At 41.2% G+C, this 71,766-nt stretch overlaps 5 protein-coding genes across 5 annotated transcripts in view; 4 read left to right on the top strand and 1 right to left on the bottom strand.

The window, feature by feature from the left end:
- Positions 1–12,334: 12,334 nt before the first annotated feature.
- LOC133019185 (V-set and immunoglobulin domain-containing protein 1-like) lies at positions 12,335–18,144 on the top strand. The gene is made up of 7 exons (XM_061085580.1): positions 12,335–12,377; positions 12,478–12,635; positions 14,165–14,372; positions 17,365–17,520; positions 17,612–17,728; positions 17,815–17,959; positions 18,048–18,144. Exons 1-7 carry the CDS (start codon positions 12,335–12,337, stop codon positions 18,142–18,144), a joined length of 924 nt encoding a protein of 307 aa, XP_060941563.1.
- Positions 18,145–20,926: 2,782 nt separating this feature from the next.
- tmlhe (trimethyllysine hydroxylase, epsilon) lies at positions 20,927–33,965 on the bottom strand. The gene is made up of 7 exons (XM_061085343.1): positions 33,824–33,965; positions 33,541–33,717; positions 23,115–23,394; positions 22,875–22,994; positions 22,493–22,729; positions 21,636–21,774; positions 20,927–21,475 (listed from the first exon to the last, which is right to left on the bottom strand). The coding sequence occupies exons 1-7, from the start codon at positions 33,963–33,965 to the stop codon at positions 21,344–21,346; spliced, it is 1,227 nt and encodes a 408-aa protein (XP_060941326.1). The 3' UTR covers positions 20,927–21,343.
- Positions 33,966–38,458: 4,493 nt separating this feature from the next.
- Positions 38,459–50,064, top strand: mpp1 (MAGUK p55 scaffold protein 1). The gene is made up of 12 exons (XM_061085567.1): positions 38,459–38,839; positions 43,455–43,583; positions 43,697–43,775; positions 45,413–45,498; positions 45,580–45,648; positions 47,255–47,451; positions 47,579–47,682; positions 47,775–47,855; positions 48,093–48,173; positions 48,254–48,456; positions 48,650–48,724; positions 48,809–50,064. The coding sequence occupies exons 1-12, from the start codon at positions 38,717–38,719 to the stop codon at positions 48,983–48,985; spliced, it is 1,404 nt and encodes a 467-aa protein (XP_060941550.1). The 5' UTR covers positions 38,459–38,716; the 3' UTR covers positions 48,986–50,064.
- An 8,540-nt stretch (positions 50,065–58,604) lies between these two features.
- vamp2 (vesicle-associated membrane protein 2) lies at positions 58,605–59,737 on the top strand. The gene is made up of 4 exons (XM_061085342.1): positions 58,605–58,706; positions 58,930–59,088; positions 59,433–59,514; positions 59,721–59,737. Exons 1-4 carry the CDS (start codon positions 58,605–58,607, stop codon positions 59,735–59,737), a joined length of 360 nt encoding a protein of 119 aa, XP_060941325.1.
- Positions 59,738–68,615: 8,878 nt separating this feature from the next.
- The window catches only part of pcolcea (procollagen C-endopeptidase enhancer a), a 5,554-nt gene continuing 2,403 nt past the window's right edge, over positions 68,616–71,766 (top strand). The window contains exons 1-3 of the mRNA XM_061085432.1: positions 68,616–68,885; positions 71,267–71,375; positions 71,466–71,724. Coding sequence (XP_060941415.1) covers positions 68,797–68,885; positions 71,267–71,375; positions 71,466–71,724 — 457 coding nt within the window. The 5' untranslated portion in view covers positions 68,616–68,796. The remainder of the gene's footprint in view (positions 68,886–71,266; positions 71,376–71,465; positions 71,725–71,766) is intronic.

Below are 71,766 nucleotides of genomic sequence, written 5' to 3'. Positions count from 1 at the left end.
GGATGCATAACTAGATGTTGTCATTACACAGCAAACTTCAAATGGTCAAATCAAATATTTATGTTACAGAAGTATTTTAAAATCATTGATTCAATACAGTTATTTTAGAGTAGTATCCAAATGAGACTTAATGTCCCTTAGTTACAGCAGTTCTATAAAATAAATGCGAATGCTAACATGTTGATGTTAAGCCACTAGAATGTTTACCATGTTCATTTTCTTATTTTCTCACGTAAACATGCTACATTTTACTAAATTGCACGATTAGAATGTCGTTAGATTGCAGGTATTTAGTCATTAGTCGCATTATTGGGTAAATGGCAGCTTGGACCTGATGCTAAGACTCATCAGGATACATTGTACCACTCTGTTGGCAGCCAATAGGCCTGTTCTACACAGGAAACTTTGACTTGTTACGGAAGGATAATCACAGGTTTTACTGACTCGGTGCTCAAGTGTTCCTGAGAGCAACGACACTGAGGCAGCTCCAACTGTGTCAGGAAGTGGAAATCAAAACAGCTAAATGGAATCCAGTAAAAATGTTTTCTGTTAAAAACGGTTGATTGGGTCATGAATAATATTGGTCTGTTTGTTTTTATAGACCCGTGCAAGGAATAAAGATAAAACTACCTCTGGCACAGCTGATCATTAGTAGGGAATTTGCATGTTCCCCTTGGGCCTGTATGTGTTTCCATTGGGTTTTCCGGCAACCTCCCACATTCCAAAGACATGCAGGTTAATTAGCGACTCTAAATTGCTTGTGGTTGTGTCACTGTGTGCATGGTGGTTGGTCTCTATGTGTTGCTGTGATGGAGACCTGCTGGGGGTTGTACTCCACCTCTCACCCACTTGGTGAGAGGTGGAGCCTCTGCTCAATGGGGTGATGATGTTTGTTGTGATTCTCAGACAGCGTTACATTTTGGATTTGACTCAAACTGCCAAATTATATTGCTACCAATAATAAAAGTCATATGCTTTCGGTTCAAGTTTGAAAAATTGAAATCGAAATTTTATTAATAATTTTACATCGAAATACTTTTCTATAAAGTATTTTTATACGTATCATATAGCAAAAGAAAGACATTTTTAGTTAAGCTATCTCTGTAATGGGCAGACGTAGACTCCACCTCTGAGATACAAAACAGCATCTTAGCCACCATTATACTAATAGCTACATCGTACTTGTTTTTCCCTACTTCCCTTTTTCTGCTCCATATCAGTTCTTTTTTGAGATATAGCTGTTTTACTATAAATAATGAATGCGGGTTAGAAAAGGCACATGCAGCACAGTTAAGAGAGGGAAGAATCATTCTCTAAAAGTCCAGGGTGTACAGTAGTTGCATACTGTATGTAGTATGTTCCACTGTACTTTACAGTCAATGTGGAGTCAGAGGACTCAGCCCGAGATGAAGGTGATTACATTTAGACACAAAAATGTAATATTAAAACAGGTACATCATTAAGTCAGCTTGATGGTATTTTAATTGTAAGGGTTAAAGGGATGGTTCACAGAAAATTACAAATACACTCTAAAGTGATAAATTCTGATACAAACATTAATGTTGAGTTAGAAATAAAAATTGAATGTTTTTTTATCTACCCTTACTTTCATGGGACACATATTTATATAAATTATGAGTATAAATAGATAATTGCTCAAATAATTGCTCAATATATGCAATACATTGCTTCATATAGAATAGCACTAGAACAGCACAAACCTCTTCCTAGGTCCAACAGTATGAACCATCATTTAAATTCATAATATATCCAGATTTGTAGTTGGATCTGCACCAAATTACACAGACTAATATCAGGCCTTTTTTAACATGCATGATTGTTTTCATCAAGATCCATGAATTATTAAATGAGAAATCACTGAAAATGTTGCAAAACACCCTATCTCACAATGCTATAGAAAGAGGGCAAAAATTCCTGGATCCACGTCCTGATATGGATCTGTACAATATTTTAATGAGCTCTTCCCAGAACACATCCTTCCATCAAGTTGTGTGATAATCCATGAAGTAATTTGTGCATAATCCTGCTAAGAAAAAAAGACACAAAAACATAACTTCCTTGGTGGATAAATGGAAGCAATGGTAAATTTAAGTAAAATGAAATGTTTTAAATAACATAATTAACGTATTTACATACGTATTAACTTATAATGAAAAGACTGCGAGGCTTCTGTCTCACGTATGTTCGTCGATGTTTTTAATTTCATTTAGCTCATCAAGTCTCTCTGTGCCGAATATAATGACCGGAGTGTCATTATTAGAAAATCTTCAATGTCAAACAACTGATCAATGACGACAATTACGTTTCTTCTTGAGGTTTGAAGAGGCTGGTTAATGCCAGAATTTACACATATTAACGGGACTGCTTCAAGGTCAGAGGTCGAGTATTGATCGCACACAATTAAAAAGGCCCGACAGATAACGAGGGGATCTTAATGCTCAGACAGAATCAATTTCGGTAATGGGCGAGTGGGTCATAAAAAGTTATTGTGAAGCAGCTTGTTGGGAATATGAGTTTACTGCAGCATCACCAGCAGAGATAATGGAGCTGTGGCTGAATCGCAAGGAGCATCTGTAAAACAAAATGTGATCTGCTCTGCTTTAATGTCCAATATAAACTTGGAGTTAGGAGGTGACATAGATTAACATACAGTACATCTGTTTACTGTTAGTGTACAAGCTGACCACACTTGGGTTCAACATTTTCATATACATACAGAAATGGCGGCACCGCAATGGCAGAACTAGAGAAGTAAAGTTGCTGTTTCCATGACGTTTCCGATTTCTGGGAGCTGACATAACACCTACGAATGTTGCTTTTCCTGTCTTGGTCCTAACATTGGCTAAATGTTGATCTCCTCGAGTGTCGCCATCCTTTTTGAGTGCACGCAAAATCAAGAAGGGGCAGAAATACTTGATCTGAGTCATAGATTAAAGAGGGACGCTCTCTACAATCTTTAGTCTGTGGTGCGCCCCCTAGTGAAATCGCCCAAGAACACATGTCTATGTATGTTAACAATAACCTTTGTATGCACCTTTGTTGTCGTGTCAACACGAACGGGGTGTTGCAGAGTGAGTATATCTTACTCTACCTCTGTGGTGGTATTTTAATCAAATCCGACCACAAATCATTAACCGAGAAGAAGTGGCTCAAGAGCTGCACCCTCCATCTTCCATGTTCTTAACATGTATTTGATTCATTGCTGTGTTCCTTCACTGTTTCAGTTATGTGTTGTAATTCATCGTGTGCAGCCTCCTCTCGTAGCTGTGACCTGTGCAATGATCCTCTCCCGTGTGTCCTCCCTCTGATACCAGGCAGATTTAATGCACAGGTCCGTCTCTCCTAATTGATTTCTTTTAATTTACTCTCGGTCGCCTCCTCCAGCCACTTCGACAGTTGATTATGCCGCTAAGTGAGTTCACCTTGAGAGGAGCTGAGGTATATAAACATTATGTGTCCAACTTATTGGATAGGGATCAAATTGTATACATTACACTGGTGCATTATATCTGAAACTGCAGCAGCTTTGTGTTCAGTGTGGATAAAGGATTTGTCGTTCGCGAGTTTGCCTGTATTTTCCTCACTGGCTCTTTCTGCATTGGAGTGCATAGCTCCGTTGAGGAGAAGGAAACCCAGCTGGTGAAGTAGCTCAGCAAAATGTGCCTTCCATTTCCGTGTTCTATTGTCAGCCCTCCATATAAAAACATAAAATATTGAAAGGGTGCATTAACATGGGTCAGAAATTGATGGCTGTTCCATATGTGGAGGGGAAAAAGTGGTCAAAAAGCTGCTGCTTTGGCGTTGTGGCTCAGAATGGCTGCTTGTGCTTTCAGTCGTCTGAATAAATTTCCTCTACTGGTTTTAAGCCAAGTATTAAGATTAACACACAGTCTTTATAGGAATATTTGTTCTTATGCAAATGATAAAAAAAGAGGTCAATAACAATGATTGCTATGCTCATGCAACCCTTAAAAACAGCCCAGTATTTTCATCGAAGCTCACGTTGCCTACAACTAAGCTCCGACTCTCTGCATCACTATTGATTCAGGTACAGATATGTAATAACTGACTGAGATAATGTCGACTAAAACCATAAATTATTCAGTCAATAAACATTTAAATCTGTCAGCAGTTTGCCCCAAACAAGAATCGTCCGTCCCATAAGCACCATCTCTGCATGATAAACATGTGAAGCCACGACCCTCCTGTAGCACCGTGTGTCCGTCTACTCTCCTTTTCACAGGATGTTCGTCTTTGTTGCCATGGAGTTCTTGTTTGGGGGTTGAATAGAGAGCGAAGAGACGAAGGAGAGTGCAAACATAATGTGTCTAATAAAATATTAAGACAAATCTCTCTTGTGCAATGTGGCCACGGCTGAACTGCTAAATCCAACCCCCTCCCCCGGGGGCGTCTGTTAGAGAATCCCAGTGTACAGCCAAGAAGGTGCATTTAAAGGTGAGATTTTAGTCACATGCATGTTCCTAGAGTCAATGTGAACACTGGATATTGTTTGACAAACGTTGCTAAGAATGTGTGCACACATGCCACTGGTGTCAAAGTAAATTGTCACTACTAATTGATAGTGTGGCTAACACTGGCTGTGTTTGAGCTTATCAGTGCCCTCCAACATTTACATTATCAAATGAAATGAATATCAATCAGTACAAAAGATCTCATCTTAAGTCACAGAGTCGTCACTAAAGAAAGGAGAAAGGACCCTGCAAAACATTTGTTGGGTATTGTGTGTGGATAAAACTACATTTTTAGAAGATCACAAGTCAAACACTTTAAATTATCCTTAAATGTTTTTCTGGTAGATCTCAATAGCCTGCTTCTCTATTTATTGTTTGGCATATTTCCCTCGACTTAAGTCAGACACAAGGAGGAAGGACAAATTCTAGATGAACCAGTTACATATGGGAACACTTTGTGTCTTGGAAAGCCCAAAGCTAAGAGTCAACTGCATGTATGTGTTCCTGTTTTCCTGCCAGCAGACGTAAAGCTTAAATGCAACGCTGTCAACTTTCTCAGCCCTTCGTCTCGTGCTCTTCTCCTCAGACGGGTCGTGATGGGTCACCTTCTGCAATGACAGACTCTGAATCTCAGAGATGACACAAACAAGTATCAGGAGATGTTGCCTCCGACTCCGTGTCCCACTTTTCCTTCTTCCAAAGGTTTATCGGTACAATTGTGTCAATCTTTGTCAGAGCACAGTTTCCTGCTTGTGTTTGATGTCGATGTGCGATGAGAGTTTGGTGTCAGCGTGTTTGGCTTTTAGTGCCAAGAAAAAGAAAATGCAATGCAATGGAGACCTTTTCTGTTATGCAGGGTCAGATGATGATTCACACCACCGTTTGTAGTTGTGCGTGTCTGTTGTTTGTGTGATTGCTTGGTAGCTGCAGGGACAATAAGTGAAGTCGTGCTAAATGTCTGGCCTATATGTGCTTTTTCCGGAGGCGGTTGGGTGATGGAGAGGAGGAGGAGCGAGGTCTTCTGAAGCCTGGAGTGTGGTGCTCTGGGCCGTGGTGCCACCGGGCCGCCTCCTCGACACACAACACGTTCACAAAGAAACACACAGCATCTGACAGCCTGGCCTGTCATCTGCTGGCCAACTCCTGAACTGCATCCCTGCCTTCCTCAGTAGCCACAGCAGATTTCAGCATCTCAACCAAACCGAACTGGTACCAGCCACGTTTCAAGAAAAAGAAAAAGGAATACACAACATCTCAAATGTGCACCAGCTCTGGTTCACACAGAGCTGTGGTTCCCACCACCTATCAGTCTGCAGACAGGGAAACGCAGGTCATTGTGGATGAATTATCCTGTGTGTGAGGAGGCAGTGCACCAGCTGGAGGTTGGAGGTTGGAGCAGGCCACAGCTCCACACCCAGCAGCCTCCACCTCACTGTGTGAGACGGCTCTCTGTGTGTGTGAGGTGGGCGCGTCATTGACCCTCCACTCACATCCAGCGTCGAAACCGGGGAGCCATTAATGTGATTGGAATATAATTAAGATTAAATATAGCCCATGCTGAGAAGTGCTTCAGTTTGTGAATGGCAACAGTCCACTTAACTATTTGTATAACATTTTTTATTATAGATATTCTGAGCAGCCTGTCAACCAAGTGACTGGTGTGTGAGAAGTCTAAGATGGACTGGTCTGAGATTTTGTTCAGACATTCATGATCCCCAGAGGATGATCACTTATGATTCTGGTGAACCCCTGATGTTTTCTTTGTTTTCAATGGATGGCCACTTTTGATGACATTGAGATTTTAATAGAATTTGGAACATTGACACACAGTACCCAATCTAACTGGATCCTTTGACTTGATCTGGTCCCAGTAAGATTAGCCCAATGTTTTGGTTTATAACCAAATACCTGCATAGTTAATGACATTCTCATACTTTGTTCTTAATATTCATGAGCAAATATCAGCATGTTGAAATGCTAAACTAAGATGTGATGGAGAACATTGCACCTGTCTCTGTTACTTTAGCATTAGCTCAAATTCCCTCAGAATCAGTGGTTCACAATTTCTTTCTGGTGTGCCCCCATTCCTTCAGAAGTCATAAAACGTGCATGCCTCCAACCTGCAATTGTTATCAGTGACTAGAAGTAATAGGTGAAGCAGCGGATAATGTTATTATCCAGAAAACTCCTGTTACTTCATTTTTACACATAAATCATGCAGTCTTTATTTAAAAATACATTTTTAATTGCATTTGCTGTTTCTATATGATTACTTTTGACATTAATCTAGGGTGGCTAGAGATATCTATGTTTTGTTCTTTATCTTATGACTATGTTTTACCTATATCCTATGAATAATATCAGCTGTATAGTCTTTATAATCAATATTGCATAATACAAAGTAAAAAATGTGGACTGTGAACTGGTTAACTGAAAACAATATGTTTTCTACCGTTGGCTCCTCAGACAAACTGTGAGACAGAAGGATGGAAACAGGAACTTGATACCCAGACAATACTTAGAATAAGCTTAGCTACAACAGTTTTTTCTTAGAATAAGGTGTCCTCTTTTTGACTCAGATGTAGGGTCAGACACAGGGCACAACCACAGAAAGGGCAACAGGAACCAGACATAGCTGATAAGTGAAAAACAATTTGAGGTGAATCTGCATAGCTGCACATTTAGGAAGCAGCATACCTTAGACCAATAACGGGGTCTCCTCAAAAAGGAACCTCCTCTGTGCCGCGCCCTGGGTCTGATTATATATACTGTGGACTTCGGGTAAAACGGGGCTTCTTCTTGACATGATCCAGAGATCCTGGTGATGTGTCCGGCAGAACCCAAGAATTCTGTAAGTATATGATAATTGTTCTTATACAATAAACTTATTACTGTGAAACTTTTGAACATGGAACTTGTCTGAATTATTAACCTTTCCCATTTGAACCTCGAATTCACCAACACGACGCCGGTCCGGGCGAGGACCGTGCTCAACAAATTGGTGACCTCGACGCTCCTCGAGATGAAAGGTTGTTGACTGATTCGGACGAGTAAGAAACACACCTCCATGTGTCCTTGAGTTCGTTGTTCACAGTGACCGGTCTTCTACAATCAGGTGAGGAGGAACCTTTTTCATAAAATCCTCTGTATTGAATACTCTAAAAAACTGTGAATAATCAACAAAACAGACACATGTAGTCAGAACCAAATATATAAAATCAACTAAAATCTTTGTAAAGTGTTCAAAAGTTTCTTGAATGGTCAATTTTTCGGTTAAAGTCCAAGAGTTAATGATCAATTTTTCGGTTAAAGTCCTAGAGTTAATGGTCAATTTTTCGGTTAAAGTCCGAAGTGAATGGTCAATTCTACGGTTAAAGTCCGTTTGAAAAAGTGATGTTTGGAACATGCATGATAATGACGAAATCATAAATGGAGTCAGATAAATAAGTTTGGGAAAAGAAATGTTTGGGTGGGTCCTGTAAATTGTCGGTATATTACCAACACAAAGAGTGTAAGACCATTACAGTCCTGTATTGAGGGTTGGAATATATATTGGCAGAATATTAATAGATTGTGGAAAAGTGTGTATTTTGGTTGTGTTAAACACCCAGAGAACGGGCGCTACTGAAACTATTTCTGTAGTAGAAGCTTCCTGTTCTGACCAAGTACACATGGCAATGCGTCCTCCCCATCTAAGATCTGCCAACAGTATTTGAATAAACTTGTGAAAATAGTAGTTAAATAAGCAAGCAAAATGACAACTACTACTGCAACATTTCAGGAGGTGATTATTTTGGCCATTTTAAAAGAAATACAACACAGTGTGGATCGGGATAAGTCTAAAAAAGAGGCACAAAAACGCATCCATAAATGGATCACTCAAAAGTGGATGATTCCACTCGAATCAACTGCAGGTCCCATCCCTGCATTTACCGCCAGACTGGCTCTGTTAAATGGGAGGATCCTGGACGTCTTGGGTAAAATAGAAAAAACATCAGATGGGTGTTGAACGGTTGAAGAAAAAACTGAGGCGCGTACATAAACAGAAGCTTGAACTGGCAGAATTTGCAAAAATCGTGTGTTCAATCATAGGCTCAGACAAAAGACAAAACAAGCCCATGGGTTCAAAACATACAAGCTCCCTGTATCCAGTGTTCCGATGGGAGGGCCAGCCTCCACCATATAACCCACAGCCCCGCCGGGGGTAATGGCTCCTGTGTTTGACATAAAAGTAACCTGGGATTTTGTGGGTGCAGTAGAGAGTAGAGAAGTGGGAAATAACAAGCGAAATGATGTATCATCTCCGTGCCCATCCGTGCAAGATGTAACACTAAAAGAGGAAGATTTATGCGACAATGGCAGACAATCACAGACGTGGTCATTGTCTCACTCTCGGGAAGTGTCTGCTGTACAACAGAGACTTTGCGACGTCAGATTCCGACCAAATAGGGAGAAAGAGAGAACATCAAATCTGCAGGATAAAAGACACATGGAGGACAAAGTAAAATGACTTGACAAATAAATAATACAGTTAAAAATCACTGTTCTCATGTTACGCGACATAGGGGAGAATGACAGAAAATACAGAGAACGAAGAGTGGAGGAAGATGAGGAGAACAGAGAGAAACTCAAACAGATTGACAGGCAGATAGAGGAGTTGGAGGAAGTGAATGAACAGTTGAGAGAAAGTGAAGTGAGAAACGAAACGGAAGACACACACACACACCCCGGTGACACAGTAACGACCAAAAGAAAAACTGTACAAATGTCGATGCGTCTTATGAAGAATACCAACAAGAGAAAGGGCGTAGGGACACTAGACAACAGAGAGCAGCATATGATCAGGAGAAAAAAGAAAAACATGAAGGGACAGATTTATGGTCAGAATATGAACACATGTTTCAACAGAGTCACTCTACCCCAGAAGCAGCGGTTAAATTACTTCCTCTAAGAGACGGGGGACAGGGACAAGGGCCAGTGTACAAACCCTGGACATTTGGAGACTTAGCAGCTCTCCAGGCACAATTGCCCCCACTAACAGATGGCGCTAGAGCGTGGATAAATAAATTTGAAGGCAACACTCAGGGACTTAAACTCTGCCTGGGAGATTGGAGGTCCCTATTGGGAGGAGTAACCTCCGCTCAAATCACCAAAGAAATAGATGAAGAAGCTAACACCACCATGGTAACAGATGACAAAGCTCTCTTTAACCACAGAGGGAACCTCTATGCTGCCCTAAACTTAAAGTACCCACCTGACTAGGGCCTGCATGGACTCTCTGTTATTCCCTGGATTCAAGGTCAGACTGCAGATTAAAACCTACGCAAAGCAGTGGAGGATTGGACCAATAACACAGGTTCACATCCAGGAGGGGCCGCCTCTGTAGAAAACATGATGTTTAGAAAAGCCTGCGTTGATGGCCTCCCATCGGAGGTACAGCTCAAACTAGCAGATATTCCAGGACTGGCACAGACTTCGTTTAGAGACTGGCGGGTTTCCCTTTTACATCATCTGAAAAATGATGTCACAAAAATAGGAGCCAAGACTCAACAAAATAAAGCTCTGCTCGAGGCCCATCATACAGGGCTAGCTCTCGCTGCTACTGCAGCAGCTAAGAAAAATAAAGACTCCATAGCAACTGTGATGGCTGTTGTAGCTCCATCCCCTCCCGTATTTGCTCAGCCCACATGGCCTCCTCCTCCACAGCCACCATGGCCCGCACAAAGCCCATATCCGCAAGCATCTCTTTACCCCCCACCCTTTAGAGGGAGGGGTAGGGGCTATACCAAGCGCAGGGTCAAACTCAACCAAGTGGCCAGAAAATTACTATGATGGTGGACACAGGGGCGAAACATTCCACCCTGACTGAAGTCTCACCCTCAGACCTTAGCTCACATAAAATTCAGGTTATTGGGGTGACAGGGGTAACTACGTTTAATAAGTTTACACATCCTTTTTCCATTTCCATGGCCCACCAAACCCTGCAACATAGAATGTTACATGCCCCAGGCTGTCCAGTTAATCTGTTAGGAAGGGACTTATTATGTAAATGTAGTGCTACTGTGCAGTGTCAACCCACAAACATGCTGATCTCATTTCCTGATGGCTCAGTGTTTAATCTGAACCCATCTCCCTCCAACCAACACCACATGATGGCAGCTACAGATCAGGATGTCATTCATCAAATGGCTGACATGTATTGGACGTTGCTGACCACGCCCACTGATCTAGGCATAGTGGGAGCCTTCTCAAAATGGAAGCCGTGGGTGTATTCTATAGGACCTTTTGCTCCTCCCCCCGACCCTCCCCATGTCACTCTCAACTATCTCCGAGACCCCGATCCAATATATGATCAAGCCTTTTGAGACATAGAAGGGGATAAGTGGCTCATTCATTCAAAATATTTGTACGAACACGACGCCGGTCCGGGCGAGGACCGGGCTCAACACACGGGGCTGCACTGTTTGCCGGTTTGCCCGGGTCTTACATGTGTGGTATTTCCATGATCTTTCTGTGTCTGTGTGCTTTTCTCCGGGTTCTCTGACTTCCTCCCACAGCCCAAGGAACGAAAAACAGATTAATTATCCGTTTGGGTGAATGTGAGGGCGAATGGTCGTTTCTCTTTGTAATTTGGCCCTGGGATAAACTGGTGACCTCTCCAGGATGTACCCCGCCTCTCGCCCAATGTCAGCTGGGATTAGCTGTCACGTGTCACTGAGTAACACACATATTTTTCCTCTGGTCATCCATGAACCCCCCTGCAGTGTTTCCACCCTCCTTCTCTGTCATTCTTATCCCTCATTTACCCACACTCAAATCTTCAGAATTGTTTCCCTGCTGATCAGTGAGTCATGCTGTTGATGGCGTTTATTGACAGTGCGGCCCTCTGTTGTTCCGCTCCGCAGCTCTGTCCACAGCTGCCAACACATGTTGTTCTGTTCAGGCAAAGTCCTGAGACACCGAGATGGCCTCACTTCCTAACCTATCACGTAAGTGTCCTGTGGATAATTAGCTCTACAGGCCTCCCTCCACTTCCCACACCACCCTCCCTCCAGTCACCCCTGATCAACATTTTACACATTGTTAATCACTTATGTCAGCTTCTGGTAATTACAGACAATTAATCATGTGCGATTCACTCCCTCAGCTCCTTCAGCATTGTGCTCTACGCCGTGCAAAGGGAAAAAAGAAAAGACAAAGGGGAAACGGCCTTTATTAAGCACGCTGCACCAGGGAGTGAACTCCCCGGTGATAAGCAGCGTGTTGCAGAGCTTTGGCTTACACTTCCTTGTGGCGAGCGATAGCAGCCAGGTGGAGATTAAATGTGCATTAATTTCTTCGCCAGAAGCCCTGACCCAGGAGGACTTACAAGACAATGGGAGGGGGAGTGAACATGCTGCCAAAGTGCTGAAAAATGAATTAACTATCAGTGTCACAACACACTGTGGTCCTAACCTGCCACATTAAGTCAACAGCATCACACACACAAGGCCGCACTGACTGTGGCGCCCTATTGCTGTGATTTAAAATACAAACTGTATTTATTGCACTAACTAAACAGGTGAGTTTGTTTCATCCGCCACCGCCCAAAATTCAAAATTATTAACGGCCAAATGGACAGGTTTTGAAAAACAACACACACCCAGTCTGGCAAACATGCATATGCAAACACTGTGTTATCAACGCGCGCAGTATCAGTCCATTACGAATACTGTAACCTTGCCTGTGATACTGTAACGTTTTTCATTCTCACTTTCAGTGCTGCCTTGAAATACAGTGGTGAAGACCGTGGAAAGATCCGTTCAGAAGAAACTTTTTGCTCCAACTTTTTGTGAAAGATGATGTCCTCCATGTTGGGTTTGTTGGTTCTTGCAAGCATCACAGGTAACAACCTCTCTGCTTCTTCCTCCTGATCGAGGGCATTTTCGTAAATTGGCTTTGGTTTTGGATTTACCTGGAACCTGACGAGCTTGTTGTTTTGCAGGACGGGTTGAGCTGATCACAGTCAGTACGCCGTTCAAATCCATCAACGTTACAGTGGGGGGAAGTGTCCTCCTCCAGTGTGGGTTTGTCACTACACAGGAGGGCACCTCCGGCCTCACCATCCAGTGGGACTTTATGTCATCAGCTGCCCCACAGCAGGTAGATACACATCGCTGCTCCGATCAGGGCGTAGCATCAAATTAGGAAGGTTGAATGTGCTCAAATGTAAAATGTCCATAAAACAAGGGTTTAGGATGCTACACTGTCGTGTTTGGTCAGATTCCTCAATGATAAAAGGTGAGTAATTAGGATATTTCATATTGACTCAAAACCTGCCACTGTTCATCTAGTTGAGTTGAGAAGCTCAGAGTGTTTACTTAATGACTGTATTTTGGCTTTTAGTGATAGAAAAGACACAAGTTCAGGACAGAATCACTGCTTTCTACTAAAATGTGTTGTGTTAAACATCCGTGAAAGAGGTTATATTTCCATTGCTTTATCTCTGCCTGTTAGTATGATACGCAAAAACTACTGACTTGATTTTCTTGACACATGGTGGAAGGAGCTTAGGAAAGGTACATGAACTTTTGGCGCACATCGGAACAAAGGAGCAGATCCGAGTCTTTTTTTATTTCACTTACTTTAACTTTTGGAGATAGAAGTTTTGTGTAATTTTCCCTGATTTCCCAGAGAATAATGCAGGAAATAATCAGGCGCATGTAGAGAACTGATATCTATGAGTGTGTGCAATTGGTGCAGCTCAATTGAATTGTAGGGTGAGGTATGCACTGAGTGCTATTCTAGTTATTGCATTGCAACACTCCAGTTGGATGTACACTGGGTGGACGATCATCTAAAAACTCATTATCTTACAGAATTCCCTGATTTAACCTCATTCTAGTTTATCATTGTAATGGAAGATCATGCTTAAATGTCTGACACACATTTAGTGTTTTTATTCTCTTATTTATTCTTTCCTGTGTGGTTTTTTTTGTAAAGAACTTTGTAAATATGTTTTGAGAAGTGCTGTACAACTTAAGATAATATATTGTTATTTTGAAGATATTCACCATTTAGTTACTCATATTTATTTTAAAAGATTTAATTATCTTCAGAAACCTTTCTTCTCTAACAGTCGGGAGGCACACCTTGTTAAGACAACAAAACTATAGCAGAAATCAGATAAGGGCTGGTTTTGAATTATTGTAACATTACTACTAGTGACAAACGTTCTGAATCCCAGTGCACTAACAAATCAAACAAAACTGTTACATCTGCTGGATGAAATTAACCTTTGTACCTTTTGATTGTTATTACTATGCGTGTACTCTAAATAGCTGAGAATATGCATATTACTACTTTTTAAAACTTGCTTTATTGATAAGGGACAAACTTCTGTTTGGGTAAAACCACTTTTATTTATCTGCCATTCCCTTAATTATGTGCAACTAAAAGAATAAAGTAAAGAAAAGAAAATCTCTGAAGATCTCTGAATTTGTATGTTTGTCTAAGAGCTGCTTCACTGTTACTTTAATCAGCTGATGTTGAAACACAGATTAAGTTGATGTGAGCATCAAACAGTCCTGAATAAACCAATCATATGCCAATAAGACTGTTTCCTTGGTCTAAAATTATTAATACAGGGAAACAAGCGTCTGTATTGAGTCAGTTGTCCTGTTTTCCCTCAGATCTATTACTATCAGTCAGGAAAGGACGTCATCCCCAAACCGTATGAGGGCAGAATCCAGCCTCCCTCCTCGCCAGGCACGAACAAAAACGCCTCGATAACAATACACAATATGAAGCCATCAGACAGTGGATACTACACCTGTGAGGTTCACAACTTCCCTGATGTGGATGGAAAGTCTCAGGTCAATATCGCTGTGAACGTGCATGGTAAGTTTCATGACCTCTCATGACCTTTTGTGATGTTAGTTAAACTCGCAGCATCGATGGAAAAACACCAAGGAAGATCTGAGGGGAGAAGAGAGTATCAGCCAATCAATCATAAGCAGTACACATAGTGCCACTTCTACTACTACTACTACTACTACTAGTAAAAAAATACTTTATTTATGTTGCACTTCACAAACTGCTTCACACATAAAAGAATACATAAAAACAAATAAAAATAGCCACACAAGAATAAATAAAAAGAGATAAACATTAAAACGTAGGCATTATATTACAATAACACAACTAATTAGGTAAAAAACAATGCCATCCTCTATCAAATTACGTTTTAAGCTCAGTTTTATAGGAAGCAACTGACTTCCAACGTCGTCTGTAGCCCAGAATCTGCACAATTTTGGCAGTGCAAGGTCTAGGATTTTTCTAAATCAGGGTCCATACAGGGGCCACAATTTAAAGAGAGGGGCCAATATGTCCAACACGTGCACAATTCCTGATTTCGTTGGGTGCACATAGGTTAAGTAAGTCCTTGTTTACTGTTAGCTCTATAGCTTTAAGCAAAGCCACGCATTATTAAATATATTTGGTAAATAGTTCCTTCATTGTGTACTTTCCTCTCAGTTGAATATTTCAGTTAATGATTACAGAATAATAATAATAAGAAGAAGTGGTTTGCGTTCACACCTGGACCTGAGCTGAGAGTGGATGAGACTGCATGAGGAGGGACAAAGTGTAGTTATTCATATATAAGAATGAAAATAACTTCCCTTCCAGTTTTATTTTTGGTTTCAACTTATATGCTTGACTTTTTTTAACCCATAGTATTGAGCTTGCTCATTTATCTTTTTGTGTTTCTCTATATTCCTCATGGAAAAGTAAAGTTATAAAGTAATTATGCCTGTGGTCTTTTTTAAAAATAAAATCCCAGTGTGAATTACATCAGGCCAAATTTAACTGAAGTGAGAATATTTCACATCATAAGTGTTTTAGTTCCCTTCCCACATCTGAGATTACCATATCTATTATCAGCGCAGGAGCATTAACAAATTCATTAAAGCACTGGCCCTGAATAGCGTGGTACGGGAATTGCATTCGGTTTGAATCCTCTCATTCACCGAGTTACCACGACAACCTCTCAGGCCTCAGTATCCTCACTAGTTTCCATGGTTACTGTAGCAGTCTCCTCATTGTCAGCGGTGGAAATTAGAGTGGGACTGTGACTGCATCCTTGTACTGCATACAGAACATATATCCACTGTGTGCGAACCACACGTCTTGTATTTCCTGACGTCTGCCTGTGTGAAAGTGTTTGCAGGTTGGTTTCTCCACCCTGACTGTGACGCATGCTTAAGCGCTGTATGAATATGGATGTTCTGGTCCTCGTGCTGATTGTCATTCAGTCAAAGATGATTTTCATCTCGGCTAATTATGGGGAATTATGGTAGTATTTTTAACGAGAGTGAGCAGTCCATCATAATTTACAAACAAGCTTTGCCCCCTGCTGTGTATGTTAATACTGTTACGGATATCACATGTGAATTTGTGTCAATTAAAAGAAGTTTTAGCAGAACTGTCCAATCTGTAAACTGAGGCCTAATAATCATTATGGCTGACACCATTGAACATACATAGTAGTAGGAACAGAGAGTGAGACCAGGCCCAACACACTTCCTTCCTTCCGACGTCTAATGGAAACACACAAGATGTCCTACTTGTTTTAACAACAAGCAAAACAAATTCCATTTTAACAATCCAATTGCCTCGGATGGGACACGGCCAGATGACCTCCATGTACCTCCATAAATACAAGTCAATGATTGTCCTTTGAAGGCATGGAGAAAAGACTGTGTGCGTGAGCGTGTGCGAGTGTGTGTCTGTGTGTGTGTGTGTGTGTGTGTGTGTGTGTGTGTGTGTGTGTGTGTGTGTGTGTGTGTGTGTGTGTGTGTGTGTGTGTGTGTGTGTGTGTGTGTGTGTGTGTGTGTGTGTGAAATCTCATGCAGTAGCCAGCACACACAGATCCTTTCCTGACCGGATTCACGTCTTTGTACTTGGCACCAAATTGAGCCACACAAACCAACACATGTTTGTTTTTTACCACCGATGTGGGGAGAGTCGCTGCTGCTCTTTACAGATGAGGAAAAAGGTTGCTGGGCAGCAACAGGCACAAATGAGGACAATACAGTTATCTGACGTACAAAACAAGACACAAATCATCTCAAATCTGCCACCTTCAATGGAAAACCTTTAATTACAGGAGTATTTTACGAATGGGTATAAACACCTTTTCACTTTCTTTCCACAAGTGGGAGGCGCTTGGGAGAGAGTAAATCATCCCTTATAAAAGTGCCTGTAGTGTGCTGTGTCGTTTCGTGGTGTGATTTGCAACAAAGATGAAATTTCAATCCTTTGTTGCACTGGCGTAAATGCAAAATCTCAGATGCAGATATTACAATAACTACACAAATACAATCTACAACAGAGCTCTATTCAGACTTATACTAATACCCAAGTGTGTCCACGTAATAATGAATCAATCTATTACAACCCTGGTGTAATCTGTCAACTAATGATCCACTCCAAGATGTAATTTCACATGATCCCTGTCAGTGTCCTCTGAGTATGACACCCACTCCTCGTCTCTCTGCTGACGTCATCTCTTCTTCTTTCTTTTCTCTGTAGATGGTACCTCTCCATCAGTAATTTCAGTGCATTGTCAAAACCAGTGGTTTACATCCATGTTGGCTGCTGCTATTTTATAAACTGACCACTAATTCAATTCTGATCAGACTCAGTTCTGATGTGATACATTATGTTACTATCCAGTATAGTGGTGGGGTATAGCATGTGAAAAGAAAGTATGAGCATATGCAGTATATTCGGTAAAAACAAATGACCAACACCATAAAAGTATAAACATTTAGAAAAATACCTGTTAAGTCACCTAATAAATCCTGGCATCTTTCTTATGGTCTGTCAGAGAGGCCCTCTCCGCCTTACTGCGCCGTCCACGGTGACGTTGAGTCGGGTCACCTGGTCACTCTGACCTGCCACAGTGAGCTTGGAAGCCCGACACCTACATACACCTGGACCAAACTGGACCAGGCTAAGACCAGGATGCCTGTTCTGGGACAAAGTGAGTACGGTCTAAGTGTATTTGTGATGTATAATAAATGGCATCACATTCATCTATTTGTAAACAAACGTATGTGTTCTTGTTCCCTCAGCAAGCCCGAATGGAATATTGAGAATCACTAACATTTCCCAGTTTCAATTTGGGGAGTACCAGTGCAACGCGACAAATGTTGCCGGTTTTTCAGCCTGCACCATAGAGCTGAGTGCCGGTATGTTCACATTTTTGTTTTTTTGATTTTTATGTAGAATACAAAAATGCATCTTGGATGTAACAACTTGTGTAATTCCTGAGCAGAAGTGAGTGATGGAGTGATTGCCGGTGCAGTGATTGGCGCGTTACTCGGGTGCCTGCTCATCGCCCTGGTCGTGTGGTTCATCGCTCACACGGTGAAGAGGCATAGATACAAAGCAGTGAAGGCGCCAGAGGCCAACGAGATGAAGTAAGACTTGAGCTTCATCGTGATGCATGTCATCCTGTGATTAATTGAAAAGAGTCACGTCAACTCTCTCTCTCTCTGTGTCCACTAGGGGGAGCTCTCGCACGGCCCAGGAAGCCACTGAGAGCGTTCCCACGGCAACCACAGCCGGAAACCTCCATGCTGGGGGAGATGAGCCAGAGGCCTAGAATAAGACCTGCTGAGAACAACTGGAGCGACGTCACTAATCTGAACAGCAGGGTGTCCAGGAAGTTCAGGCCTGAACATACGTCATTCTGAGATTCAATAAATACCACACATGACATTGCATCCTGTGTATTTACCATACTGTCTTTTACTGCTGTGTCACTCTTACCATTTGTCTTAACTCTCACACCTTTGCAGGAGCACAGATGCAGATCTTTTAACGGACAGCATCTTTACTCCATGTTTTCTTGTCATCGTTTTTTTTTAGTTTTCAAAGTGTGACAATCGTTGCATCTGTTTTTAAATATGCTTTAGGCTGTACTGTATCGTAACCAATCTTTGAATTTATTTCATGAATCACGAAATTTATACATTTTGTCTTACAATGCTGATGTGATGAGGTCAGAGATGAGTCTGCATTGTGCAAATTGCAGGTTGATTGATGCTGTCGCTCAGATAACTGCAGCAGTCTGCAACATACTCACTGTATGCTTTTGTCTTTCTTTTACATGTCTTACACACATCTTTGGGTTTGAAACCTGAAACAAAACTAATCAAATAAAGGTTTTCAAATGATAAAATATCCAAAGTTAGAATCGCAATGCAATATTTTACAGTTGATAGATATCACAAACCAATCCCTGAAGGGAAGGATGAATGGGATTCTAGTCTTTGATTAATTGATGTTTAGTGACACAAATTATCGAGCAACTGTAAGTGAATGTTTTTTTGCATTAAGATTTACAGATTTTGATGAAAATAAAATGTTGTGTTTTCTGAGTCACTGTGTCATGTAACTCCCTCGCTGTGTCATCTATAGGGGGCAGCAGAGTTGCAGTGGAGCCTCACACTGTAAATCATACAGTCAGGGTAGTGTCCCTCAGAACTCTGTGAGGATTTGTCACATTTGTTCAGGGGTTGAATGACATCAAGTTCTATGTTATCTATTTTATGGCTAAGCTGTGTGGCTATAAATACTAATCACATGTCAAGAATAGATGCACTGTTAAGATTCTTTTTCACTATTTTCACTTTGGTCAATTATAAATGGCTAAAGAGAAAATCACTGGCTCTGGAATTCCGATTTTTCATTCCAACCTTGTTTATATCCCTATTTGTGAGAAAATATTAAACAGCCTTTTCTGTGGCACAACCAAATCCACTGATTTTATGCAAATCAACCAAAGCAGAATGAATACTGGAACAACAAAATAACACCTTCAGTATGTTGTTTCCTTTAACTGCTGCTTGATATCTTCATGGACCCAAAGGTGAGTTTGATTCCACCACCTTCATTTAATTCGGACTCATGCAGGCTCCACCTCAGCAATTGCCAACCTAATTTAGACTGGTATTAAACAGCATATTGCACCACAGCAGTGGTCCATAAAACAAAGGCTGTTAACAGCTTGTTAGGCAGAATGTAGGGATGGTTTCACACTGACACAGTGTTACAATCATGTCGTCACCATAGCAAGAAATCAGTGTAGTGGACGATCTAATAGCACTTTGTCATAATTGACATGGGCTCGTCTGCCATGGTGGTTTTATGATAAAGACGTGGAGATAAGCAGATGTTCTACGAAAATGTTATAGGTATCTTATGAATGTAAGTCAGCAATAATTGGCTCTTTGTTTTGTGTGGATTTGCAAATAGATGTGACATTTCTGAAATAAGTGATTTTTAGTCTGCACGTTTAACAACACCTAAACAAATTTGCAGACAAAGTCTCTACATGTGATTATCTGCAGGCAGTTATGGAGTTAAAGGTTTGCATTTAGACTGACAGGCACCCTTCACTAATCACAGGTATTATAATGTGCACATCTCACTGCTGTAAAAGACTTTGTCCTTAATGTAACTTGCAACCTTGGACTCTCAGGTTGAGCTTTCTGTCATAAAACAATATTGTAGCTTTAACTTTCATTCATTACCAACATAACTGGTTGATCAACAACTTGGTCCACACACTGAAAAAGTTAAATGCTACTTTGGTGCTGATAGCAAATGTTTGAATGCTGATACAGTAAAGTGAACATGGTATGATATAACAATACAAATTAATTTGTAGCATAGTGTAGATTTATAGTGCTAGCATCTGTGGGCCATTATTCCTTTGTTATCTTCACATTAGCCTGAAAGCTTAGCATTGATTTAACTATACAGCTACCTGCCAGTCATACAACACTGTGCAGTAACATTATCTGTGACTACAAAATGCATTCACTGAAGAAACAGTGGTGGGATTTCTGAATCCTTCAGAAGCTGCTGACTTGAATTTGTATGAAGTCGTAGATGTAGTATTAGCAGTAGGAAAAACAAAAGCAAACTACAGTCCAAGCAGTGAGAGAAGTTTGAATGCGAGTCACATTTTGTAGGTGATGGTGAAGAAACATCTGATATATTCTGAAACACATGACACTGGAGCTTATGTTTATCTCAACGACCCGCTAACGACTCCCAGTGAAACCAGCATCAGGGCGGGTCAGGCCTCTCAGGTAAAGACTCCTTACGATCCTACAAGTTAAATACCTGAGACTCTCAACAGTCAGTTAGAACTGAAGAAGGCTCTTGGATGAGAGGTGAAACATCTTCAAGAAACTCAACCAAGTCAGGTTGAAGTACTGTGTGAAACAGTACGAACTCTTCTACAATGTGATGTATAGGTTATGTGTGAGAAGTGAGAAATGTGGGAGCTTCATCAGCTGTACCTAATAAAGTGACCATTGACTGTATGTGTGACAGGTGAACAAGTATCTGACTCACAGGGTCTTTATTGATAATATCATAACACACCAGTATTGTGGAAATTAGATGATGATTAGGTGACTGAAAAATATGAGAGATAAATCAGTAGAGTGCAAACCTCCATCAAGGCCCAACAATCCCCTTATAAAACATTTAAATTCACTAGATCTGGCTTTTTATTTGGACCTGCACTAAATTTCACTCTCATACGTGTCGGGCCGATTTATTTCCTTTGGGATACATAAAGGAATCTGAATTGAAACTGAATGGGCTCTTCTCAGGGTCTTTCCTAATTCCTGCACAAAATGTGCGTGACCTTACATATAATATCCCTTTGCCCAATGGGACAGAAATAGGCTGTTGTGATTGTTCTGAAGTGCCGACCTGAGTAATCGTATATTAAAAAAGCAGAACAATAAGGCACAGAATGGAAGCAACGATCATGTCCAGGATCAGGCCTGCAGGTCGAAGCCACGTGCTGCACTGAGGACGTCATCCCTGGTCAGATAACACCCACACAGCTGCCTCAAGCCGGTGAACGACTCCCTCCCATGCATGACTCGCCAGTTGTCTATGAAAACCACCTAATCAAGAAGAGAGAGGGTGCAATTATAAGATTAGAGTGAATGCGTTTAAACTTATATCTCTCTTTATATTCCAAAGTCCTTAAACTCCATACTAATTAGTGAGACTGAGAGTTTTCTTTTTTTTAAAGACATAATTTAATATATGTGACTTTCTTACTTTCCCTGGAGTCAGTTTGACCCACAGCTCGTTCTCTGGCCGCCTTAGTTCTGTTGTCAACTCTCGATGTGCTGCATACCACTTCTGGACAACCTCATGGGGGACTGTGTTAATCACCGATCGGTCATAGTTGTTGTATCTGTCAAAAGAGAAGTTTAAATCCTTAATTACTCAATATTCCTTTAAAAAATACTAAATGAGAAAGAAAGTCATTACAAAGTTTCCAAACAAAATTTATATATTTCAGGAAAGCAATGCAATAACTAAATAAATGATGAGAATTCTAAAGATCAGAAGTAAAATTATTTAAATCTCGTGTGTTGATCTCATTCTTGTTGCATGGCCACAGTTAATGAACCCACATAACTTTCAAGGCAGAAGCTGTTTGCTCCCAGATTTAAGCCTCTCCTGGAAAACTTCTATGAGTCACATGAGATTCTGGCACAAATAGTTAACAAGTGGTAGTTCTAACATTTTGAAAAGATCTGATTTACCCAAACCATCTTTTTACTAAACCAAAGTTGTTTTGTTGACTAAATGTAACAAACCTGAATATTGTAAATAAATAAATAAAAAAGAAAGAAACTAGATGGGTGCTTCTAGGTTAGAAAAATACCCTCCCGAATGCAAACAGCCAAGAAGACACAATTTTGAAATGAAAGTAAATGTCATGGTAAGTTAAAAATGTGGGTTAAATTATGGACAAGAGAAATACTACACTGAATTAAAAAAGAGAAATGTGCTTTACTTGCTAATTTGGCAGGATTTGAAGATAACCATGAATCTTGTAATACAATGTCTGATAATTAGCTACTGCTCAAATGTGAGTATGACATCACATTTAAGCACAGCCATACCTGATCAGGTAAAGTTCATCGTTCCAAGGATAGACGTTTAGCACAGGGCCGATGCCGTTCATGTGGTTTCGGTGGGTGTCAGTGTTTTCAATGTAGTCGTGTCCGATAGGCACACGGGAAAGCAGCTCAAAGTTTTCAGGCGACCGCTGCCGTAATTTCTCTGCAGCGTAAAACCCATCTACAAGTAGTGTCCTTCCCCCAGTGCCCTCGTGCTTTAGGCAGTGGAAAACCTGTATTCTGCAAAAAGAAGAATAAACGAGGAGTCTTAAAAAACAGTGAAAGATGAACTTTGTTTGGTTCAAATGTCAGTGCATCACAAAAAATAACCTTTTACCTGAGGCTGCTTTGAAACCCCACATCAATCCATCACTTGTGCACTTACCCGCATGGCTCCTGAAAGTAGGAGGTGTCAGTGTGGCGATCCAGGGCCAGCTGGCTGTAGGCGCTGTCTCCTCTGGAATGGTCGGAAGTAAAGCTCCACATTCCACCATACGTGGTCTCTCTTGTGAGTGATACACAAAACACAAGTGTATAATGTAAATGCTGCGTTTGGCTAATGCTGAATGTCTTTTGCAGGTGAAAGAGCTTCACTGCAGCAGAGGCCAAAAGAGGCATTGTATACCTGATAAGACTGACCCTCTTGGAAACCGCCTCCGTGGCCTCCACTGTGGCTGGGACATCATCAACAAACGCGATCCCGTACAGAAGATAGTTCTGAAGAAACTTCTTCAGTTCGTCATCACAGCTCATAAATCTCTCCCACTTGGCTGATGGTACGTTTTTGTTTTTGTAGATGTCCGAGTTCCAAAGGATGCGAGGCTGGACAGTTCTCTGCTTTTTCCTCTCATAGCTGTTCTGAGCTAACCAGCTCAGGCTGTACTTGGACACATGACCATCAAGCCCTGGGAAATGGACATGGAAAATATTAGTTGCTTTTGACTGGTCTTCATTAGTTTCTTTGAAAGGAAGTTTAAAGCAGAATCACAATGTGCTAGTCAATATACAGTACTATAATCAAGGGGGGCTGGAGCCAATCCAAGTTTACTGAGGTACATCAGGTCCCCAGAGACAACCATTCACGCCCACATTCACACCAATGAGCAATTTAGCATCTCCATTGAGGCTAATCCCAACTAATATGTATTTGGACTGTGGGAGGAAGCTGGAGCACAGCGAAAACCAAGGTAGACACAGGGAGAACTCCACCCAGACAGACTCCAGCTGATTCAAGAACAGTCTTCCTGTGGGAAACTGTGCTTAACCACAGCACCACAGTGTCAACCTTAACTTGAATATATATTGTTTAATATTATCAAACCACACCTAAAATACTGATTAGTCAAAAGTTTACAGAGGAAGATTGCAACCCTAACCCACTGCACTACCAAACCGGACAACCAGGGACACACAGTTTTTAACCTTTGTTTGTTTGTGTTTGTGTTTGTTTTGTGGCAGGATAACACAAACTACCGGACGGATTACCACAAAACCTGGTGGATGGATGTAGTATTGGTCAAGGAAGAACACGTTCAATGTTTGTGGAGATGGTAGAATTTTTCAACCACTTTCAACTACCTTTTTTATTTTACATGTTTGTTGACTTTTCAGAGAATATTTCAAGGAGCCCGATGATGAATATATGAGCCAAACTGTTGCCCATGGACCAAAAGACTGGACTTTCTAAATCTGTCTGACTCTGAGTGTGCTCACAGCAATATATCTTCCTGCTCATGTCGGGGCTGACCCAGCTCGAAGGAGGGGTCACACGGTTTAAAAACTGAGGGGTCATAGGCCAGGCCAAGTGTGAGAGTGAGTGCTTAGTGAGAAGCCATTTCAATTCACTGGCAAGGAACACTGCGGCACCTGTTTCCTTTTCCACACCTGGCTGCTGAGGGACCATTTACTCCTCTAACTTTGAAAGGCGGTCGCTAAATCCCTCATGGCTGCTTTGCCTCCGTGTGCAGCAGCAGAATCCTGGTGGAGACAGAATAAGGGATGGCTCCAGCTATTTGGTACTTAAGCTAGTTCAACTCTGTCTGCTGGGGCCTCTTGGGGGAGCAGCTCAGGGGCTTTGGAGGTCTGCACCATCTGGGTGATTAAGGAGAGGAGGGGTGGGGGGTGCTGTGCAGCACCATGTGTAGCACATGTTATCATTTGAAAGGAGAATCCTGCAGCTTCTGTCACCTGGACTACAACAGTAGCTCAGACCCAAGAGAACCATTAATCTGCCTTTACAGACAATACTTGGGTGGGGTTACGCTGTGTCCCTACATAATATTAATTAAGCAGTGTTAATGGACACGATGCCACAAGAAATAAAACAAAGTTTTCTTTGTGTCCGATAGAAAATCTAATTAAGAATAGAATACATTAAATGAGCAGCATTGTTACGGACAGTGTTCTGTATGTCCTGTATGTATACATGTGTTGTGTTCTGTCTTGTGTTGTTGTTTTGTTCCCAAGTCCTTATAGACTGGTGATGCCTCCAGTGACTGGAAGGGGGAGCTCTTGGGCAGGACGTGCCAGTGAAGTGGCCAGAAGAAGAAGTATCATGGCCGCTCATCTCACCTGCATCCAATCTTCCAATCACCCCACCTGTGACAGATCTCTCGTCAACCCTTCCTCTTTAAATAGTCCTGTGTTTGTTTTGTTGGCGAGAGGAGGCTTTTGTGGTGAGCTGTGTCAGAGCGCTGATTGTTTTGTTTGATCCTGATGTTGACTGGTGTCTTGAGTTAGTTTTTACCAGTAGTTGTTTACGGTGTAGCAGCCTACTTTTGTTTTGTCTTTTGTCTTTGTTTACTTTGTTTGTTGTGCGCACAGGGACTACAAGGATAGGTAAGATACTCCGGGGTTTACATATCACACTCACGTAGGTTTACTGTTTGTTAATACCTCAGGTTAGAGTGAGCACCACCCGCTGTACTTTTGGGTGCTAAGCACCTGTAAAGGCGGGGGGGGATTTCTTTGTGTGCTTTTTCTTTGGTGCCACTGTTAGTCCTTGTTGATCCCTGTGTTGCTTTGTCTAAATAAATACTGTCTTTATCTTATATCTGGTCTTGTGTTTTGTGTGATTGCACCCTCACTTATTCAGACCTGTTGCATTTATGTTATGTCCAGCTACGAGCCACCAGGGGGCGTAACATAAATTGGGGGCTCGTCCGGGATCTTTGATCCTAATTAAGCAACAGGTTTGTTGAGTGTTGGTGTGCAGTGCACACGTCAAGTTGGCTGTTGATATTGGTTAGGTTAGTTAAGGTTTGAGTTAAGACTGGTTGAAACATCATGGACACGTTTGATCTTGCGTGTTTTCTTAGTGATCCTTCTGTGGAACAGATTGATCGCTGTAAAAAAAAATATTTGTATGCCATTGCGGCACATTTTGAATTTTCAGTCCCCCCAAATCAGCTAAAAGCTGAATTGAAAGAAGCGGTCGTACGTATGTTGGTTCACAATAAAGTGCTTGGTACGGGCAGCAGTGCCGCTACTTGTGCGCCCGCTAGTCCAGCCTCATCCTTGTCTTCTAACTCAGAGAAGGACAGCAGGGATGAAGAGGTAGATGGGGAAGGGCTGGGTAAGGATGAGTCAGTTGCTTCTGATCTGGAGCATAAGCCTCCTCTAACTCTGCCCCGACTCTCTCCATTTTCCTCACCTAGAGCAAGTGATGATGCCCGCTATAGGCTACGCTTAGCGCGCTTGCAGATGGAGGCGCAGGAGAAAGAGAAAGAAGCAGAGTATAGTCACAAGTTGGCTATTCGTAAAATGGAATTAGAAATAGAGGCGGATAGCCGCAGATTAGAAATAGAGGCGGATTACCGCAGAATAGAAATAACCGCAGATAAAGAGGTGAAGTTAAAGCGCCTAGAAATAGAAGCTGCTGCTGCGAGTTCAGCTCAAACTCGGTCCGTATCTGCTGAATCCTCCGCGCCTGCGAGAGGTTTTGAAGTGAGCCGAAATATCGTGCTAGTTCCTCAGTTTCGTGAGGCGGAAGTAGACTCATATTTTACTGCCTTTGAGCGAGTGGCTACCTCCCTGCAATGGCCAAAAGAGGTATGGTCTATAATGCTTCAATGTAAACTCACAGGTAAAGCCCAGGAGATTTTAGCTTCCCTCTCTCTAGAAGACAGTTTGTCTTATGACACTATCAAGACAGCTGTGCTTCGTGCATACGAACTCGTGCCAGAGGCATATAGACAAAAGTTCAGGACATTTAAGAAATTGTCAAGTAAAACTTTCGTGGAGTTCGCCCGTGAGAAAGAGACTTTGTTTAATCGCTGGTGCAAGGCAAGCAACGCGACTGATTTTGACACTCTATCTCAATTGGTTCTCATCGAAGAGTTTAAGAATTGTCTGCCTGATCGAATAGTGACGTATCTCAATGAGCAAAAGGTTGGGACAGTAGGGCAAGCTGCGGTGCTTGCTGATGAGTTTGTGTTATCGCACAAGCAAACATTTGGGATTCCCCGATATGAGAGTAGGTCTTTTACTCCTTCTGCCTCGGCTAGAATGCAGTCTAGTCCGCCACGTCCCTTGCCTCTCCGCTCTAACGAGGAACGGGAGTGTTACTATTGTCACGAAACAGGTCACATAAAGGCTGACTGTTTTAGGTTAAAACGCAAGCAGTCACAGCCAAACAAACGACCAAAAGAGGTTGGTTTGGTGCAAACATTGTTGGGTCCAGTGTCACTAGTCCCGGAGATGGAGGACAATACTCTGGAACCCTGTTACACACCATTTGTGTTGGACGGCCTGGTTTCCCTTAGTGCGAATGCGTTGAACCAGCGTCCAGTGCGCATATTAAGAGATACTGGCGCAGCACAGTCTTTTATATTGTCAGATGTGTTACCTTTTTGCAATGACACTTTAAGTGGCTCCAGTGTGCTTGTGCAAGGCATTGAAATGGGCTTTGTGTCTGTGCCTCTCCATAAGATACATTTATCCTGTGACCTAGCAAAAGGAGTGTTTAAAGTGGGCGTGCGCCAGTCTTTGCCCGTTAGAGGCGTCACATTTCTGCTAGGGAATGACATCGCTGGTGGCAAAGTTATGCCACTTTTAGAAGTTCAAGAAAGACCTGAGATTTTGCAGCCTGATGTGTTGGCTCAGGACTTCCCTGAAGTGTTCCCTGTGTGTGTGGTCACCCGTGCTCAAGCACGTAGTCTGGGTGAAGCAGTTGATTTGTCGGATACCCTGTTCGCTACTGAGGTGTCTGGCCAGACTCTTTCCCCATCTGTGATTATTCAGTCTACTGCTGAGCCGAGTGTCCAGCTTAAGGTTCAGGGCGATACTTCCACCACAGAGACAACTAGGTTGCCTATGGTACGAAGTAGTCTTATTGCTGCTCAGAAGGAGGACGTTACTTTAGCAAAGTGTTTTGCTGCGGCTCTTGCTCCAGAGATCGCTAAAAATAAAGAAATTGATTATTTTATGGAAAATGATCTACTGATGCGGAGATGGAAATCTCGCGCTGATTTTGATAATGAGTGGAGTAATGTTTTTCAGATTGTTGTGCCTACACAGTACAGACAGTCCGTGTTATCTCTGGCTCATGAACATCTATGGTCTGGTCATCTAGGTGTTACGAAAACCTATGACCGAGTGTTGCGACATTTCTTCTAGCCAGGTTTGAAGCGAGATGTGTCTTCGTTTTGCCGCATGTGCCACGTGTGTCAGATTACGGGGAAGCCTAATCAGGTTATCAAGCCTGCTCCTCTTCACCCGATCCCGGCAATAGGGGAACCGTTTGAGCATGTGTTGGTCCTCTTCCAAAAACGAAATCCGGTAACCAGTTCCTGTTAACAATCATGTGTGTAGCTACCCGGTATCCAGAGGCTATCCCTCTTAGGAGTATAACAGCTCAGTCAGTAGTAAGGGCCCTGATCAAGTTCTTTTCTACTTTCGGCCTTCCTAAGATCGTGCAAACCGATCAAGGTACCAACTTCCTTTCGGGTATTTTTGAACAGGTGTTAACATCCCTCTCGATATCACATCAGATCTCGAGTGCTTATCACCCTGAGTCGCAGGGGGCACTCGAAAGATGGCATCAGACGTTTAAGTCAGTGTTGCGCAAATATATCATGGAGAGCGGTAGGGAATGGGATGAAGGCGTCCCTTTGGCTCTATTTGCCGTTAGGGAAATAGTGCAAGAGTCACTAGGTTTTAGTCCAGCAGAGCTGGTATTTGGTCACACCGTGAGAGGCCCTTTAAGGGTGTTAAAGGATCAGCTAACAGACAAGAGTTCGTCCACCCAGCGAAACGTGCTGACCTACGTGAGTCGCTTCCGAGAACGACTGCACGAGGCTTGTAGTATCGCTAGGGAGAGTCTCTCTGCTGCACAACAGGGTATGAAGCGGCAGTTTGATGAAAAAGCACTTCCACGTTCTCTACAGCCAGGTGACTTGGTTTTAGTGTTACTGCCCATTCTGAGTAATTCAATGAGTGCTCGGTTTTCAGGACCTTATACTATTGACAGGAGGTTGAGTGCCACTGACTATGTGGTCAGGACCCCTGATAGAAGACGGAAAACCAGAGTGTGTCATATAAATATGTTGAAAAATTATTACAACAGAGACGAGGTCCAGCCGGAGACACGCAGTGCGCCTCTTGTAGCCACTGTTGCGGCGTCACTAGCAGTGAGCCCTAATGCAGTGAGTGATGAGGATGGCCTGAGTTTACGCAATGCCCAGCAACAGACCCCTCGGTTGTCCAATTCAGAGATGTTGGTGAAACTGCCATCCTTGATGCATCATTTAAGCAGGGTTCCCCTGTCTGTTTGGAGATGTGCCTACCCGCACTACGGTGTTAGAGCACGACATAGAGGTGGGTGAGTCCCGGCCTATTAAACAGCACCGAGAATGTGTTTGCAGACGCTCTGTCTCGCGTGTAAATATTGTTGGTCAGTAGTCCTCAAAACCTCTCTGTTGGAAATTGATATTGATTTTGGGTTTACGGGATGGTTTAAGGTATCGTCAGCCCTGGGCTGACTCTTTATGGGGGGGAGTGTTACGGACAGTGTTCTGTATGTCCTGTATGTATACATGTGTTGTGTTCTGTCTTGTGTTGTTGTTTTGTTCCCAAGTCCTTATAGACTGGTGATGCCTCCAGTGACTGGAAGGGGGAGCTCTTGGGCAGGACGTGCCAGTGAAGTGGCCAGAAGAAGAAGTATCATGGCCGCTCATCTCACCTGCATCCAATCTTCCAATCACCCCACCTGTGACAGATCTCTCGTCAACCCTTCCTCTTTAAATAGTCCTGTGTTTGTTTTGTTGGCGAGAGGAGGCTTTTGTGGTGAGCTGTGTCAGAGCGCTGATTGTTTTGTTTGATCCTGATGTTGACTGGTGTCTTGAGTTAGTTTTTACCAGTAGTTGTTTACGGTGTAGCAGCCTACTTTTGTTTTGTCTTTTGTCTTTGTTTACTTTGTTTGTTGTGCGCACAGGGACTACAAGGATAGGTAAGATACTCCGGGGTTTACATATCACACTCACGTAGGTTTACTGTTTGTTAATACCTCAGGTTAGAGTGAGCACCACCCGCTGTACTTTTGGGTGCTAAGCACCTGTAAAGGCGGGGGGGGATTTCTTTGTGTGCTTTTTCTTTGGTGCCACTGTTAGTCCTTGTTGATCCCTGTGTTGCTTTGTCTAAATAAATACTGTCTTTATCTTATATCTGGTCTTGTGTTTTGTGTGATTGCACCCTCACTTATTCAGACCTGTTGCATTTATGTTATGTCCAGCTACGAGCCACCAGGGGGCGTAACAAGCATGTACAGTATATTACAAAAGTGAGTACACCACAGGTGAACATCTGTAAAATGATGAAGCCAATTTATCTAAAAAAAATCTGGGATGCTTGACTATTGCAATCTTGTAAACCAATTAATTTGCAATAAAAGTAAATACACACTTCATAAAAGGATATTCCAGTGTGATGCTGCAGTCTTGCAGAAATATGAAGGGAGACGTTCTGTCTTCTCAAATAATTATTTTCAGCATATGGGGTTTTTGGTTTTGTTGCTTGAGCTTCCAATTTCAAACAGTCCAAAGGTTTTCTGTTGGATCCAATTCAAGGGACATACTAGGCTATAGGTCATAAATGCTTCTTTGAATCTTCTTTTACAACCATGTCATATCAGTACAATCCCACTCTCATTTTTAAAGCTTTTCCCCCCATGAAGTCACAGCTGCAGTCCTAACCAGGTCCCCATCTTATGTGATCCACACACATCTATATTGTGTTTATCGCAATGAATGTGCTGCTGACAACCATTGCCTCCCATTGAGTCCTTTGGCAAGACAAATCTGTCAGTTTTGTGAGTAGCGGTTTTTATTTGGGACATCATCTCCAAAGGTTGATTTCTGTCAATTTCACCAATTCCTGCACATGGTCCTCGTGCCAAATCAGAAGCACCTATCTGACTGTTTTTTCAATGCAAGACTGTGTAAATACAATAGTGACTAGATTCTGGTAACATTTTTGGCGGTCTCTCTTATTGGTAGTGTTCTTCTTACACCTCCTAACTACTGCAGCAACTGTATTTCAGCTTGTTCTTACACTCAAAACAGGCAAAGAAGAACAAAAACGGAACAGTCCTCACAGCAGCTTATTTTTTCCTCCAAGGAGCTTTTGGTTTGTTCACACTTCTTTTCCCTGACAAACCGGTCACAGAGCTTTTGCAAACTTTCCTGCACAATGTCTCAACTAACAGTCTCCTTAATCTCCCTCCTAAAGCCATGTTATAATCTCTAAACTCCTTCATTAGTGACATACCTGTATGAGGGGCTGTATGTGCAGAGACAGACCTGCTCAGCCTCTTGCCTCCAGGTGATTGTTGTTTGTTTATGGTATAGCCATGTGTGCAAGGACTTAAGTCTACCAATGTTCTTGCCCCCCCTCCCATCTTTGTTAAGCCTTACATTCTGGTTTCTAACTTGTTCGGGTAGCTCCTTACCAAGTGCAAATGTTGCATAAGACACAACACAGGCCAAAACAGAGGAAGCTATTGTTTTCACAGATCATATTATAAGCTTGTTCATACAACTATTCCTGGAAATCACAGGTTCACCCAACATCAAACTTTCAAACTATGTATCTATTTTCTGCTACAATGGTCACTAAATATCTGTTAACTATTAACCTTGGCTGTGCAGCAATAGTTAAAACTTGCACAAAGCCATTTTAAAGATGTTTCAAATGTCTAGTTGCAGATAAAGGTCGATAATCACACATTACATAGGTAATGTGTGAATTGTTTTATGGTTACTGACTCCATCCAAAGAATCACCTGCAAACACAGTGAACCTTTGCACAGTATAATGTTATCATGACCTGGAGGAAAATTCCACTTCACTTCACAATTTACACTGTAAAAATGGCGACCATTGGTTACTTAAAAAAATGATAGCAACAAAATAATGTAATATAATTGATTTAAAATTCTACAAATTTAAGGAAAAAGTATTATAATATAACCAAATTAACTAATCTAAACCACAACGTTTGTAAGATTAGGTAAATCACAATGAATTTCACAAGGAAAGCATATTTGCATTTACTTTTATTATCTGAGCAATAGTTTTTTAAAGTCCTATTAATTTAGATTTACTCATATTTTGGGTGAACTTAATTTAGATTGACCATTTATCCACGTAAATTAATTTAGAATTACTGACTAAATGGGTGAATTTCATTCACTAAGTCACTTATAATCTGGGTGAAATGGATTTGGATTCACTAAAGTCCCTATTGTATCTTATATTTAGCATATGGTTGCTTAGTTCAACATAATTACAGTGATATTCTCATGTATCTCTACAGTCAATACTTTGAATTTCAATTTTAAATGTAGTCAATATTATTAGATGTCACTTTGTTGCCGTATTTATTTAGAGCTAACCCAATATCATGCCTTTTTAGTGCAACAGTTACCTTAAGTTTGGTCAACAGATCACAATGAGAAAAAGCAAAATGTCAGTCAAAACGACAGACTCTGTTTCATTATGTAAAAGTTACTATTATATATTCAGTAAATATTATTTAAGCAGTCACACTTTTTGCACTGTAGGTCATAGTATCTTCAGGAGTGTAGTGTACGAACTGTCCCTGCTCACTCCTGTCAGATGCAATATGACGTAGTTTTTCAACAATAAGTGTCTACGTTTTTCATAGACATTTATTGATAGCGTAGAAAATGCAGTGTCAGATTAGTTCAAATATTAAACTGTGTTAGCCTAACACACAGAAGAATAAAGTGTATGAAGTTTTGAGTTGTGCACCCAACAAAAACCACACCAAGTGGCCCCGTGGTTTCTGTTTTCTCAGTTTGGGGATATTTGATGAAACATAATTTATTTGAAAGCATGCCCCATGTAAGCACACAATAGTCTGGAATGCAGAGTCAGTCTAAAGGAAAATGCAATGATGCAGGATCCACCTTAAATGAAATATGGCCAAAATGGCCACTAAGTCCAAAATGGCGGGCTTCCTGTTGCTTATTTCATAACGCACTGATAGACTTTTTTGTGCGTCTGGTCACGATACACAACTGGGTATTTTTTTCGTGAGGATCGGTGAATGCTAAATGAGGGGCTTTTCTGTTGGTGGCGCTGTTGAGCTATTTTGCCACGCCCATTTCCAAATACTTAAGAATACGTAAATTTTCACCGCTTTCTAATTTACTGCAAAGTTTAAAACATTTTAGAGCATGTTAAAGCACTCAAAAAGGCAATTCATTTGTATGAAGAAAAATAATAATAATAATAAAAATAATAATAATAATCTTTTCAATTTCAATAGGGCCTCCCACCGGAGGTGCTCGGGCCCTAATTATGATGGGATACTTAGTCAACCATTGCAAGGGATCAAATTCCACCCAGTGACATGCAGTGACCCTGGAGTCTCTTGGGCCAAAGTATTCTGCTTTTTCACCCAGACGTTTGACGTGAATCTATAGCTGTGTCTCATTACACTGGATTTATTTTGGATTAATCTATAACTCGACAAAGCACCATGGACATGCTTTGCAGCCCTAGGTGCTTCCCAACTCCCCTCAGACTTACACGTGAGGACGAGGTGCCCCCCCTCCACTGCTGTAGTGACAGGGCGGATGTTGAGCTCTATGCTGCCGGTGTCCAGGTTCCTCTGGTTGGTTTTGGAGTTGTAGGACGAGGCTGAGCGGCAGTGGTCCCGCAGCCACACGAAGTTCAGTCGCATCCGGGTGCCCTCATAGCTGACCACTGGCGGACACGTACAAAAGGTGTTAACACTGATTAGTTTGTGCAAAGTTGGCCTCATGTGCACGTTTATATCTAGCAGGCCTTAAATCAAAGCCACTGCACTCACCGAGGTGGTCGCTGTGCAAGTGGAGAGCTGAGGAGCCCGCTGCACAGGCGCGGGCCTGCAGCTTGAGCCTCAATGGCGCCCGTGTGCTCCTGAGAGCAGACAGCAGCTGAGTCTGCAGCTTCCTCTGCAGCCGCACAAACATCTCGAGTGCAGAACTGTGCACACACAGGGATTATAGCACAGAGGATCAGAGAACTCCAGAGGCACCGTGCGGACTCAGAAACGATGCTTTCGAGGAAAAGTTGTCTTGCTCTCCAGGCTTCACTGCAGCCTCTCAGCTTGTTACATTATGCAATGAGATTGAGCACTGAACTCCGCAAGGTTCCTCCTGTGAGGCGGTTTACTGTTGGACAGCTGGGACCGTCTGTGGCACCGGTGGAGCAGTTTGATGCGCGTGTGGATCCCCTCCTCCTCTGGACAATAGAGATGGAGAGATGGTTCCTCTCTTCTTCGCTGTTGGTACAACTCCTTTCGATCAGAGGAAAGAAGAGAAGTTCTTGAGGATAACTTTCTTTCTCAGTCACGTCCCTTCTTCCGAGCTGCAGAGACTGAGATGTATTCATGAGCATCCAACTGTGACATACGGTGCGCAGGGACCGTCCACAAAGTGCAACAACGAAAATGCACAGACAGATAGATTGATAGGTACTTTATTGATCCCAAGGGAAATTTAGGATACACAAGTAACAATTAATAACTTCACTATTGTAAATAGTGGTATCAATTTACTCATTAATAGTGTTATGACAATAGTGTATCATATAATTTACACAGTTACACTGTAATCAGATATCAGTCACTTTATATTTTTCATATTTGTAGACTTCCTTTGGAAATCTTTATAACAACCACAACGTGATTTGAGGATGACACTGTTCACATTGGCTGTTAACATCTGTCCTAAGAGATCTGCTCACAAGTGGACACCTCCAATCTGAGTGATTGGATCTCAAATGTGTCCTAAATGCATCTTGGGAGTAACTTGTGTTTAAATCCCTCAGGATGAATATTATTACAAGGATTGAACAGTGCCTTCTATTCAGCAGACGCAGTTTGTGTTGCTTCAGCTCATATAGCCCTCCAGTGTCAAAAGCCACAAATTTCAGTGGAGAAATATATTTTTTCTGAATAACAGTTACCCATTAATAACCCTAATCTTCAAAATCAAACAGCGGCAATGCTTTTTTTTCTTTTTTTTTTACGTTAGCGAATTTTGGGGACATCACACTATATGAAAGTATATATTATAGCATTTCTTTTTTGTATTGCACTTTGTAGACGGTCCCTGGGCACAGCCTTCGGCACAGAAACCTGTTGTCCCTCCAGCTCAGAGTAGGGATCCTTAAAATCATAAAAAAACCTGTTTGCTACCTTTCTTTGTGTTTTAACATGTCGCTTATGAGTCATCTTTCCAACTTCACCGTTGTCCTCTACTGAGTCCGTGTAATGAATAACTTTGACAGACATTAAAAATAGAAATAACTCTACAGTGCTGTTTGTTTGTGAGTGATGTGAATGATCTTGAAGTTGCCACAAAACCTTTGTTGAACTCTTTGATCATGACAATGTATTGACCTGATCACATTCAAACAATGTAGGCCTGATTACCTTAGATACAGATGTTCTTTGGTAACTATAGTGAAACCGATAGGCTCAGTTTAACAACAACACAAACCTGTAGCTTGATTAGTGTCACAATGTGGTTTTGTGGTACCAATATGATATTACATTAAATAACTTTTGCTAATGGTAATTTATGGTTTGATATAATGTTCTATGATTCAAATCCATCGCAATGAAATGATGAAACATAGAAGGTGTTGTGTTCTGAATTCACAGATTGCAGTGTGGATCATCCAAGCTCACTAATCTAACCAGATGATTGTGTGTTGTTAATTAACATATTGTTATCTAACATTTCTCACTAAACATCTTACAGTGCACAAATGTAGATTAGGGATTTTATTTTTCTGGGGAGGCAGGCCCTCACTGTACCTTTAAATCCAAGCAACCTTATAGCTCTGTTTTATTGTAGCGACTTCATCGATTGTTCAATTATTTACACACTGTTCTTGTCTTCTGGTTACTTTAGCTTAGCTATGACTTTCCCTTCTTCTGCCTCTCCTCTCCTGGGAGTCTTGTGTCCCGCTCAGTGCCCGCCTCAGTGATATAATGCTGCAGCTAATCCTGGTGGACGTGAGAATGCAACATGACACTGAGTAAGACGAGGGCCGATCCAGTCACGCTGTTTGTGTGTGATCTGCTTTTGTTTTAGCTGTTGAGGAAATGTTCCTGGAACTGCATTTTAAAATAGATCAAGAGTAATTTCCAAAGCGATGGATATTATATATAAGGATATAAGTACGAGTAGTAGAGATGACAATGAAGCCATGATTTTGTTTTGTTGACCTTTCTCATGAGAGAAGAATATGGAACATGCTTGCTTGCTCCCTCTGGAGTCTCCTCAGAAAACTGTGAGCTAATCCGAATACTAGAGGTTGTGTCCTGGCTAGAACAGTTTCCCCTCACCCTTGATTACCCTGTGTTTCATAATGGAGATCACTGGGACTCAGCTGTTTGTGCAGCTCACACTTGGCCCTATTTCACACTGGTATATCCAAAAACAGGGCACGGAGTCCAACAAAAGAACACAAGTCACATTACATAGCCTCCAAACAGAATACATATGGACCAACAACCAAAAAAACAATATTTGAATAAAATAGTATAAAATAGAATATCAAAAATGTAAATAGAAAATAAAATAAAATATATATATCTAAATATATATATATATACACTGCAGTGATTTGTGCACCCAGTCAAATTAAAACGGGAATGTTGTTCATATTTCAGACAGAGATCTTTCATTAGCTACTGAACAATCTGAACAATCTGGACTATATCTCTCTTTGCCAAAAATGGCAGGTTGTGAGGAGGATACATTTAATCTAGGATCTACAGAAAAATTGACTTGAAAGATTCTGGAAAACATTTAGTTCAATAAACCTCTTCTCTTTAATGTATAAAAATGGCTCTTTTATGCATCTGCGTACATATTAATTATGCCCCCCAGTGCGGGTCTTGTATTAATTAAAGGAAGTATAAAGCTTATTTATTTCAATAAGTCTGAGCCCTCTTGTTCTTGTTGTGTACGAATATGACCCCAACCACTTATTTTTAACCCAATAATCCCTCACTAACACACCCATACATCTGCAGCACTGTTTACATGTGGCCCAGATCAGGTCATGCAGTGTTCCCTGGGGCTTATTGATAACAAGTCTTTATAATTTCGCACTGACACAGTCTCACTGCAGCAGGGTGCGTCGTGTAGGAGCCACATCCCCGCTTGGCTGCTGGGTCACCGTCACTCTGTTATTTCGCTTCCTCGTCGCCCGATCGTGCAGCTCTGCTGAAAATGCTGCGGTAATGCTGCGTTCAATAATCGTCGGGATTCTAGGACTCTGTGTTTGTTTAGAACATTACTTGCATTACATCACATTCATTACATTGAGAAGGGACGTGGTAGGGGTCAAATTAGTGTTATGGCTGATGTTTGATTGTCAGGCATATGTTACCTACAATTACTCTATGTTTACCATGAAATGAGAATATTATTCCTTGTCGGCTGTGGCATCCATTTTGAAAATTAGAGAAGGAAAATGTATAAGAAATATAGTTTTATTTATAATTATAAAGAATGTGGAGTATAAAGGAATCCATATCACACATGAGTTATTTGAGTGAAAAGTGACGTTAAATCCAATGAAAAAAATAACATAAAACAATACACACATCACTAAGGTAGCTAGCATCCCAGATAGCATACTAGATGTGAGCCTAAAGTATTCCACTTGAAAAAATTGCAAATTTGGTCCAAATATCACAAAACACATGTTGGGGGAAAATGGGGTGCTCAAGGTGTAGTCCTAAAAGTGGCCAATGCGTTAAATGATGTCACCTTTGGTTGACATGCGGTTTTCTATGGCTTACTTGTGGCCCTGGTCATGCAAACAGGAGCGGACCACCCGAATTACATCATGTGGTATGCTGGATGTGGGATGTAAGGCAAAGCAAGTTTATTTGGAGCGCACAGTTCAATCACAAAGCTATTCAAAGTGCTTTACCTACAATATAAAAGGCATCATGACAACTTGTAAAAGCTACATTAGACAATACAAAATAAGAAGGAAATAAAAGAGATAGAGCAACTGATTATTTGATTGAATAACAGGCCGTGGCAAAAAGGAACATCTTCAGCATTGATTTAAAAGAACAAGGAGCAGCAGACCTGCAGTTCTCTGGGACAGAGAGTAGACCTGTTCCAGATGAATTTTGGGGTCTGGATGGTTCATAACTTATGACATTCGAAATATGCTTTTGCCCGATTTGGAAGTAAACTCTTTGACAGACAAGGGGCCCGTGTAATGATCTGAGAACTGTGGTGATGTGAACCACTTTCTTGATGTTTGTGAGCTTTCTGATCGAGACCTGTAAATGTGGGCAAAATCTGGGCCGTTGCAATTTCGCCATGTGGAGGAAATACAACCAGTTGACAGCGGTGGCGCTGTGGAGCTGGAGTGGTGTGATTCCGGAGCCGACAGGGAGCCCCTGAACGCAGCAGGAGCCTTCCCTCTGAGTCAGTCGCATGTTTACTTGCTTTGTCAGCGGTGTCCTCTCATTTCTCTCTCTCTCACCTGCTGCTCATCCAAACCTTGGACTCCCGCTCACTTTATCACATCGTCCTTATCAGCGGCGCCTTCTCCCGCAGCCTTTTATTAGATCCCCCCGGCCCTTCCTCCCGCGGACCTTGATCGGAGGGCACGTCGGGTTCATAGGTGGCTTTTTTTCCTCCTCTTTTCCCTTTTTTTCCGGCAAACAGGGGGAAAGATGACGTTAAAATCCAGTAAAAACGAGTCGGCTGTCATCCTGGAGCCTGTGAGCAGTGCGCGGACAGCCCTGTCCGACCTCTACCTGGAGCAGCTCCTGCAAAACAAACCAAAGTCCGACAAGGTTCGTGCCCATGTATTTAAACGTCTCTCTAGTTCTAGTTCTCTTTGTTTTTATTTTTGTACCCCGACATATTTTGTTTTCATTTTGTTTTGGGTTGTTCATGTTCGCTTCCGGGAAGTGGCGATCGTAGGGGGGCACATGACATGACAGTTGTTTGTTCATGGACTGGGTCTCTAAAAATAGACCCCAGCTCTGCCTCCGCCACACAACTCACAACTAGGGCTGGCGATCGCAGAGGAACTCAGCCCAAGATGATCTCACAACGATTCTGCGATAATCGATATATATTCCATTACGGTATCTGTCTAACTGTATAAGAATGTATAAGACCCCAGCCTAAAGGGTATAAACCAGGATTTGTTTAGTTATTCGCTGCAATTTGGTGTAAGTTTGACGCAAAGTGAGATGAAACATGTACAAGAAAGTGCAAGTCTGCAAGTCTGATCTTAGTGCATCTTTAGTCTTTAACAAGCACACTCTGTCCACGTGTTCCACATTTCATTGTAAAATAGCCATAAACTGGCAACAGTTTGAACTATATGTAGCTAAATATCAATATTTCTTCTCCAAATCGCACCAAACTCGACACTGAACTTTCTTGAGCAATTTAAAATACACGCAGTGATAAATGGCTCACGGTACAGTGATTCTGCAGTAGCCGATATATTGCAAGACAATCATATATAACGATACATCACTAAGTCTGTCTAACATAGGAAGAATACAAAAAGCCACTAAAGAGGTAGAGTGCACAATTTGTGTTTTGATCTGGTGTCAGTTTCACAGAGTTTGAGACGAACTGAGATGAAACAATGTACAAAAAGGTGCATTAAGTCTCATCTCAGTGTCTCTTTAGTCTGGAACAAACACGCTGTACCTTGGGAATATCATTTCAATGTAGAATAGCCAAAGGCCATAAACTGGCCAAAGTCCAAACTATATATATATAACTGAATACAAAATAGCGATATTTGGCACCAAGTCAGAACGATAATATATTGCTGTAATGATATTTTGAACCACCCCTACTCACTACAACTGAAATCTCCTAAACAAAGACAAATGAACGCGTACTGTCTTTTCCAGTCTGCAGCTGTATGCCAGTTAGTTCACCTTCCTAACTATTGCAGCCTCAACTGGAGTCCAGTAGACATATCATTGGCAAATTTCACTTCTGCATTTCCTCCCAAAAACTGCGTATGGAAGTCACAAGACAGATTTGAGAAAGCTGAGGCAGTCACGTTTTAGAAAGGAAGGACAATGAGTCAGTAAGACAGTGGCCCCTGAGTCATGCAAATGATCGGCTATTAATTGTTAATCGCATTATAATCATGTCAGCATGTGACTGTCATGTCATTCATCAATGAGCCTTTTTTTGTCAAGGACAGTGCAGTGTAATGCAGGATAAGAGAAGACCGTTTGGAATGTAAACAAACTTGGTTTTTGGCCATTTCCAGCAGTGCTGTTTAGTTCTGCCTGCCGGGCTGCAGCTGAGGATTCAATGTCAACAGTGAATTGGAGGCCTTGGAGGTTGTTTACTACATCACACAGTGCCAGGCCTTTGTTCCAACTGGTTTTCACACTGAGTGAAGGATAATGTTTTAAAAGTCCCACTGACTCTGGGCTCAACCTGGGGAAACACCTTCAAAACCCACAAAGTTTTAAAAAACAGCCGCAACTCGGGTCATTGGGGGTGAAATTAATATCTTTTATGGCCTCCGGGCTCAGATCTGGCAGCGGGTGATACTGAGGCAACTACTTGTGCTGAACAACTTCGAAGAATTTGCACTGGTCAGCACTGGAGCCACTGAGGGAAACGGTTAAGGGAGGAAACTCCTTTCCTGTTATCAGCACTTTTGTCAGATAGCCTTGAGCTGTGATCGTGACCGTTCGTTCCGCCGCTAGATACTGAGAAAAATCACTGTCTTATAGTGAAGTCACATGATGTGTTGTTTTCTCAGTGGAGACTGTAGCCTGTGGAAATGTCTGTCGGGGGTGACTCACTGTAGCTCCTGGATCCTTAATGTTCATTTTGGTCAAGACTCTGCCTGTTCTGCTCTGTTTACTGCAGGGGGGGGGGGGGTGTCCTGTCTCCAAAAACACTTCAGGCTTAAGAGCTGTGCACAAACCCTACAGAGAACATGCACATCTGTCCTAGAAACTCAAGGACAAGTACATGAGTTCTTATTCATTTAGTCACACTGCTGTCGCCCCCTCAGACCTGAAATGAAAATCCTAACAAGTTTAGACAAATCCTGCTTTAGGCACATGAGGCCTAGCATGAGATAAATGACTGTCTTACTTTTCTCATTTTCTTGATCAATACCATGAGCCTGTAGCTGTTAAAGGTTTGCGTGTGTCCTTTGGGGCTGTAATCTGCCCTGTTTGTCCCCTTATAGGTCAAATATTGATCTTCGATTGTTTTCCTTCAAGTGATCAATACATCTTATCCTGTTGTCATGGAGATCCACCGTAAATGCTACACAGGGGAGAAGGGATTAATAATTAATATTTCACCTCAAGACAACGAGAAGATAAGACAGAGAGAGATTGCACTGTAACCCAATCGTTCCTATTAGATGATGGAACCAAATGTTGGAAAACAGGAGGAAGAGTATAAACGGGTTTTTGAAACGTATTCATCTCATCCGGAGATTTTCTGTCTGAAATGCAACGTCACATTCTGCTTGATCTCATCCAGAGCAAACGTCTGGAGAAGGAAGCGCTCCACTCTCTCCTCAAGGCATTCCGCCTTTCATCCATTTGTTTGTTTATCCTTTTGATACCCCACCCCACCCCACCACAAACACACACACACACACACACACACACACACACACACACACACACACACACACACACACACGCTGGTATTCAGGTTTCTGAAAGGGTTTCCTGGCCCCGGCTCTGTTGACATTGTGTTGACTGTTAACACAGATTGGTGTTTTATCTTGTTAGGTTTACGGGGGTCAACTTCACTGCAATGATGAGACACGTTTACTGTAAAAGGCCTTTTAATGCTAATGCTAATGCTAATCTAATCTAATCACACACGTGTATAGTGATAATATTCAACCTTTAGATTTGTCCTTTGTCACCTGCTCACAGTCCTGAGGGGGAGCATTACATCATATACTTGAGAATATAATTACTCCTCTGTGTCATGGGCACACAAACACACACGCACACACACACAGACACACACACACACACACACACACACACACACACACACACACACACACACACACACACACACACACACACACACATACACACAGCCAGGTCTGCCATTACTTCAGAGGACATTACATTGACTTATATTGATAAGGATATTTGCTATTACCCAGCCAGTCTACTTTTAAGGCACTAACTCAGCTTTGTGGCTCATCACATTATTTTAACGCAGATCCGAAAGGTTTTATTTCCTCTCGTCTCTGGAGCAGCTTTAAACCCGAAATGCTTTGCTCTTAGATAGCGGGTGAAACAAGCTTTGGATTTATGTCCTAATTTTGATCTGTGTTCCTGAACAGAGCCCTTTCCTGAGAGGATGTAATTTCCAAAGGATTCCTCCTGGTCTCAGGCCTGACATATAATTGCACAAGTGCTGCGAAATACATATCAGGCTGCACAGAAAAACAACTGGCAGACTAGCATGCCTCCCACGCTCAGGCTTCTCTTGACTCACAATCTCTTATTCACGAGATCGTCTGCCACTGTTTGCAAAATCATGATTATGTTCACAGGCTCAATTTTATACAATCCACATACACAAGATAACAATCGTACCAAACCGCTGCTATGGGCAGTATTGTGGGGCTGAGGTGGAGGAGGACGATAATGACATTTATTGGTTCATAGTAGTGCTGATGCTGGGAGATGCATTTCTTTTTTTTTGCTTAAGCACTGCTGATGTGTCATTTTTGTGCAGACATTTTGTGCTGATGCATGTAATCTTGTCGCTTTAGTCACCGGTTTCTTAACCTTTTGATAGTGTGCATTCATTGTTCTGTTATGAGTGCTGTCCACAGAATATGAATTTAGTTTATTTCCCAGGACCCTTACTGGTACTTTTTATTTAGTTTGATTTTCATTTCCTTACTATAGAGCACTGAGACGACCTTTGTCAACACTGTGCAGATGGAGGATTGGCAGCTATTAGATTAGATTCATTCAGGTGTAAAAGTACAATATGGATCCACAAAGTCACTGTGACTTTGTTTGTGTTTTTATTCCCACTACCAAACTTTGATTTATGCAGATTTTCCCAGAAGAATTTGTTTCCTTACATTAATGTGATGATGACCAGATGAGATAGTGGTATCCATGACCACATGAACCTGGTGGACCAGATCACTGGATGGGGTTAATGAGGTGTTATAACGCCGGGTTAATTTTCAACCTTGAACATATGTTGAAACTGCAAATAAAACATGGCTGTTGGCGTAAATCAGCAGAGAGGTTTCACTGCAGTTATAGGAACTACCAGACTGATATCGATTAGATGAACTGACTGTGACTCTTGATGTTTGAATTTGAAGCAAAGTTCATTGCATAATGATAAAATAAGAGATGTTGAACAAATCCTTTTTCCTCTCTTTCTTTTTTTCAACAGGCAACTATGCAAACATATGAGAATAGGGGAGCTGAGGTTTTCACCAACGGCAGCTCGAAACACATGAATGGTACAGACCTGACCAGGATGAAAGAAGTAGAATTTGAAAAGAATCCGTCGGAGCCAATGGTAAACTATCTGCCTTTACCCAGAATGACATGCCTAACATAAAAATATTATAGATATTTTTTCAGGATTGTGTTTTGCAGATTTTTCCTCACTTGTTGTGTGTTTGCCTGTAGGGTGTCACTCTAAAGCTGAACGACAAACAACGGTGCACTGTGGCCAGGATACTACACGGGGGTATGATCCATAGACAAGGTATAAAAATCTAATCTTTCATTGTGTTAGGGTGTTAATGGAGAGTGGGTTGAAGAGACTTCTTAACCCAAAGGTCAATATTTTCATAGTATAAATATATAAAGATAAAAACTTGGCCAGTGCCAATCTTTTACAGACGCATAGATGTTGCCATTTATGTTAGCCGCCATGAGCTGACATAAACTTTTATTATATGGAATAAACTATGCAGAGAAAGATGTGCTTCTATGTTTTACATTTTATGTAAAAATTGTCTTTCTTAATTCAAGTTGTAGATATTGGTTGTAATTCAGTTTTTTTTTCTTATTTTTAGTTATTTATACAAATGTTTTGGGGCAAACTGTAAAATATCAAGCCTCAATTGTATTACTTTGTTGTAAGTAGGGATGGGTATCGTTTGGTTTTTATCCGATACCGGTTCCTAACCGATACTTTTAAAACGATACCGGTGCCTAAACGATGCCTGAACCGATACTTTTTTCAAAAAAGTGCACAAAACGATGCTTGACCAAGAAAGGCTTTTTTTATTGCCAAATATGTTAACTGTTTAAAGTAGATTATAAATATAAATAAATACAAAACCCTTTTTAACTTAAAACTATGAATAACATACGAACTGTTAACAAAAGTTTACACTATACTTAAATAAATACAAATAAATACAAAACACACACACTCTGACTCGTGACTCTGACTCCGGTGCCTGAGCCAAATGAAGACTGAGGGTCGCTTTTCCATCACTCAGAGACCCCCGTGTCTCCGCGGCGGGGGCTGTCGCAGGCAGGCTTCGGCCCGCCTTCGCCCCCCTAAAATGCGGTCGCTTTTCTGAAACATTTCTCGGCTTGGTCTTCGTTCCTCCCGCCCCAAGCCTTTCCAAGCCGACCCGGATCCGGTCGCGGCGCACCGCCACGGAGGAAATGCGCCCGGCGGAGGGGAGAGGTCCCGCGAGGAGACCCCCCCCACCACCACCACCTGCACGGAAGCCCTGACGCACGCGGGGCGCGGGCAGCGGGCAGCGGAGACAAGAGTCTGTCCACCGGCGGCCGCGGCCGTCATCCGTGAAGGAAGGAGCGGAAGTGTGAGGAGGCGGGACGAGCGGAGACCTCAGGCTTTGATTGGCTCAGGTACCGAAATGAGGCACCGAAATCTCCGTTGCATTTCGGTCCGGGTAGGTATCGGTTGTATTGGAACCGGTTCCATATTGGAACCGGTTCTCGGTACCCAACCCTAGTTGTAAGGGTTTGATAAGGACTTCTTAGGAATCATTGCCAATATATATTTTAAATATATGTCAATATACTGGTATATTATTGACTCTCTAATCCCTATCTGCATCTGCCACCAAAAATCCATATTGTTCAGGCTCTAATATTTTGGCCCAGTGGATACAAATCAGTTTAAACAGGAGCATGTGCATGCACTGGGGGAGGCCCACCTCATATCCTGATCTGTGGCTGCATGATAAGACTATCAGTGTAATATGTTACGTGTAATGCAGACAACAGATGACTCTCATTTTGTTACATGGTTTTCATGTTATTCCTTATCAGGAAAATGAATATTACCTCAGTAGTTTACGGTGCATATTTGGATTAAAACAACTGCATTGTACACTTGTGGTTTCTTCCTGTCTCCAGGGTCCTTGCACGAAGGGGATGAGATAGCAGAAATCAATGGGAAAAGTGTAACAAACCAAAGTGTAGACCAGCTGCAAAAGATTCTGGTAGGTTGATGCCTTATACCTTAAATGAGAAAATCTATTTTGGCTCTGTAGTTAATGGTCATTTACATTTTTTTTTCACAGAAAGAAACCAACGGTGTAGTCACGATGAAGATCATCTCCAACCAGCAGAGTCGATCCCGAGCCTGTGAGGTAGTAACACGGTGGACACAATATGCACTTGTGGTTTTGCATTGTGCTGCATTAGCGTTCCACTCAGACTGGATTGGTGTCTTGATGGGTTTGATTGCCTTTCTTCTCATATTTACTTTGATCTAAAACCTTTTTGCTTTTTTTTAAGCATTTTGTTCTTTATTAGGTGAATCTTCTTTTAGTCAATGAACAACCCAGGTGACTATAAAATTGAGAACATCACTCACATTAGTTGTGCTAGCTCGACTTGAGACACTGTGGTAGTGTGTTTCATTCTGCCATCTACTGGTCACACCACTTCCTTCTCTCCAGCAGCCAATCACAAGCATCGTAAAAATGCTCGCTGGACATGGACATTACTAAGTGATAGAAAACACTGAAGTAAACATGGATTTAAAAAGAGCTTTAATTAAGTGGCTGCATATAATATTGTATTTCGTGATGTTGCACTTGTCTTAATGCAGTTTATCACTGATTTAATTTCAGTTTTTGCTGTGGCCAGTGATGGCAGTCGACTTAAAAGCTTGTAGTCCATTAATCAGTAGCCTTAAATAATTTACTAACTTAAATCCCCAATTAACATTAGTGTTGTTGACCCAGACGGCTCCAGTGCTCCCACAGGGTGTCTGTGTATATCCACCACTGGAGATACTTTGGGGGAATCAACAAATGTTCATGAACTCTACTAACAATAGTAATAATTTACCCTGCGGAGAATTTACACGTGGTCCTCAAGCTCATCTCTACAATATATAATCTATATATACCCAGAGCAGTAAAAGTTCTAATCCTGGGTATACATTAACAAAACCTTTTGCAGCTGCACGATTGGTTAACTTTAAGAAGATAACAAATTAGTTGGCAGCTCAAAGAGACTTTCAATCATGGAATATATCAGTGGGAGAAAGTTGCTCTTTTTAGTTTGAATTTGAGCTGTCTAAGATCTTGACATGAACGTGTTTATTCTGTTGAAGGCTGAATTTCCTCCTTAACATTTCTAGAATCCAAACATACTGTTGAAGTCCCTAGATGAGTATTTAATCTCTATGATGCTGCACAGTTACTGTAGGTCACTGAAGTCAAGCATATGAGTGTACAGTATGTTTATAACATTAGGTTCCCTAGAAAATGATATTTTGTGCATGTTAACACAACCCATTTTCAGACAAGAGATGTTGGTGTTTTGAACATGTATAGAACAGAACCACATTTTTATGGCTTAAAGAATTAAGAAATGTTGAATATAAACCTCAATTCGAGCTGTAATTCAGGCGTATGCACAACAATCATTTAGAAAAAGAGATTTGCTGTGCACAAATCTGGCATAACAGGCATAGCCCGGAATTTCCCTGATGGGTGAAATAAAAACTTGCGAAAATGCCCCAATTCATTCAGAGAGAGAAAAAGAAACGTTGAAGAAAGTGAAACAATTTGTTTCACTTTTTGCAACAAACACATTTCTATCAGTGACTGTATCTAAAGCTGAGCTACAGTGAGCAATAGGAGATTATTCATCACATGGTAAAGGGTATTTATATAACTCAGTTCCAAACACCACGTACATATTTCCACTTTTAAATTCAGAATATTTGCTCTGAACTTCCAGATGTACATGAGGGCCCAGTTTGACTATGACCCCACCAAGGACGACCTCATCCCATGCAAGGAGGCCGGGCTGAAGTTTAAAACTGGTGACATCATTCAGATCATCAACAAGCAGGATCCCAACTGGTGGCAGGGCAGAGTGGAGAGCAGCGCCGCGGACTTCGCTGGGCTCATACCTTCCCCAGAGCTCCAAGAATGGTAAACTGCTCCGTAATACAATGTGACAATTAATCCTGAGGTGCTTAACATCCGACCCCAAAAACCTCAGGACTGTGCGAACTGTTCCCGAGTCCCGACTTGACCTACCTCTGTGTATGTGCCGCAGGAGGGTGGCCAGTAAAACCAAGGCCAGAGAGGGCAGTCAGTCCTGCAGCCCGTTTGGGAAGAAAAAGAAGTGCAAAGACAAGTACCTGGCCAAACACAGCTCCAGTGAGTGAACCACTGGAATCTTTTACTGCACTTTCTCTCAGATGTGCTATTAGGTGAATTTATCTGAAATAAAATCTCTTATTTTTTTGCAGTTTTTGACCAACTGGATGTGATTTCTTATGAGGAGGTGGTTCGGCTCCCAGCTTTTCAAAGAAAAACACTCGTCCTAATTGGTGAGTTTCGGATACATCAATAATTTCAAATTCTTAAAAGTAAAATCACATCTGATAATCTTCACTGAAAAAAATGACTTGCTTTGTTTTAACAATATATGTGAAAGTAAATCTATTTTTGTGTAAATGTTACAAATCTATGTAATAATCATTATATCATGGGTATTTCTGTGCTATTGCCAAAGTTAATATTTGATAAAAAAAATGTCATGCAAGTATGAATTCTTCTCCTTCTAGGTGCACCTGGCGTAGGAAGGAGACACATCAAAAATGCACTATTGACCAAATACCCGGACAAATTCTCCTACCCAGCACCGCGTAAGTAGACGCCCACGCCTACTCACAAGAGCAAATATTTCCAAACTGTCCTTCTTCTAAAACGTACATTTTCTACACAGACACCACCAGACCCCAGCGCAAGGACGAGGAGAACGGGCAGGAATATTATTTCATCTCCAACGACGCCATGACCAAGTGCATCACCGGGAATGAGCTGCTGGAGTACGGGAGCTTCCAGGGAAACATGTTCGGCACCAAACTCGAGACCATCCAGAAGATCCACGAGCAGGAAAAAATCGCCTTGGTGGACGTGGAACCGCAGGTCGGCATTTACAGGGTTTTCAGGAAAAGAAAGGAAATATTGTAGTCTGAATTTCACACAGCCCATAGGTTGAAACATTTTTGTGCTACGATTTCTCCATTTGCCCATGCTCAAAATGGACCCACCCTCGAACCTAATCTTTCTACTGTTTTAACACCAATTCTTCTCCTCCTCTCTTCATCTTTTATCGTAGACCCTGAAAGTCTTGCGGACGGCTGATTTCGCACCTCTTGTGGTGTTCATCGCTCCGACCACCACATCTTCCCAGGTGCTACATCTCAGAATATCAGAATATGCTCTAATATCTTGAATGACCAAACTCCATGCTGACTCTCTGTGTCTTGTGTCCTAGATGGAAAATCTGCTGATGATCCAGAAAGAGTCGGACGCCATCCTGTCCACGTTCGGACACTTCTTCGACGTGATTCTCGTCAACAGCGACGTGGACGAAAGCGTCAAGGGGGTGGAGGAGGCCCTGGAGCGTGCCATCTCCACCCCGCAGTGGGTGCCTGTATCGTGGGTGTACTGACGGCCGTCCGGCTCCCGTGTAACACCTTTTTGTTTGATTCAAATTCAGTGCAATATCACTCTCACTTACCCGAAACCTCTCAGTCAGTGATCTCCCAGGCGTGTTTGGGGTTTCACTATTTGGTTAATGTTGATTGTCACAGAGATTTTTTGCACATGTGCATCCAAAAAATATAAGCAATATGTAGAAAGGTTTATTTTGAGAAAGTGGAGAACCTGACCAGGGATGTTTTATTTTGGTGGTTATTATATGTTTGTGCTTCAGGCTTTTGGGATAGTTTTGGTGCAGCACACCTTTTTGTGATTCTTGGAACGCGAGCGAATGCAAAATAGGACCACAACTGTGAATGGAATCCTCTCTTTTAAATCAGGATTTTGTCATGTAAAACATTGATTCTGGATTCTTTCTCTTCATCGTTATCATTAATCTGTGCCATGAAGTTGATATTCTGAAACTGTCGGTCCATACAGTGTGTGTAACTCCATACTGCGACAATGTCCTCTCACACGAAACCTTTCAGTCGGTCAGTGACATCCTTTCTTGTCTCATCTCATTAAAAATTGTATACCTCATGGGATACTGTAAAGGCACTTTTAAACAGAGAATACATTTCCCTGCTCTGTAGCAACATCATCTTTGACTTTTTTTCCAGATAGAAACCTGTTCTTTAAAGCCCTCGGGGGAGAAGGGGAGGGGCGCATGTCAGTTGTCCATGAGGAGCAAAACCAGGAGACGTAACTGAACTGTGAAGGTTGATGTATGATTAGAAACATTTGTCTGCTGCCTCTGTGGTTCCTCACACATAAAATCTCTCGATTAGTATTTTAGAGCAGAAGAATTGTGGGGGCGGGGGGGTTTCATTTTTTTCAGGGAAAGTCATGGCTCATAACTTTGATCAATTAGAGATCAAGACCTGTGCATCTGAGTCTGTACCTGTATCCGCCACGTGACAAATCCTCCCAATCACAGAGTGGGAGAAATGCTTGCAGGTTATTCATGAAAGTGGATTTGTTCAGAGCCTCCATCCTTTCCTGGTTGCATGGCTGGAGTTGTGGTCTTAATTAAATCTATATACACCATTCTATGTGAAAAAACTGCTTTTTTTTATGTTCCCTCGTGTTCATCAAACTGAAAGTACACAAATATGTTGTGGTGCAAACATGTGAGATAATTCAATTTGTATGATTTAGTTAGATTTAATATGTGGAAATAATTGTGACAGCAGCTAGGCAGATTTACTAATGGAAGTGAAATGATCATTAAACAATTATGTAGTATAAGTGTTTAATCAAGTAATGCAGTAGCATATTATCATAATTATTCCCATAACCAGCAAATTAAGTTGATCTATTTGGATATGCATATTAAATTAATAAGAGAACCCTTTAAAGAAAACTACGAAGAGATAATTAGACAGATTCGTCCGATATGTGTGTGAAACCATATAATTAACACAAAATACAAAATACTTTTGTGGAGGGGGGCAGCTTCCAAAGCAGAACCCACAAAGCTACATGTAGATGGAAATGAAACAAAGCTGTCTTATGGCGCCACCATGTGGCTGTTTGCACAACCACAGTCACTCTGAGAACAATATGTGTTATGTGCACCCCATGAACTAAGACATTCAATCTACGTGCTATTTTGAAACCACGCACGAATACTATTTTTTCTTTGGTTTAGTATTTTGGGAATTTTATTTCTGTAGAAGACTAACCAATATTATTATCGTGATTGTTTCATACATGAAAAATAATTTTCAGAACACAGTTGGTTCTGAGGCAGAACAATTGAGTGTATAAAATAACGAGTAAATGTGTTCTACAGCCTATCACCAAAATGGGGATTGAATAATGTGATAATTAACTAAACAAATAGCAGTGAATATGTCAGTAGCCAAATAGAAGCTGGACAGATCAGGCTGCAGCCTATCAGAAATGCTGTGTTCATCTTTCAAATTTGAAGTATATTTTAATTAGGTTTCAACACAGTTACTGGAGAAATTAGCTGTGAACTTAATCATCAACCACAGCTCTGGCAATTAAACACTTCAGCTCATCTGTTCCCGTGCTCAGATAAACACGTTTGTATGCAGTTTGTTGCATAATCATCCAGATAATGAGCACATATGTAGAACTGAAGAGCCGGGCAGAAATCCCTGTGTTTCTCAAATTTTCTGAATTGCAATATGCAGGTCAAGAAAAAAACATTTGCTCTCATTTGGTTATGTTACACAGTTGTCAGAGTAGCAAAGCCTCCTTAAATAATCTCACATTCAGCTGCTTCGAGGTCCTTGTCTAACTCAGTGTTGAGGTATTTGTTAGCTCTGAAGTCTGTGATTCACCCACTGTCAACAACACTGCTCCAAAGCAAGTTTAGTCCGACTATTCTGAGTACACACACACACACACACACACACACACACACACACACACACACACACACACACACACACACACACACACACACACACACACACACACACACACACACACACACACACACACACACACACACACAACACACATAGCCATGCCTCTGAGGACACTATATTGATTTCCTGGAAACTGACTAACCTTAAACATCATTATAACTTAACTAACATAAACTCTAACCTTTACTCGTACCCTATCCTTAACATTAACCTTAACCTTAACCTAACCTTGAAACATGTCTTCACTTTAAAATTCAATGATTTACATAGTATGGACTTTTGTTTCGTCCCCATAAAGTGACTGTGCAAACAAATGTAGGTCCCTACAAGATGAGTAATACTTGGACACACACACATTCAGGTATCTTGCCTAATGTGAGGTCAGTGGACCTGTGGTCTTATTCACATACGATTTAGGCCTCTGTCAGTTCATGTGTTGTGTTATCTTTCGTGTGCACATGTCTTAGATTAGATTTAACACGACAAAGGATCCCCCTTTGCCTTACAGTATTTAATGTCCAACAAATTATTGAATCACTCACTCAGAGAACATGTGATTATAAAGCAACATTTTTCACGAGGCTCAGTTTGTGCCTGCATTCAAAAAGTAGAGAAATTACAGGAATCTACACCAACCAGAAGCAGTGGCCTTCAGGACTGTAATCCATTCAAGGACCTGGATGTATATAGTGTTGTGTGTACTTATATTTTTCATCACACATGTTGGTGAAGCCTCTTTTCATGGAACTGAGCCCCAAAGAAATCCTGCTAAGGCCTATTCATGAATAGATTATTGAATGGATCCTGTAGCATGTTACAGTTGCTTCCCTTTATGGGGTTTACAGTTCAGTAATTCAACAAACCCTCCCTCTTAGAAACATTGCCCTCATTGCTGATTTATTTTATGATCACACCAACAAATCAAGAGAGTAACATTAACATGTACGTATGTACAGATGGGTGACAAATGAAAAGACAACCCTAAGTGGAGAAACAGGATGAACAATGTCGTCAACCATAATGTACGAGAGGTTACTGATTGGTTTGATGAGTATGAGAACGATGTCAATCACACGCTATGGCTTTCACACTTCCGCCTTCTTTGTAGCCGGAACATCTTTTATAGGAATGGTGTTTCTTTTCTGAAAAGTTGCAGAAACTTGTAGAATCTGTTCTCAGGCACACTGGGTGCATCTCATTATGACCTTTTGTATTAGGGTTTCCATTTTAATTTGTCACAGTTAGCCAAAAGACTTTTAAGCCTTCCCACATGGCAATATAGTTTTGGCCCAGATTGTGTCCATACTGCCAAAATGGCCTTGGCACTTGGGCGGTTCACCTTTGTTTGCAAGAATTGAGTAAGCAAGAAATATTAATATCAGATGTCAACCAAAGATGGCCCGAATTAGTTTTGTGCTATTAGAGCCTTATTTTTCCATTTACCACATGGGCCACTTTAGGATCAAATCCAGATCCCACCTTGCCTTGAGCACAGTATGTTGTTTGGGATAGTTGGGCCACATTCGCTCTTTTACAAGTGGGCAACTTTAGGCTCACATTCATTACGCCCGGGCCGGGTTAGGTTTAGGTTTATTCATCAGGGTTGGGTCATTCGCTGAAGTGGCCCACAACCATGTGTTTTCTGGGATGCTATCCAGGTTTGATCTGAAAAAGCATAACCTTTATCCAAACATAAAATAAAATACCAAATAAAATAAAAATCTGTCATTATATTCTCATTCTAAATCATAAATTCCACCATTTAAATGAATATGGTAAAACATGAATTAATAGTTTGTAAGAATGAAATAATACAAATGTAATGTATAATCGTTTTCCTCCAACCTTACAACATGATAGAGAAGCACAACAGTTCCCCCATAATAGAATAGAGTAGAATAGAAAGCCTTTACTGTCCTTGTATATGGTACAACGAAATGTATAGTACCACTCCACTCGGTGCATAAATACACTTTATATAAAGAAAAAAACACAAGATATAACACAGTTTAATTTGTTAATAAGAAAAAAGTATACACATCCTCCATTAATTTATGAAGAATTTCTATTTCTATTTTACGTTCTTTGGGAAACTAGACCCTCCATCACATCATAGCTTAGGCAGTGAGGGTCACCAGGGCCCCATGGGCAAAGCTTTAGAACATATACTCACAAAAGTTATTTCACTATATCATTAATGTTATGCAGAACACTGTCAGTCTGAAGCAACAGTGAAATAAATATTGGTAAATTATACCCCATCCTTATGCATCAATATTTACTATGAATGATAACCAGGCACCTACAGCGAGCCTCGCCACACCCCCTCTCCAGGAACGCCATTTTGTTGACACACAGTCTCGCCATCAGAAAAAAATAAATCCCCTAAAGTGGAGCTTTGAAAACCGAAGCACGACCCTGACATATAAAGTGTGTGAGGGGGAACACTCCCGGAGACCCGCTGCCACTGTGTGCGGAGAGAAAAGCGGCGCTGCTCCGAACATTATACTCCGCTGTAACCAGTCTGCGGCCGCCCGCTTTAACACGAAACTCTGCGCGATTGACGTCACCGAGCCATCTTTGTCCAGCTAATCCAGGCGCCTGTTTATTCCTCCTCCATCACAGCGCCGGGCTCCGCTCAGTAGAAGTAGGAGGAAGAGAGATCAGATCCAAAAAATACAAATCAAGAGAGAGAGAGAGGTATTTTTTTAAATAGCAAATAAGGGACGCGTCTCTGTGGGAGATAGAAGCCAGTGCTCCTCCTCGGCTATATAGGCAGGGAACGCCACAAGAACCAAGCGAAGGGTGCCAGAGGGTAGAGAGGAGCGCAGATCCACATCCATCTGTCACCCACTCGGTCCCAGCTCACGCTTCCTGTCCGGATACCAGCACCACAACCTCCAGGAACATGTGAGTACCCCCGCATATACACATTAAAAAAACTATTTAGAATTAAAATGACCTGTTTACGCGTTTCTGCCGCGTCCTCTCGGGCGACGCTCGCAGCTTCTCTCTGTGTCTGTGGCTGAATCCTCTGCCTTCTCATATATTTCATCTTCCATCCCATTCGCGAGGTTGTGATATTAACATGAAACCGTGTGTCACTGCTGTGAACCGGTGATCGTCCTTCCCGGATCATCCTCACCTAGATGTGTGACCGCACGGAGGGCTAAACGCGTCGGCCTAACCTTGGAGCGCACGGAGCCGCCGCGTTTTATCCGACATTAAACCAAACGATATCCTCTAACAGGTGACTTTACACGGTGAACAGGCTCCGTGCTCGTCGCCCTTTTCTTTTTTTTTTCTCAAATCACCGTGTGTTGGTTTTCACCCGTGACAGCACGCACGCATTTTTCCTTTTTGTAAATCCAGTTTGGACTGGTTTGAATTGAAAAGGACACCGTGTGTGCTGTTACCTACAGGGTCATTAAAAGCAAATTTAGGAGACTTCGAGTTTGAAACCTGGTTCCTGCGCCTAATAAAACATCCTAGGGCTTTTTATTCCTGTGGCTCTGACCCTCCGGTGACGATTAGGCTAATTCCGGAAAACGCAAGGACACAATGTGGAATAAGCCACATGAGCTGATCCACTGCTCCAGAAAGCCTGTTGAACACTTATATCTTCCATATTATTCGACGAATTCCGCATAGTTTCCAATATAAATGACGCTTATTATTAGCGTGGAATGGGGCTAAGGCCTAGTTTACGTGATATTTGCAGCCTTTGGGGGTGGGGGTAGCCTAGCCTCCTACTGTATGTCGTCGATTGTCGTGCGAGGGCGGACAGCTGCATATCTCACCATACCCCGGCCTGTGTTCCGGATAAACCCTCTCAAGTGTCTCCATTTTATGTTCCTGTCTGCCATATTGTACCGCACATGATGCAAGTATAGAAACGGTATAGGCTCAGGAAAGACAGCCGTTTTTTTACACAGCAGCCACTTCAAAACGTTGACATATCCTCCTGCCCAGCCGCGACATGTCACTTAGAGGGGGCAACATGTCCGACAACATCCCTTCTGTTGGCTCTCTGTAACATTTGTCACCAGCAATGTCGTTCCACCATCACGCTCCTTTCCCCACCCTCCAAGTGGTGGTGCTAGGCTTTCAGTGTGTTCACAGGCCCGTCGTGCTGGTCGTGAAACCTGATGATCTACGGGACATTGTGTAGGCCTGCTATGTGTGTGTGGGTGTGTGTGTATGTGCATGAGTGTGCGTGTGTGTGTGTGTGTTTGTGTGTGTGTGTGTGTGTGTGTGTGTGTGTGTGTGTGTGTGTGTGTGTGTGTGTGTGTGTGTGTGTGTGTGTGTGTGGCTGTTCGGATCCAGTTCAGGAACATGAAGACAATCAGACAGTTTCTGGTCTGAGCTGCTGTGGCGCTGTCCAGTGCTGAAATGTCGCTGTCAAGTGCTGAAAGTCAGACAGGTCCCTCTTTGCACGACGCTGACCAGCCAAACAGAAAGCCCTTTGACCAGGGAGCTAATTTATCATCATCGTTACTATTATTACTAGTCATTTTAAATCAAATCTATCTATATTATATCGGGGAATCCTGCAAATCCTCTCAGACTCAGCAGTCTTTGGAGACCACAGGCCTCAGACTATTTTAATAGAGCGTCTTGAAAGAGGGTTGGATAAACAGTATATTCAGCTCGCATACCAAATCATGACATGGTTGGTGGAGCCTTTGTCGTGATTGAGCTGTGAAACCTCCCACAACCCAGAATGATAGGTCAGCTGCCTTTATATGAAAATTATTTTATTTGCATTTAGGATTGAAACATTCATTTCAGTTTTTTTCTGTTTGTGGATATCCCTGATTACACTTTGAAAATAGGATAAGACATGTAATATTGCTTAGGTTAACTCCACACATAGATTCATTAGTGGCAGATTTTCCAATTATGTTTTTTTTCTATGCAATTTCAATCAATTGGTCAATCGATTACATTTTATTTGCACAGCCCATATTGACCATTCATACTTTGTCTCAGAGGGGTGAGCAATGTTCAACATCTTCCGTCCTTAACCCTCGACAAGAGTAAAAAAAAACTACAGAAAACTGAAGGAGAACTGTGGAGAGAGATACAAGTGAAGGATCCCTCTCCCAGGACAGACAGAAGTACAATGGATGACACATGTAACAGAGCACATCAACAAAATAAAAATATTTACAACAAACATAAGAAAAGACAGTGTCTAACATAAATGTAGAGGTGTATCAATGTAGTTATATAAAAGAAAATGTCTGACATAGATGAAGGAAGCAGTAATTCTGATACATTCACCGGTGATATCTATTGATTGCATTATCCAAATCAAGAAATGTATCAATAAACAATATCCAATTATCAATCTATTGGGTATGGTACCAGTTCAGAGGTAACAATAGTTTTAATGTCTACAATCTACAATTAGTATTACTGTTACTGTATGATAATCACTCCAAGCTAAATAATTAAATGTTATATTTAGACAGAAATATTTTAAGTATCTTTGTTCAAGATATAATATGAATAACTCACTTTTCACACAGTGGAGATACAGTGTTTTATACAGTGGCTGGTTGGGAGCTGATAGAGACCACCAGCACCATTAAGCCAACTATTCAGAAGGATTTGTTGTGGTTAGAGGATTAGTAGTGTGAGCGTGTAAAGGTGACCTTTATACACAGTCATGTCTCACACTAGTTCAGTGGGGACCTTTGTCACAAACTACTAGAGCCTTTTAGCCCAGAGTCAAAGCAAACATCACGTTTTTAAATTGTATTGATTCATTTGGACAGGTGGGTATCAATAAAACATGATAAATCAAGAACACCGTGCAACATCATCGCAGAACATTTATGCTCAAATGTTAAGATTTATTGATATAGATATATGATGTAAGCATCAATGGTATAGACTTATATTTGTACATCTACATAATCATATCTTTCACAAAATTTGAGGCTAGCTTGTTTTCATGGCCACAATCAATATCGATCAATCTGTTTTTGTGCCTGCTTGGTGCTGTTATACCTGATGTCCATTCTGCATCGTAATTTACAATGTATGGGGTTACATTTTCAATTTAGGTAATTCTGTATCTTTTAGGGCAACTAAACCAACTCTGTATTTCCGAAAACTAATTAAAAATCCACAAACTGAATGTTCTTCTACTTCTAGTCCTAGACTAAAACAAATATTTTTATTATTAGAAACATTTCACATAACATGTTTTGATGCCTACAGTACATGATGATGTCTCTAAAAAACATAATTTTACTTGTAATGAAACTCATTCACAGATCGATTTAAATAGATTTAAATGTGCATTATTGGTCCTCTTCTTTGTTAAAAAGAAAAGCTTGAGTTTGTAATTTTGAATAATCTACACTTGGTGAATCTGATGAATTCAGAAATGCTGCTAATCTTGTTCATTTAGGTATAAAACTAATAATTGATAATACAATATATAAAAAGAGGCCAAATAACAAATATGTAAAAATACAGTAATACAGTATCTAATTAATATAAATCAAGGTATAATGTCCTGGCAGGATGAAATCCAGGGCAACAGAGGTCATTCGACCATATTAGTCTTTGTAAACAGGACTTTACCATCCATGTGAATGGATACTGATGTATTTGTTGCTCATGAAATGTATTCTCACTTAGCTTTTACTTTTCAGTGGTAATTACCCTTTCACTTAAACTCTCAGCCTCTCACAGTCATTACTGTTGCATTGTGCAATCTGAGACTATCTGGTGCTGACATATGGGAGTGTTCATTTTTGGAACACAGTGGATTTTTACAAATCATTTTTTTTAAATGTGTACACCTTTCACTACATTATCCTGTAACTACAATCTCTTCACACAAAAACCACACACTAACAACTGATTACAAAATGACAAATTATCCCTCAAATAACATGTGACCCCTTAAATTCCACATCTCCTGAAACTCCTCCCTACGTACATTCTGTATGATATCAGTTATACAATATCTGCCACCAAGGAGAAGCGGGAAACAAAATAAGCGACCATTGGAAATAAGTAGATCTGAACTATTTGGTCCGTGTTCCCACATTTGAGCTGTTTACTCTGCCTTAAAGGTTAACTAATGATTCTCACACGCTTTATTTTTATCTTATCAAGCTATTTCAAACATTTTTTCAACAGCCTTTAACATTTACGTTTTGTATGATCTATAGGTCTGCCCCAGCCGCTGGAGCCCCTGCAGATGGCCCTCCCAACCTCACCAGCAACCGCCGTCTGCAGCAGACACAGGCACAAGTGGATGAGGTGAGTCCTTCACAAAGTCACGTCAGACATTTCTTGCTTCTAAAAGGATCAAAGTTGAAAACAAAAGGTAATTTTGGTAAGAATACATGCTTGAATTTGTGGTTCCACATGAAACTTATCATCACCTATATCCTATAGTCCATCTTCATCCTGTTGGACCCGCTCATCGAGTCGTCCTCTCTTGAAAGCTGTTTGTAGGTTCACTTCGAGTTTCTGTCCCCAGGTGGTGGATATCATGCGTGTAAACGTGGACAAGGTTCTGGAGCGTGATCAGAAGCTCTCAGAACTGGACGACAGGGCTGATGCCCTGCAGGCTGGAGCGTCTCAGTTTGAGACCAGCGCTGCAAAACTGAAGAATAAATACTGGTGGAAGAATGCCAAGGTGAGGACACACAGACGTTTCTCAAATAACAAACAAGTGAATGTGTGAAGGCTGAAATAGATTGCCCCATAAACGTCTTAAAAGGGTGACAAGTCTGTAATGTTGATTTCTAATTTGCTCATAAGTAAGTTAGGGAGTAAATCAATTGTATTTATAAACCACCTTTCAAAACCAAAGTTACAAGGTGCTGTACAAAACAAACATTACAGAGGCATTAGCATAATTGTTCCTGTGCTCTTGAAACAATGACATTTCATTTGAAGAAATATACCAGTGATTAACTAGCTTTAAAAATTGGAAAACTGCTTCTCTAACAACTTATTTTGAAACTCCACTGTCTACAGATGATGATTATCCTGGGTGTGATATGCGTGATTGTCCTCATCGTCATTATTGGTAAGAATTTCTTTTTTTACGTTTGTGGTTGTATATAATGAAATATCTTTTAGATATTGGACAAATATACACAGTATACAATACTTTAACCCATATCCCTGAAAGTAAAAATATATTTTATTTAAAAGCCAAACTAACAAACATTTTTAATTGAAGAAAATCATTATTTCTGCTGACACATTACTCCCCACATAATGATTTGGACTTGATCATGTGTCCTCTCTCTCTTCCTGCAGTGTACTTCAGCACCTAAGAAGAGTCGGTCCTACCCCAGTCTGATCCCAACTTCCTTGCTACAGAAAAAAGAGAAAACCCTTAAATTGATGAAAAATTTAACCACAGATAATTAATTTACTATATATATGTATCTGTCCCTGATTAGCCTCGATATAACACTCCTAAACCCTTCAGGGCCCCATGGCTCCCCCACATCCACCACCTCCCCCTCTGGACCCCTGTCAATATTTGTCCTTGTGATTGTGTGGCCCTGTCTCCTTTCTGGGTCCTCTTGGCTTTTCTAACCTGCCATACCGAGAACCAAACACTTGTGACGATGCAACAGAAAAGGAAACAACGATTGGCGATAATTGTTACATAATTGATATATATAGTTCTTTGTAGAGTTTTATTCTGATATATATACTGTTTTGTAGGTGTGTGTGTGTGCGTATGTGTGTGTGTGCATTTTGTATTTTTTAATTTTTTGTATTAATTTTATGTATGCTTCAGCGTTAACTACTGCCTATTAATCAAAGTGTGCATCTTGCATGTTCTCATCATCTGTCCATCTCCCCAGCTTCTTCTTCTCTCTCTCTCTCTCTCTCTCTCTCTCTCTCTCTCTCTCTCTCTCTCTCTTTGGTGTATTTTTGCACAGTGGAGTAAGTCTCCTTTTAATGAAATACAAAAATTCCATTTTCACCTTCATCTGTGTTAGGCATGCCCACTACGACAGCTCAAAATGAGCCGGAGGACTAAAAATCATGAAGTTACAGAAATTAAAGCTACAAAACTGCCCTAACAAGCTTCAGCTTAAAAGCTTCAGGTTTCTGTAACTTGATGCCTTCAGAAATCCAAGTCTTAGTTTCCTTTGTGGCTTTCTCAGAAAGTTATGCTCATTGATATTGATCAACCACAGAAATGATGCATGAATTGTTAAACTAACCCCCCATTAATAATCATTCCCGGTCCTTCTCATTATTTTCACTTCTCTTTATACTTTTCTTTGGCAACATCTGTAATAACGTTAATCTCAAGTCACAGCTGCAGCTCTTCTGTCTCCCAGCATGCTTGAACACCTTGATTTCCTCTAATAATTTCAAAACTGCCATAGTACAGATGGACCAATATCTGTAGATGTTTGTTTTTTATTTCAATATTACGTAGTGTCTTATTTCGAAAACATTCCTTCATTGCAGTCTAGTGCAAATGCTCTTACTGTAGCACATGTAAGTGTAAGTATCTTTAAAAAAAAAAAAATACATGCGATGAAACTTGTGTGTCGAAAACGTTGGTCATACAAACCATAGGAGAAAAACAATGTTATAGTTAATAGCTGTAAGGGTTAGTTATGGATAGACAGGATTAGACTTTCAGTCTGTCCAAATGATTATTATTTTTTTCTAATATCGGTGATGTTATCTTAACATTGCACTTGCAGTATACTGTGGAGATGTCATTCATGTCAGAAGGTGGATATGTGCTTACAAAACTATTCTAATGCCAGGGGATAAAATGGGGCCATTGCATAAATTGACATTAGTTGATTAAGTTTCATAAAACACAGGTTAATTCTCACAGGCCTATGTCGACACTGAAAAGCCTTAGCCTCCAGTCACTTCTGTTAGTTACTGTGGAATATTCCCGGTCAGACACACCCTCGCACTTTCAGTTGTGTTAGGGAGTGGCTGACGGCAGAGGGAAAAAAAGGAATCTGATTAAAATGCACAAATGCAACCTTGTTTTTGATGGCGCTGTCTGGCTGGTCAAGAGCCTGGCCAAAGCAGATCCTCCTGCAGCAAAACCTGAAGAGCACATTTAAACTAAAGAGAGACACAGCCTTATTTGCAAATCCAGGGACAGAGGCTAAATGAGGAATAACGGTTGATTTCCAGTTGAGTTTTAGTTTCAGCGGTCTGCTAACTTTGGGGTAAGTTAGTGCCAGGAAACGTGAGAAGCAATTCTTAAAAAAAAAAAGAAGATAAAGTAGCCTTCCTAAGAAGAGTGTTTTGCTAGTGCAGCGGTTCTGTCTCAGTGTTTCTCCCTCTAGTTAAGGCCTTTTTTTCTTTTTTAACTACAATAGATTATATTTTTTATTATAGTATATTTTTGTGTGATACAGACGGGTAAAGAGGAAGTGTGTGATCAGCACCGTCTTGCTGCCTCTAGCAGTGAACTCCTCTTCACCTCTGTCTGGTGTGTTTTTTGTAATTCAGCTCCATGCGTTATACACTGCCAAACAACAAGGGAGAGGCCTCTATTGTTATTTCTTTCATCGGTGCTCTCACTGGTTGGTCTTGACTTATTCTTCCACCTTTCTTTGTTGGTGGCGTCCTCTCCTGTGTATACTACCCTTTTGGCTACTTTGTGAGCAGGAGAGCAGGACTGTGTGATGCAATTGGTTTTTTAATGGTCTGTCAAGACGTCAGATATGAAGACAAAACTAAAAGGAATGGCCAGTAGGGATTAGAACCATTTTACAGATTGATTTGCAGGGGTTTTGCTGTGCTTGGAAAAAGCTGTAATTCAGTTATTTAACTAAGCTGGATTGTCAACAATCATAAAGGTATAAATTCAGCTGTCAGAACTTTGAGTAGGCTACCATCACCAGAAGGCTTCAGAGACCGCAATTCACCTGCAATACTCCAAATAAAGTGTGGGTAAAGCCTTAGTAGCCTCCTCCCTCTTCCCCATAACTTTATAATCCTTCCCCCTGAGCTGAGTGGACCAACGTTCCCGTTTGCTCAACTTGCTGATACAGAATCCTACAGTGTGTGTGTGTGTTTGTGTGTGTGTGTGTGTGTGTGTGTGTGTGTGTGTGTGTGTGTGTGTGTGTGTTAGAATAGCTCTGTCTTGGGAATATCCCTAGTTTATCCCGAGAGATTAGGCCGCTTAAACCCCAGGCGTGAGGGCACGTTGCTTCCTTGACCACCTTGAATTACACAAGCAGAGAGGTTACCGATCTGCCGGCCAGCTCTATTAGGAGGGACCCCGACCTCGACGAACCCACTCTTCCTCCCTACTTCCTGCTTTCCCCCTACATGTTTTCCTCTAAACAGAGCAAGAGTAAACTGCAGAAGATTACCAAAGACCAGATTTCCACGCTTACGCTGCCAACTGCCATCAAAAACAAGCAGATAGAAACAGGTTATTCAAACGGTCCTGGTCTGTTTTTAAATATCTCACACCCTTATCGAGTCTATCCACGATTACAGGAGCTGTTAAGTATTGCACACTATTTATAGTGTGTCAGTTTGGCTTGGGAGTGTGCCATTATGCAAGTTAAACCAAAACATAAGGACCGCATGCTTCAAATCTCGACCACAGTCTCCCCAGGTCTGAAGAGCCTCTGCAAAAAGGTTTTCAGACACATGATCCTATGAGTAATAATAGCACAACTCTTCTTTTTTTTTTGTCTCCATAGTGCTGCCGAGTTTTAAAATGAAAAGAAATGTAAGCAAACTACAGCTATTAGACATAATTCAAGAAAAAAATGTAAAAAACCTGCATTGTTTGGTGTTGTAATACGGGGGTGTTTTGGGGGGAAAGGGGGTCCTATATCCTCAGGTTGAAGGTATAAGCAATTTACCAAAATATATATGAGGACAAAAACTATATAAGCAAAGTATAAAATTAGATTTTTTGGGCAATAGAAAATCCTTTCATAAAGGTGGTCCTTTTAGCCATGCTGCAGGAGTGAACCATGGTGAACTGAGGAGAAATAACACTAACTGATTGGGGTAGGACTTCTGTGTTATCCATGAGTCCAGTTGTTGTCCTGTGAGTGCTCAACCAATTTGGTCACGACGGTGAAAATGAAAATGAGAGCTCTCTTTTTTTCCTTGTTGCTTTATTTTCTGTGTGAGAAAAAGTGTGCACACTTTTTACCACCGTGGCACTTTTTCCCGTTGTGATTCGTTGATTTCGGCGGGATTGGGGAACACGAGTCGATGGAGAATATTGTCTGAAGGGTCAACCTGGAGAAATGTTCAGTAATCTCAACTAAAAGCTGCGTTCAGATCATTTGGTGGTGATGCAAAGTTGCCGACAAGGATGAACTTGTGATTCAGTCTTGGAAGGAACCACGCAGAGAAAAAGAGACAAACACAACATCCAAAACTTCAACATGTGTTACGTACAAAGTAGGGGATTGATCCCTAAAGCTTGCCGTCACCACCAAACGAGATGAGCGCAGCAAAGAGGAGGGACCCTTATGAGTCACTGAACGTTCACAGGATGGCTACAAACACAATATTCAACTTCACATATGTCAACATGTTTTATTTTGAACCAAATATTGTGTTTTTTTTCTTCTTTTGCATCAATTTAGTAATAACTCCAGATGTCACTGAATTGTTTGTGTGTAAGCACTGATGGGTAAAGGTAAAGAAAATGGGAAGTTAATGGGGGAGAAAAAAAGAAGTATTTTTACCTTCAATTGTCCAGAATGCTTAGAATGATTCTACAGTTTACATCAGATTGCTGTTTGTATCTATGAGATATATTTTTTGTTGAAATCCGTTTATTTTTGAGGAAAGATTTTGATTTCTCTTTGGGGCTCCTGGGATGAAGGTCCATATTGCCCCTGGTCATCTGGCCTTACAGGAGGGATAGGACGGGAGGATCACGGGCAATGTACTCAGTTTTATTTTCTTTCTTTTACTTTGCTTTTATTTATTGATAGATTTATTGTGCCGTCATTTGGTATGGGATTAGAAACTACACAAGGTTGACTCAACGTAAAGGAGAGGAGACTGAATGAAAAATTAAAGTACATAAAATAATTGTAGTGTAAATCTATCAATGTCTTATTATATTGATGAACATCATGAAATATATGTATATTGGAAAAACAGTATCTATGACAACTTGTACTTTTGTGTGTGCTTCATGTGCTTTGTGGGTGTGCAACAATGGGCAGATGCAATTTTGACTGCAATTCTGGGACCTTATCTGACCTGTATGAATAAGCATAAATTTACTACCAACACAAAGGTAAACCTCTCTCCTGAGTTCATCTGATTGGTATGTTTGAAAAATACATGGAGACCTGAGGCTACTATGATAGACGTTTCACACAAGCTGATGGACGGAAAATACTAATGTAAAAGTCACAACACAACCACAAATTTACCACATTTAAATGACTGTGTGTCATCTACATATGGATTCACAACACAGCATTAACAGCAGCTCTGACATGATAACAAATGTTTGCTTTATTGCCACTATAAATGTCATTTAATACTACTTTGCACACATACAGTTTTTTGATGTGTTTACCGGAAATAGTGCCTCCATAGTATTTAGAGGAAAATCGATAAGCGTACAGATTATGTGACACTGAAGGATCACCTGTGTGGAGAAATCCAAAATGTTGACAATATATAAGAAAGGCAAGAAAAAGAGAAAAGAAATTAATAAAATAAGTAGAGTAATACATAGTACATAATATACATCTATTATATCAATATTAATTTTGGACAAATGCACTTCAGACATATACATATATATGCATACATAGACTGTAAGATTATAGGTAGGAATATGAAAATGAGCATTAAAATGGTAAGTGCTAAATACATGTTTATATGAATGGGTGTAAATTAAATGTTATATAATAAATAACAGTATACTATAAATAGTATACAGGTAGAAATTCAAGTTTTGTGCAGAGGACACTAATATGAAAAAGTATCTATAGATTTTACGGTTTGACCCTTGATAACACACTTAAGGGACACCAGTACTGGTAGTATTGATTCAAACAAAGTCATTTAGAAAGACATAACATTTTATTTGTGTCACAGAATGTGTTTTATTTTCTCACCAAGTGTAGATTCTAGCTGCAGTCTGCAGCTTAGAGGTCATGGCAATAAGAAGCTTTAAGTAACCAAAGCTTACAGCATATTGTAAAGCGAAGCTGCAGTGAAAGCACTTTCTGGTGACTTTACTTTCGAAGGACAAATGGGGCTCCTAACCAAAACCTCATGAATGACATATCATCTGTAGTTCCCAACACATACATTTCATATAACCTTCATACAACCATCCAAAGGTCATCACAATATGCTTTCCCCCGAGGCCTCTGCACCATTGACTGACGGGATCTACTATATTCAAATAAAACACATTTTCAAGCTATCCTGCACGTTTACAAAATCAATTCAGGATTAACACTAAAACTCCACAGTGCCTGTTTGTACACATTGATATTAGATGAAATATGAGAATCATGACATAAGCGCCACCGTCAGATGTAGTTTCAAGTCTTCACCATCAGGTGGCAGCATCACAACTACAGAGTTCAGTGTGGATCACAGACCAAGGACTTCTTCATGTTACTGTCAGTGGACATCACTTATCTTCACTGCATATAACCATTTAAGATTACATTTGTTGAAAAAAAAAACATTATAAATGTATTTTTATACCACTGATTGATTTTCAGTGGCATAAACATTTCTCCATAAGCACAAGACAACAAATACCAATTTAGTATTTTATGTGGAACCAACCCTGTGATGCCAAATATAATTTGAATAGTGTGTTTGAAACGTGGAATTATATAATCTCGTGTTGTTCACTTCCTGGATTTTCCTCTTCAAACCGCTACAGAACACATCTGAAATGAGGAAAGAGCACATTTACTACAAAATAAAACAGGAAGTGAAACATGAAACTGCTAAAAAAAAAAAGCCCTACACAACTGTTAATTATGGCTATTTATACGAATTTGAAAGTTACAGCAGCAAAAAGCACAATTCATTTTCTCTAACATCAACACAGACATTAAAGAGTACAAGGTTGTTTGAAATGTCCACTGTGTTTTTTCATTTTTGAAGATACTCATCTGTTGCTTGACAGCTATTGTTCTTTTTTCCACTGAGGAACACATTATTTTCCAGTTATCACATTGTCATTACCCTCCTCAGGAGGAGGATGTGTTAAAGGATGACGTGTCTCCTGAATATTTCCCATCGGTAGTGAGACTGTACTCTTCATTTTAAACACGTGAGTCCACAGTGTGTTTTATGATCCTTGCTGTAAGATTACCCTTTAATCCTGTTCATTCCAATTGAGTTTCAGTGATCTCTTTTGCACACACTGAATTTCACGAAATTACATTTTCCCACAATGTGCACAATGAAGTGTGTCCAGGAAAAAGCTGCTGTGCCTCACTGACATTCCTCTTCAAACCTGAGGGAAGCAGACGACTGATGATAATTGTTAATGTGTCATATTTAAAGTTCTAAGCCTAAACTAGTTCCATCCGGAGTCTTCTTCGTTTTTAGAGCAGGTTACCATCTAATTAAACCTCCTATTATTATCTCTTAAGTGTGTGTTTCTATTTATTGCTGAGTTCATGAGTTCATGAGAAATTTGGCCGACTGTGCTGCATAACTGGAAGACCGACAACAGGATAGTGGATCTTCGAGGAGCCACGATGATAGAGAACAGATCTACAGCTGTTATGAAATCAGTTTGTAGTCCTCTGTTTCCCCCCCTCACTTTGAATGAAGTAATACATTGAAGACATTATCTTTGACATGCTTCAACGGGAGAGTAATTAGCAGCCTGGAGGACATATAAAACAGCCACGTGTTGGCTTCAGGGGATATAACTGCAGGGAGTGTTCAAAAAACAACTTTTCACTTTATTGGACATCGTTTCTATGCCAGTTCTGAGTTTGCTTTCCATGTTTCTCCATCATCCAACCCCTTCTTTATTTACCCCCTCTCACCAGTCACCCACTCCCCCGCTGCTCTTCCCCTCGACGGAGAAGGAATGCTTGAAGGAACCGTCCAGAGTTATTGCAGAAACCTAAACCCTCGGCTTGGATTCCCGCTAAGTGTAAAGGTCACTGTTCCTCCCACACATAATGGCGGTGTCTGCGCAGTCACTCAGACACTGTCCACCCCCCCCACCCCCCCAGCAGCAGCAGCAGCCTCTGCATGTTGCATTCCTGCTTCTGCTGCTTCTTATCTGGGTTTAACACAAACACGGCACGGCAGGACCGGGCAGCTTCTTCGGCTCTGCGTGAGAACCACAACTGTCAAAGTCCTCGAGTCTTCACTAACTTCAATCTTTCGGTAGAGAACAGTAGAATTCATGCACCTGGAAATAGAATCTCTTTTCTTTGAGCTTTTATGGGCTGCACATCCTGCTCGCTTCAGACTGTAATCAAGGTGTTGCATCTCTGCCGTCTGAGCAAGTGGCTTCTTTCCCGGAACACCATTCCCTTCATATAGGCCTCAGTAATGTAGGCCAGAGGGTTGGCTCATTCACGACTCTTAACGGAGAAAGAAAACTCCCCCCTTGAGATTGTTATTCTGGCCTGGATTGTGGGTCAATCGCTGACTCAGATGTTATGGGGCCAAAGGAGCCCCTGGGGCTTAGGGGAACATGGTGGGAGGAAAGCTGTCATTAGTTTTATGATACTTTATTGTCTACAGGTCCTTTTGGATCCTCGAGGGTTCATATTTTAAAGTGCATGAAACAAAACGTCCATAGGTCTGTTTAAATCTATATTTCCTTCAGTTAAGTAAAGGTCTCACATGCTGTTGTGGTACTCTAAGATTTCTGGCACTACTTGTTGACCCTCAGGCTCGGCCCCCACCTGTGCACCCTTCACGGCAATAGGCCAGAGAGTTACAGTAATGGCCTTGCAAACCAAATTTTAAGGTAATTTATCTTCGAGATTGAACCAAATGAAGGACCTAAAAACATCTGCTTCATTTACTCCCCTCAGCTCTTCTTTCCTATACTTGCAGCCCCTGTTCTATTGAAACCAGGGTTATTCTCGAGGAACATCTGGCTCTAATTAAAGCCTTCTCCCTCCGTACCTCCCTCCTCACACACACGTCATCCCCCCCTCATGGCTCTTTCTCACCGCTGTTGTCCTCTCAGTATCTGTCTGTCTCCGTATCCACTCTGCAACTCCTCCACCCTTACGATTCCTTCCCACTCATTCCCTCCCTCTCTCTCCGCCCATTTCACGTTACCTCCCCGTAACCCCCGTCTTTCACCTCTTGCCTCCTGCTTCCATCACCCTGTCCTGCAGCACTCTGCCTTGCTCTGTGTGAACGCTGCATCATGATGTATGTGGGCTGCTTCTGGGGTCTCTCCTTGATCCTGTCCCTGAGTTTAGGATGGACGAAGGCTCAGCAGCAGAATAACACCAGGTGAGGTTGCAGTGTGTATAGAATGTGTGTGTTAAATGTCCTGAGTGGTGTTAAACTTGATTATTATCTTCATGAATGTTACTGTGATGTTTTAGTGGGAGTGGAATATTTTTAATTTTTACAAAAATCATGGAATTACTGATTAAAAAAAGAGCAAAATCAACTTTCAAATGAAAAATACTCTGAATTCTTTCCTGTCTCTGTAAGTACATTCTTTCCAGAGCACTGTTTGATTGGGCACAGAGTTGTCGTTTTTGGCTTTTGGCTCATGAAGTGAGGCACGCTGACTTTGCAGTGGCTTAGCCTCCACAGATGTTAATGCTTTTGGTTCTGCTTGTGGGGTCGAATCAGACCAACTTGGCTCTGACTCTGAACATCTTGGCTCTAATCAGCACAGCGTCTGACTTAGCTTGGGTTCAGAGCTATACTTTAGTGAGAAACTATTTTTCCACTGAATTTAGTTTTAGTCGTCCTGATTGTTGCTGTCTTCTTTCCACAATATGTTTACTTCTTCAGAGCGGGGGAGAGAGAGCACATGTTTTTCTAACTTCCTTGCTTCTAGGAAATGTCATGAATAATAATAACCTTGCACGTTTGATCCAAAAACAACACCACAGACTGTAAAAGGCCAGAGAAAAAAAAGTTAAACAACAGTCATATTCTTCTAGGGTCTTAAGTATCCTGTTGGCAAGAGACTGAACTAGGAAATGCTCCTTCTGTGAAATGACTGTTGATATTAAGTCAGATTTGCAACTTTAGGAGGCAACAGAACTTATAAGAAGAAGTGGCGCAATAACTAACGAGGTTAGGAAAGTCTGGAAAACGAGCTCCAGCTCTTTTCTGTCGGTTATTCTTCATTTTTTTCTGGTTCTAAAGCAGCAGCTCATTGTCCAAACACCATAACATCCAAATTGAGTTTTGTTTGTCATGGCAAGCTCATTACAATGACAATCATCAGTTGTGAGTTGTGGCCAAACTTCATATTTAATCAAGAATTTGAACTTTGAAATCAGAGGATTTTAAGTAGGTGAAACATTATAAACAATGTTGTGCCGCCCCAGGCCCATTAATACAGTAAGCAGTTTGGGAACCATTACTTAACAGTATGGATGACATCATCAGGACTTAGCTTTAGTATCTAGAGCCTTCAAAAGCCAGTAACCATCATCATCATTATCATACTCACAAGTTTTCTGGGAGCCTAACTGTAACAAAAGCCCATGTAGGTCCACCTTTATTCCTTAAATGCAATTATAGTCCAAAAATTGAAGGTGAAAGTGGTATAACTGAAATGCTACAGTCACGTCATAGCTGAAGAACCCTACAGTTTATAAAATGAAATAAATAAAAAGGACATGAATTAAAGATATAAACAGATAAACTACATCTGTGAACTAACAGAGGAAAACTATTTGGATGTGGATTTGGATTCTTAATGACATTTTACCAATGACTATTACATTTCATTTAGTTTCAAAGTGATACTTTTCATGACTGTATGCTCCTTTCAGTTAAACATGTACATAAAAACACAACAAGCCTAAAAAACATGTCAAATCCAGCCTTGTTAGCTCCTGTTGGATCAAGCAACACTGAATAAACCAGCTAGAGGCTGCTGCTGTAAATACACAGGACATTGACACAGTGTCTGCTTTGGCTCAGCTTAAAATCCTAACCGAGCACATTCCACAACAAACCCAGCTTGGTTAATTACTCAGTATGGAAGTGAATACACTGTGTTTAACTCCTGTTGAGCAGAGCCACACCAGAGACAGAGTGTGTGTTTGCTTTTTATATAATTATGCGATCTTTAGAAGAAAAATATTGATTAATCAAAACAGGAAGCTAATGTTAATGCTGATTAAAGATAATTAAACAAACTCACAACACTTGCTAGCTGGTTAGCCAGCTACAAACAAATTGATATGAAACTCAGTGCCATTGTGAAAATAAGATTCTTACAATATATTTCTAATTTCTACCATTTTTGATTTATTTGTTTATTCCATTGACAATTTAATTTATAAGTACTTATGTAATATTGGATATTTTGGGACTCAATTCATCAATCAGACTTTTTAAATAGGTCCCACAACAGTCTACATAATTTTTTCAATTTTGTATTTTAACAGTGTAAGCAGACATAACGGGCAAATTATACATGATCAGGGGAGACAGGAAAAATAAACAAACATGGATATAATTTGAATAGTAAATAGTAAAAGGCTGCAAGTTGGGGGTATTTCAGAGTGCTTGAAAGTGATCTGAATGAAAAGACACGCTCTGCTTAAGAAAGTTGTTCAAAAGAGAGTTGAGAGGTTCGTTGAACTTCTGTTCACTGTCCTCAGTTGTGTCCTTCACAGTCTCCCTGTCTCCCTTAGGCCTGTGTTCCACTGTGGAGGTGACCTGGTGGCAGACTCAGGGTTCGTCGGCAGCGAGGGCTTCCCAAGCTTCTACAAACCAAACAGCAAATGCACCTGGAGAATCACTGTGAGTCAGTTCCACCGCTGCATGCAGAAATCCTGACTCCCTGCTCACCCCGTCTCTCAGTGTCTGACTCATGTAAACTCTGGTTTCCAGGTTCCCGAGGGAAATGTGGTCACGCTCTCCTTCCGCATTTTTGACCTGGAGGCCGACTCACAATGTCGTTATGACTATCTGGATGTTTACAATGGCCATTCCAACTTGGTGCAAAAACTGGGTCGCTTTTGTGGAACTTTCCGACCGGGCTCTGTAATTTCTACCACAAACACCATGATGCTGGAGATGGTGTCTGATGCGGAGACGCAGAGCCGAGGGTTTGTGGGCTATTTCAGTGGAACCAAACCGAATGGCGATGGTAGGTGGTCACGTTTTAGAGTAAACGTTTTATTTTTGTCTT

Source organism: Limanda limanda, chromosome 14, assembly GCF_963576545.1.
Source record: "Limanda limanda chromosome 14, fLimLim1.1, whole genome shotgun sequence".
In the NCBI taxonomy this organism is placed as follows: Eukaryota; Metazoa; Chordata; class Actinopteri; order Pleuronectiformes; family Pleuronectidae; genus Limanda; species Limanda limanda.
This window is presented reverse-complemented; position numbering and strand designations above follow the sequence as displayed.

Bases quoted from the DNA above. Each gene is read 5' to 3' on its own strand.
- vamp2 (XM_061085342.1), top strand. From the start codon at position 58,605: ATGATCTATAGGTCTGCCCCAGCCGCTGGAGCCCCTGCAGATGGCCCT. The intron at 58,707-58,929 runs GTGAGTCCTTCA...TTCTGTCCCCAG, and splicing joins CACAGGCACAAGTGGATGAG to GTGGTGGATATCATGCGTGT. The intron at 59,089-59,432 runs GTGAGGACACAC...CACTGTCTACAG, and splicing joins ACTGGTGGAAGAATGCCAAG to ATGATGATTATCCTGGGTGT.
- mpp1 (XM_061085567.1), top strand. From the start codon at position 38,717: ATGACGTTAAAATCCAGTAAAAACGAGTCGGCTGTCATCCTGGAGCCT. The intron at 48,174-48,253 runs GTAAGTAGACGC...TTTTCTACACAG, and splicing joins ATTCTCCTACCCAGCACCGC to ACACCACCAGACCCCAGCGC. The intron at 48,457-48,649 runs GTCGGCATTTAC...CTTTTATCGTAG, and splicing joins TGGTGGACGTGGAACCGCAG to ACCCTGAAAGTCTTGCGGAC.
- LOC133019185 (XM_061085580.1), top strand. From the start codon at position 12,335: ATGTCCTCCATGTTGGGTTTGTTGGTTCTTGCAAGCATCACAG. The intron at 12,636-14,164 runs GTAGATACACAT...GTTTTCCCTCAG, and splicing joins CATCAGCTGCCCCACAGCAG to ATCTATTACTATCAGTCAGG. The intron at 17,521-17,611 runs GTGAGTACGGTC...TTGTTCCCTCAG, and splicing joins GATGCCTGTTCTGGGACAAA to CAAGCCCGAATGGAATATTG.
- tmlhe (XM_061085343.1), bottom strand. From the start codon at position 33,965: ATGTTTGTGCGGCTGCAGAGGAAGCTGCAGACTCAGCTGCTGTCTGCT. The intron at 22,995-23,114 runs GTATACAATGCC...ATCACTCACAAG, and splicing joins AAGAGGGTCAGTCTTATCAG to AGAGACCACGTATGGTGGAA. The intron at 21,476-21,635 runs GTAAGAAAGTCA...CTTCTTGATTAG, and splicing joins TCAAACTGACTCCAGGGAAA to GTGGTTTTCATAGACAACTG.